Source organism: Nicotiana tabacum, chromosome 17 (assembly GCF_000715075.1).
Source record: "Nicotiana tabacum cultivar K326 chromosome 17, ASM71507v2, whole genome shotgun sequence".
Taxonomy (NCBI): domain Eukaryota; kingdom Viridiplantae; phylum Streptophyta; class Magnoliopsida; order Solanales; family Solanaceae; genus Nicotiana; species Nicotiana tabacum.
In genome coordinates this window covers 117,082,301-117,154,389 of record NC_134096.1, presented here as the reverse complement: position 1 = coordinate 117,154,389, position 72,089 = coordinate 117,082,301, and the positions used below count along the sequence as shown (strand labels likewise).

Genomic DNA, 72,089 nt, shown 5'->3' with positions numbered 1-72,089 from the left:
AATAGCATGATATGGAGATAACTAGTCCATACCTAGAATAATTTCAAAATCGGTCATCTCGAGCAATAAGAGATTTGCTCTAGTTTCATAACCACATAATGTAATAATACAAGACCGGTAGATCTGGTTCACAATAACAGATTTGCCTACATGAGTGGACACATAAACAGGAGTACTCACAGACTCACGAGAAACACCTAGGAATGGAGCAAATAGAGATGACACATATGAATACGTGGATCCTGGGTCAAATAATACTGAGGCATCCTTGCCGCAAACCGAAATAATACCTGTAATCACAGCATCTGAGGCCTTTACATCTGGTCTAGCCGGAAAAGCATAGAACCGAGCTGGAGCGCCAACTGGCTAGCCTCCGCCTGGCTGACCTCCACCTCTAGGACAGCCCCTACCCACCTGTCCTCCACCTCTTGGTGGTCGGACTACTGGTGGAGCAACTGGTCCAGTAATCATAGGCTGCTGACCTTACTGTACTGGTCTACCCCGAAGCCTGGGGCAAAACCTTCGCATGTGACTGGGATCCCCGAACTCGTAACAACTCTTCGGTGTGATGGGCTGCTGACTAAGAGTCTGGCCCTAGGGACCTGAATACCCACTGGGAGGACCTTGAATAGCTGGTGGGCGGTAAGAACTCTCTGGTATAGCACTGAGATAAGGTCGCACTGGAGTACCCCGAGGAGGTGGTGGTGCTGGAAATGGGGGTCTGCTGGACTGCCCCCTCACGAACTAATCTCTGCCCCCAGACGGAGCACCTCTGAACTCTCCAGAGTACCTGAACCGCTTATCTCTCATAATCTTCTCTCGGCTCCGCTGATGCACACCCTCAATCCTCTGGGCTATCTCCATAACTAGCTCATAAGAAGTACCCATCTCAACCTCTCGAGCCGTAGTGGCCTGAATGCCAGTATGTAAATTGGCTACAAACTTCTGCACTCTCTCCGCCTCAGTAGGGAGTATCATAAGTGCATAGAGAGATAATTCAGAAAACCTCGCCTCATAATCGGTCACTAACATCTGACCCTGCTGGAGCTGCTCAAACTGAAACCGCCACTCTTCCCTCTAGGAGGGTGGAATATATCTGTCCAGGAAGATATGGGTGAACTTGTCCCAAGTCATGGGAGGAGAATCTGCTGGTCTGCCAAGAACATAAGACTGCCACCATCTACGGGCCCTGCCCTCTAGTTGAAAAGTAGTGAAGTCAACCCCATGAGATTTCAATATCCTCATATTGTGCAGTCTATCCTTGCAATGATCAATGAAGTCCTGTGGATCCTCATGTCGCTCTCCTCAGAAGACAGGATAATGTAGTCTAGTCTATCGGTCCAATAGTTTCTGAGGATCGGCGGCTACAGCTGGCCCGGGTTCAGGTGTAGCTACTGCCACTGGCTGAGCTCCACCCACGGGTAGTGCACCCTAGGTCTGATATACAGCAGTTGCATGTCCATGAGCCTGCGCGGTAGGGGTCTGTGCTCCCCCGCCCGCCTGAGATGTGGCTTGATCTGCCGTAAATAAACCGACCTGAGTCATATTGTCTATGAACCGCAGCATACGACCCATGACATCCTGAAATCCCGGTGCAGACGTGAAATCCACCGGAGTTGGCTCTGCCACATGCACCTCATCATGTTCCTCAACAATGGGGTTCTTTGCTGGACCCGCTGGCGGCATAACTGGAATAGTCCTGGGATGTCCTCACCCTCTACCACGGGCTGGAGCCCTCCCTCAGCCTCTAGCAACTGGGGGAGTAGCTCTTCCCTGGCCTGGAACCTCATTAGAGTGTGTTCTCACCATCTGTGAGAGAATAAGAGAAGTATATTTAGTACTACATTAATTGCACGATGGAATATGAAGAAATGTAGTTTCCTAACACCCTATAGCCTCTCGAAGATAAGTACAGACGTCTCCGTACCGATCCGTAAGACTCTATTAGGTCTGCTCATAACTTGTGAGACCTACGTGAACCTAATGCTCTGATACCATGTTGTCACGACCCATGTTCCACATATAGGTCGTGATGGCGCCCAACACTACAGCTAGGCAAGCCAACTTAATAAATTAAACATATATTGACAAAATTTAAAACTAAGAGAATAATAAAACACCAAATTCTACCAATGTGTGTGCCAAGATCTGGTGTCACAAATGTATGAGCATCTAGTAGATTATACAAAACCTCAAACAATGTCTGAAATAAAAATAGACAGAATGAAAAATACAAGGAGAGACACTAGTAGCTGCAAAACGACTCAGAAAGGCAGCTCACCACGATGCCTCTAGATAACGTGGGTGTACGACGATAGGTCCCCCACTAGTACTTGCCTCAGGTCCTGCACAAAAAAGTGCAGCAAGTGTAGTATGAGTACGTAAACAACGTGTACCCAGTAAGTATCAAGCCTAATCTCGAAGTGGTAGAGACGAGATGGACGACTTTGACACTTACTATGGGTCAATAATAATAACTGAAATACGACTAGAATATCTAAATCAGCATGATTCACAGAATTTACAATAATTTATTTAACCGACGGAAATAATCATATTCCTTCAAATGAAATAATTCTCAATATATTAATTAAATTCCTTAAATTCATATAATTTTCAATTTATCAATTAATCTCATTTACAGGAATAACAATTAATTCCTTAACAAGCAAAAATTATAATTCATTAAATTCTAAAGATTTTCCAATTTATCAATTAGCTTCGCAAGCTTGAAATAACTATTAAAGTATCGTGTAATTATTATTATTAAGTACGATTTCTGCCGAGGACGTACGGCCCGATCCAGAGTGTCGTGTACCATGTCAGGGACGTGCGACGCAATCCATAGATGCATCTATCCTTGCCGAGGCGTTTGGCTCGCTCAACAAGAAAGGAGGAAATTTTTCTTATGTACCTCCGGAAGGAGAGTATATTTATTATAAGATAAATTCGGAAGGAAGAACAATTTCTTTTAACAATTAATAAATTTAAACCAAAATCAAGCATATGAGATTTCCATCCTTTAATATCTTTATCTAATCTTTATCTGACAATTCACAATATATTCATATATATCAATTAATATTAATTAAACAAAGAATACAATGTACACATGTAATTCATGCTTTGAGTCCTAAACTACCCGGACTTTAGCATTAATAGTAGCTACGCATAGACTCTCGACACCTCGTGCATACGTAGCCCCCGCAATTAGCAACAATTATTCAATTTAATCCCTATGGGATAATTTCCCCCTCACAAGATTAGACAAGAGACTTGCCTCGTCTCAAAGTCCACTTTTCGATTGTCGCATCGCGTAAAATTCTCGATTCGATGCCGAAAAATCCGAAACTATCCAAAAGTTATATAAAATAATTAATATATGCTCAATAATTCGAAATTCATCTATTAAATAAATTACCCTATCCAAAATGGTAAAATTCCTAAAATTCACCTCGGGCCCACGTGCCCGGATTCCAAAAATGTTTAGATGAAAATGTTACCCATAATCTCAAGAACTCAAATATATAATTTCTATCCAATTCCATAACTATGTTCGTGGTTAAAATCTCACTTTTATAAAATTCTAGATTTTACATCTAAACCCTTGATTTCTAAGATTTACTAGTTATAATCTACCCATAATCTATGTATTTAACTCAAAGGGTATAGAATTAACTTATCTCCAAGTTGTTAGTTGAAATCTCCTCTCAAAAAGCTCCAAAATCGCCCAACAATGGATGAAAAATAGAAAGAAATGGACTGAGTTTTCGTCCGTTTTAAGGTTCTGCCCAGACAGGCTTTTCGCACCTGCGGAAGGAGTACCGCGCATGTGGCTTTCGCACCTGTGGAAATTCCTCGCAGGTGCACATTTTCCTTCTTTTCCTGGTTCCGCACCTGCAGAAGAAGTACTCGCTTCTGCGCAAGCGCAGGTGCGCCCATCCCTTCGCACCTGCGCATTTTTCCGCTTCTGCGCACAAGGCCATCGCACCTGTGCGTTCGCAGGTATGCCAAATGCTTCATATCTGCGATGGTTGGGCAGGCTTCTCTCATTCGCACCTGTGATTGGTGGCTCGCATCTGGGGCAGTCCAAGCGTAGGTGCGATTATGACAGTAGCTGGGAGCTTCAGTCTTTGCTCAATTTCCCAAAATTGGTCCGAGCCTAGTCTGGTTAACACTCGGGACCCCCGGGGCCCCGTCCGAACATACCAACAGGTTTGAAATCATAAAACAGACTCGCTCGAACTCTCGGAACGCGTAAAACATCATCAAATCTAAGAATCATACCCTAAACCAAATTGATTCAAACTTAAGAAATTTCAAGTTCTTCAATTTACTTCCAATGCGCCGAAATATACTTAAACTACTCGGAATGACACGAAAATTTGCGTGCAAGTCTTAAATCACTATACGGAACTATTCCCAAACTCGGAATTTTAAACGGACTTCAATTACTCAAAATCCTACTCCAAACCAAATTTAAAGAATTTAAACCTTCAAATAGTTGATTTTTACTATTAAGCACCAAAACGCTCCCGAGTTTGTGCGAAAAACCTGTCTGGACAGAACCTTAAAACGGACGAAAACTCAGTCCATTTATTTCTATTTTTCATCCATTGTTGGGCGATTTCAGAGCTTTTGAGAAGAGGGTTTCAACTAGCAATTGAAAGGTAAGTTAATTCCATACCCCTTGAGTTAAATACATAGATTATATGTAGATTATAACTAGTAAATCTTAGAATCAAAGATTTAGATGAAAAGATTAGATTTTTATAAAAAATGAGATTTTAACCACGAAAATAGTTATGGAATTGGGTAGAAATTATATATTTAAGTTCTTGAGATTATGGGTAACGTTTTCATCTAAAAATTTCCAGAATCCGAGCATGTGGGCCCGAGGTGAATTTTAGGAATTTTGGATAAGGTAATTTATTTAATAGATAAATTTCGAATCATTTAGCATATATTAATTATTGTGTATAATATTTGGATAGTTTCGGATCTTTCAGCATCGAATCAAGAATTCAACGCTACGTGATAATCGGAAAGTGGACTTTGAGACGAGGTAAGTCTCTTATCTAATCTTGTGAGGGGGATATTACCCCATAGGGATTAAATTGAATAATTGTTGCTAATTGCGGGGGCTACGTATGCACGAGGTGACGAGAGTCCGTGCGTAGCTACTATTAATGCTAAAGTCCGGGTAGTTTAGGACTCAAAGCATGAATTACATGTGTACATTGTATTCTTTGTTTAATTAATATTAATTGATATATATGAATATATTGTGAATTGTCAGATAAAGATATTAAAGGATGGAAATCTCATATGCTTGATTTTCTGTTTAAATTAATTAATTATTAAAAGAAATTATTCTTCCTCCGGAATTTATCTTTAATAAATATACTCTCTTCCCGGAGGTACATAAGAAAATGTGCTCCTTTCTTGTGGAGCGGGCCGAACGCCTCGGCATGATAGATACATCTATGGATCGTGCCGCACGTCCCTCGGCAATGTACATGACACTCTGGATCGGGCCGTACGTTCTCGGCAGAAATCGTGCTTAATAATAATAATTACACGATACCTTAATAGTTTATTTCAGCTTGCGAAGCTAATTGATAAATTGGTGAATCCTTGGAATTTAATGAATTATTATTCCTGCTTGTTAAGGAATTAATTGTTATTCCTGTAAACGAGATTAATTGATAAATTGGAAATTATTTGAATTGAAGGAATTTAATTAATATATTGAGAATTGTTGCATTTGAAGGAATTTAATAATTTCTGCTGGTTAAATAAATTATTGTAAATTATGTAAATCATGCTGATTTAGATATTCTAGTTTTATTTTAATTATTATTATTATTGACCCATAGTAAGTGTCAAAGTCGGCTATCTCGTCTCTACCACTTCTATATTAGGCTTGATACTTACTGGGTACACGTTATTTTCGTACTCATACTGCACTTGCTGCATATTTTATTGTGCAGGTACATATATGTATAACGGCCTTGTGGGCACAGAGGTGTGGTTAATAATTGTGGGGACATAGATGAGCTGCATTCTATATTACGATCCCCAGCTAACAGAGTCTCCTTCAGAGTTATTATATTTTCCTGTCTAATTTTTATTCTAGACAGATGCTGTGTTTTATTTTAATTCCCTAGTAAATGCTCATGCACTTGTGACACCGGGTTTTGGGAATGGTTGTGAATTGTTTAGAAATTTAGTTGCTAAAAATATTTATCATTTACTATATGAGTTTTATCTTTACAATTTTATTAAAGAAACTTTTATTTCAAAAATACTAAAATGGGTAATTTAGTTAATTGATTATGGTTGGCTTGCCTGACAGTGGTGTCCGGCGCCATCACGACCTTTTTGGATTTTGGGTCGTGACAACATGGTATCAGAGCACTAGGTTCACTTAGGTCTCACGAGTCATGAGCAAGTCTAGTAGAGTCTTGCGGATCGGTACGGAGACGTTTGTACCTATCTTCGAGAAGCTACATGCTGATAGGAATACTTCCCTTTTGATTCCTCATCGTGCGATTCGATTCCTTTTAGGCTTATGCCTACATTTCCTTCCTATTCAATCTTATGCGACGTGAAGCGCTTGTTATAAATTGGGGATCGAGGAAATTTTTAATGGTACTACAGATGTAGTGCGGGATGCTTCTCCCTGTGTAATTAATTGGGCTATTGTCGTCGCCTTGCGGAAGGCCGCTCTATCATTTTAGTTCAGTATCAATACTACCTAAGGTTTTGAGATTTAGCATTGATTGTTATAACGATTCATGCGTTGTTATCGCATAGTATTTTTGTAATGGTAGAATACCTGTCTGTGTGTCAGGGTAGTAAACGATTTGAAAGAAGGTTTTCACAGTATATGATTCAGAGGTTCCATGTTTTAATTCCAGCGAAGAAAAGGAAATCAGACTATGAATGTTCAGGTTTGGGGTTGATGAAGTAACGAAGCTTGATATTTTTGAGTGTGGTATAGTTTTCAATTTTGATGTGGTGTCATCGCCTTATAAAATGCGTTAAGGTTCGCCAGTGTTATGGTTTTCTTCAACTCGCCTTCACGACGGGGTGTTAGGAATTGGTATAGGGGAAGCAGTCGTTAGAGATCGCGGTGTACATTGATTCAGGATCGAAGCAGCGTTTCTAGTATTGATATCTCGAGAAGGATGATTGTCAGAAAGGTTTAAAGCTGGTAACGAGCCATTGGTTCAAGTGCTACAGAGATGGATTTTGAGTTAAGGCAACAACTAGGCAGCGAAGGATGAGAAAGGACATGTGGAAGGTGTCTTGTGGTGGTTAAGTTCCTAGAAGGCCAAGTGTAAGAAAACACAAGTTGAGTAGTTGCTTAAAGGAGAAGGTTTGACCAAAGTGGGAGAGTGGCAAAGTAGCATATGGGTTACGTGGTAGGATAACTACACGGCTTGAGGAAAGTTTGAAGTGATTTGGGATTCATGGTGGACAGGGACTAGGTATACGGGCTTAATTTGGAATATTGGCTGCTATATTGAGGAAGATTTGGTATGACAGGAGATAGTTGCTTGATATGAAGAAGGATACAACATGACTTTGGATTGGAATGTATTGTCGCACCTTTAGTTGATGTCCACGAGGAGTGAACGGACTGATGCAGCTGGTGAATGAGCTTGGACTCAGGATGATCTACTGATTTCGTAGTATTTGCACCCAGTGCAGCGGCGTTGGAATATGTCGTCATGTAATTTCCACGGGTGGGTTATCTCCTGTGAGCAGGTTAGCAGTTGCGTGGTATTGATGAAGCTTCTGCGAAGAATTCTACTGGCTACCCGGTAAGAGATTTAATATGTAAATGTGGCTAGTGGTTCTGAGTATTTATTAAAGGTTAATAGAAGGATTTCGAGAAAATTTGGTGAGTTGCGTGTGCAGGATCATGTCAACAATGAAGAAAGAATCTCGGTGGATTCCAAAATTTTTGTAATTGTAGCTTCAAGCTAAGTGGGAGAGCCCCACCGTCTATGATTGGATTGCGTAGTGTCAACTTGTGCGGTTTCTGGTTATCGGTGTATTGGTGGGTCATTGCAACTAAGTAAAGAAAACATCAGTGGTAATTTGAGCAAAGTATTTGGAGAATATGTGCCATATTTGGCCTTATAAATTCATATTCAGGTTTTTGGAAGACTCAGAGTTTATGCTTCGTGTAGATGTAATGCACAGGAAAGTGAAACAGTCGGATGTTTCCTTGATAAAGTGTCCATGTGCTAGCAGGGCCTTGGAATTGATCATGTTTGGGAACAAGTCAGAGCAAGTGACTCTCAATAACGTTCCTAGTGGATTCAAAAATTTAAAGTGTGTTGTCTAAGGATCTCGAGTCTATAGTATGGTTGAGTATCGAGCTTTTGTAGTAGATTATGAAACGGGGCTTGGAGTACTCTACGTTATCTTCAGGTTGTGGTGTAGCATTAGAGAAACGGAAGAAAATAACTTCGGATTCATAAAAGAAGTATCATAATGGGTGTACCAGTTAAAGATGTAAAAAGTGCGCATAAGAAGGGATATGAGATAATTAGTGGGTTTTGAAATAGAGTGGTCTCATGAAATAAGGTCACTTGGGATGAATGCGGATTTGAGTTCATGATGTAATGAATGGAGCTCTTATTATTTCTAAGGCAAGTTGAGAATAAATTGAGAAAAGACGGGTCGGCTAACAATGGTTGAATCGACATGATGGTGGCAATGATCAGTTCCTTCAGCGCATTGAATTATGCGTGTGATTTGTGGCGTACGTGTGAGGCTTGACGGCCACCGTAATTGATTTTATTTGGAGGAATTCAAGTATTATGATATGTTATGTGTAGAGGGATCCCAAAAGAGTTATGGTAGTGTAGACCACTACTTGAGGTCGGTATTTTCTGCGGATATGGGAATTCAGTCAGGTATTGCAATGGTTCTCTTGAAATAAGTTAAGTAGAAGGTTTTTATATGATGAATTGTTTACCCTATTAGTGGTTCGGGAGTTATGATGGAATTCTTGTACTCCGGTGCATTTGCGTGATTAAGTGCACTAAGTAGCATGGAATTCGAAAGTTGAGGATTCAAGATTTCGGTTTGGTGTTGACAAGGATGTCATGAGCTCGGATGAGCAGGAAAAGGATTTAGATGTTTAAAGTAATATGGTATTATTTTTGGCATCATCTAAGGTCGATGTCAGGTGTAAGAGACCTTGTGTATTGATTTGTGGATTCTTGATATGCTTTACAGCATTAGTGTAACCAATAGCATGGATGTGGAGACTTGTTACCTGGTGCGGAAGGTCGTGGGAGTGTGTCTCACGGAAAGATTGTGTAAGAGTGACATGTAGTCACTTGATTGAGTGAAGATTGAAACCAAGTATAAAGATTGTGGTAATATCGCTGATTCGAGAATTTATGCCTGGAGGGCGCTTGGTTTATTTGGTTGTCGACTGTGGAAGTATTGTTCCAGTTATGATGGCTATTCTTGAATGTTATGGGAAAAAGGGTTATTATGGATACTTGAAAAGTTATTAGCCTAGTACGATGCGATCAGAATCAGCTTGAGGTATGTGGATGGATTTGAATATGAATATGGGCTCTATATCAGGCTGGTTGTGTTCATTTCAGCATAACCGCTCCTTATGGAGGAGTGTTCAGATGTTGGATATCGTTTCGTCGTCGGTTATTTCATGTAATACTATATTGTGCCGTGTGAGTTGCGAAATGGCTTGATAAATTTCTTATGTGTTGAGGTTCCGTATAGCGATGGTATTATATGAGCAGGATGGCTCTCGAGATTCAGATCATATATCGCACCTTAGTTGTGCTTGAGTTTTGTAGCGTATGGTGCTGTAAGTCCTTCCAAGGATGGTATTATGCACTTAGTGTGCTTGTGTTCGATGTTCGGATATTTTGTAAGTAATGAGCATTCTAGCTCGGTAAGTATTTTTTTTATAGATTCTTTTTTTGTGCGGATTGGGTTGCACGCCGCAACAGTGTGATGTTGAGTACGGTTCCCTATATTTTATTTTGTGTGTTTTGTGTCCCATTTTCTGAGGAAGGTTCATGACACCTTTTCAGTTGTTTAATTAGTCACGTGGGTTGAGTAATCCTTTCCATAGTCTATTTTCCTTATGTATCGCAATTGAGTCCGTAGTTTATTAGATCATTGTGGCGTCATATGAGACTTTTTGTCATGTCTGAGGTGGCTTATTGCCTGAGCAACTTATACTAAGTGAGACGAGGTTATTGGATCCGGGATCAGTACAATCGGATTATATGAATTATAATAAAGAGCAAATACCATTATTTGGTCCATAATGAGGCAATGGTTCTTGTCAGAAGGAGAAACTCAATAATTTGTTGGCTCAGTAGTTGGTTATGAATTTCTACTCATTTCTTCTATCATGGAAGCAGTTCAAGAGTTGGAACAGGAATTATATGTATCATGAGGTGTGTTGTGAACATCAGATTCGTGGAATTTCGGCTATTATTATCGGAGGATGATATTATGATCATGTGAATGGTGCGGTGCATGGTCTAAATTCAACCAAGGTATGAAACCCTGTATTGGTGCATCGTGTAGTGATTGATACGGTGCTCGTAGGTTGGAAACATGCATGGTAGAGAATTCTGGATGTTAGAATTGGGCTCTAAGGCTTAATCGCCTAAATAAAGGGGAGAATCTTCATATTGGCTTGAGCTAATGTGCTCAATTGGGTGTGGTAGCACGGGTAGGTGCTCGAAGTGTTAAACTGAGATTTTGGACAACTCCGGAACGGTCCTTAGCACGTTCGAGGACGAACGTATATTTAAGTGGGAGAGAATGTAATGACCCAACCGGTCATTTTGACTGTTAGAACCCTGTTCCCCTAAATAAAACTTCCCCTATGTGTTTTTAATGATTTATGACTTGCGGAGATGGTTGGTTCGGGATTTGGAAGTGTGTGAGTTGAAATCGGAACACTTGGTTCCTTAAGTTAGCTTAAAATGGACAAGTTTGACTTCGGTCAATATTTTGAGAAAATGACCCCGGAATCGGGATTTGACGGTTCCAATAGGTTCGTATGATGATTTTGGACTTGGGCGTATGTCCGAATCGGGTTTTGGATAACCCGGGAGCGTTTTGACGCTTGATAGTAAAAATCAACTATTTGAAGGTTTAAAATTCTTTAAATTTGGTTTGGAGTAGGATTTTGAGTAATTGAAATCCGTTTGAAATTCCGAGTTTGGGAATAGTTACGTATAGTGATTTAAGACTTGCATGCAAATTTTCGTGTCATTCTGAGTAGTTTAAGTATATATCGGCGCATTGGAAGTAAATTGAAGAACTTGAAATTCTTAAGTTTGAATCAATTTGGTTTAGGGTATGATTCTTAGATTTGATGTTGTTTTACGCGTTCCGAGAGTTTGAGCGAGTCCGTTTTATGATTTCAAACCTGTTGGTATATTCGGGCGGGGCCCCGGGGGTCATGAGTGTTAACCGGACAAGGCTCGGACCAATTTTGGAAAATTGAGCAAGGACCGAAGCTCCCAGCTACTGTCATAATCGCACCTGCGCTTGGACAGCCGCAGGTGCGAGCCACCAATCGCAGGTGCGAAAGAGAGGAGCCTGCCCAGCCATCGCAGATGCAGAGTAATTTGGCGCACCTGCGAACGCGCAGGTGCGAAGGTCTTGTGCGCAGAAGCGGAGGGATGCGCAGGTGCGAAGGAATGGACGCACCTGCGCTTGCGCAGAAGTGAGCTCTTCTTATGCAGGTGCGGAACCAGGAAAAAAGGGAAAATGCGCACCTGCGAGGAATTTTCGCAGGTGCGAAAGCCGCATGTGTGGAACTCCTTCCGCATGTGCGAAAAACCTGTCTGGGCAGAACCTTAAAACTGACGAAAACTCAGTCCATTTATTTCTATTTTTCATCCATTGTTGGGCGATTTCAGAGCTTTTGAGAAGGGGGTTTCAACTAGCAATTGAAAGGTAAGTTAATTCCATACCCCTTGAGTTAAATACATAGATTATAACTAGTAAATCTTAGAAATCAAAGATTTAGATGAAAAAACTAGATTTTTATAAAAAATGAGACTTTAACCACAAAAATAGTTATGGAATTGGGTAGAAATTATATATTTAAGCTCTTGAGATTATGGGTAACGTTTTCATCCAAATATTTCTAGAATCCGAGCATGTGGGCCCGAGGTGAATTTTAGGAATTTTGGATAAGGTAATTTATTTAATAGATAAATTTCGAATCATTTAGCATATATTAATTATTGTGTATAATATTTGGATAGTTTCGGATCTTTCAGCATCGAATCAAGAATTCAACGCTACGTGATAATCGAAAAGTGGACTTTGAGACGAGGTAAGTGTCTTGTCTAATCTTGTGAGGGGGATATTACCCCATAGGGATTAAATTGAATAATTGTTGCTAATTGCGGGGGCTACGTACGTACGAGGTGACGAGAGTCCGTGCGTAGCTACTATTAATTCTAAAGTCCGGGTAGTTTAGGACTCAAAGCATGAATTACATGTGTACATTGTATTCTTTGTTTAATTAATATTAATTGATATATATGAATATATTGTGAATTGTCAGATAAAGATATTAAAGGACGGAAATCTCATATGCTTGATTTTCTGTTTAAATTAATTAATTATTAAAATAAATTGTTCTTCCTCCGGAATTTATCTTTAATAAATATACTCTCTTCCCGGAGGTACATAAGAAAATGTCCTCCTTTCTTGTGAAGCGGGCCGAATGCCTCGGCATGATAGATGCATCTATGGATCGTGCTGCACGTCCCTCGGCAGTGTACACAACACTCTGGATCGGACCGTACGTCCTCGGCAGAAATCGTGCTTAATAATAATAATTACACGATACCTTAATAGTTTATTTCAGCTTGCGAAGCTAATTGATAAATTGGAGAATCCTTAGAATTTAATGAATTATTATTTCTGCTTGTTAAGGAATTAATTGTTATTCCTGTAAACGAGATTAATTGATAAATTAGAAATTATTTGAATTGAAGGAATTTAATTAATATATTGAGAATTGTTGCATTTGAAGGAATTTGATTATTTCTGCTGGTTAAATAAATTATTGTAAATTATGTGAATCATACTGATTTAGATATTCTAGTTTTATTTCAATTATTATTATTGACCCATAGTGAGTGTCAAAGTTGGTTATCTCGTCTCTACCACTTCGAGATTAGGCTTGATATTTACTGGGTACACGTTATTTTCGTACTCATACTGCACTTGCTGCATATTTTATTGTGCAGGTACATATATGTATAGCGGCCTTGTGGGCACAGAGGTGTGGTTAATAATTGTGGGGACATAGGTGAGCTGCATTCTATATTACGATCCGCAGCTAACAGAGTCTCTTTCAGAGTTATTATATTTTCCTGTCTAATTTTTATTCTGGACAGATGCTGTATTTTATTTTAATTCCCTAGTAAATGCTCATGCACTTGTGACACCGAGTTTTGGGAATGGCTCTGAATTGTTTAGAAATTTAGTTACTAAAAATATTTATCATTTACTCTATGAGTTTTATCTTTACAATTTCATTAAAGAAATTTTTATTTCAAAAATACTAAAATGGGTAATTAAGTTAATTGATTATGGTTCGCTTGCCTGACAGTGGTGTCCAGCACCATCACGGCCTTTTTGAATTTTGGGTCGTGACATACGCCCAAATCCAAAATCATCATACGAACCTATTGGAACCGTCAAATCCCAATTTTGGGGCCGTTTTCTTAAAATGTTGACCGAAGTCAAACTTGTCCATTTAAAGCTAACTTAAGGAACCAAGTGTTTCGATTTCAACCCACACACTTTCAATTCCCGAACCAACCATTCCCACGAGTCATAAATTAATAAAAGCATGTTCGGGGAGTTCTATTTTAGGGAACGGGTTTCTAAAAGTTAAAATGACCAGTTGGGTCATTACATAAGGGATACTCATTTAAAACTAATTTGTATATACTTGGTAAATTATATATGACCATGTAATTAAGTTAAAACTTGATTAGAGAGGGTAAATAAGTTTCATATGTAGCATAGATAGGTAAAAAAGCTTTTTAAAGTTTATGTAATTTAATATTAAATGGTAATTTTGAAATAAACTTTAGTGATTTATCCGACATTTTGCCTTTATTTATTTATATTTTTTCAGTGCATCTTAAGTCAATAATTCAATCGATCACATTTCTTTCCTCTCGAGCCTTGACTATTTGCTTCCTCTTATTATAATAGTTTGGTCTCTACATTGATATAGAAGAAAGTAGGGAAAGTACCAGCTATGTCCATTTATAAGTAACTCATTACAAAAATTGGCCAATTCATAAAATATTACTAATATTAGCTAAATATTACTAATATTAGCCAATTAGCTATTTGTAGCAAAAAAGATCAGATCTTTTCTTTCTTTTGAGTGGGTGTTATTAGAATAGATTGGGTACATCTTAAGGAGCTTGAATCCCAATTTTGGGATGATTTGGTGAAGTTTTGAGGTGGTTTGAATTGAAAATTCGAAATAAAAACTGAACATGAAAAAAAAATGATATATATATATCACACTGTGTATCATTTATATATCACATATGTACCATATTTGTATCAATTGTGTATCACACGTATATCCACGCTATTGTCAGGGCCATCATCAAGAATTGGAATATTGTAGCGCAACTCCAAAAATAAAATAAAAATATTTACGCTAATAGTTAATTTAGCATGTGTAATCAAATTAGTTACTTATAGATTGCCCTTATTAGTCACTATTGTTGATACAATATTCAAGTATTTCAGTTTAAAACAAACATGAATCAGTGCATATGAGTCAAATTTGGAATTCATTCTCTATTTTTCTTTCTTTAACAAATCGAGTAAGAAAAGAATAATGTATGGTACAACATCATACAAATTACAAATAAATTTCATACAAGTTTAATACTAATCTGATATACCTACAACAACATACATACTAAAAAATAATCATACAACTAATTATACAATATATAACTTATTTATAACTCATCTATAATTTTCATACATCATTCTTACCCAATTAGGTACAACTACAACATCATACAACTTAGATATAATTTTCATACAAATTTTATGCAATATGTCTTTTGTATGTATTTTGTATATATTATGTATGTGGTGTGTTCTTCTTCCTCTCCGAAATTTCAATCAAAACTTTCTCTCTAAATACATCTTTTATACTGTCACGACCCGAAATTCCCACCTTCGGACCGTGATGGCGCCTAATATTTTACTTGCTAGCCAAGCCAACGTTAGAATAATATTAACCAATTTTTTAAAACAATTTTAAAATTATTAATAATCAAAGAAATAAATGCGGAAGCAAAGTTTGAAATATAGTGAATAATCTATAAAAACAACGGTGTCTAAATACCATCCCAGAATTGGTGTCACAAGTGCACGAGCTTCTAGAATAATACAAATAAAGGTCTAAATAAAATAAAGCTATCTGGAAATAAACACACAGCTAAAGTAAAATAGACAGGGACTTCATAATTGCGGACGCCATGCAGTTATACCTCAAGTCTCCTCCGAGTAGCTGAAATCCGAGCAAGTCTATGGCACGCCGATGGGACCAACTCTGAAATTTGCACAAGAAGTGCAAAGTGTAGTATCAGTACAACCGACCCCATATACTGGTAAGTGCTGAGCGTAACCTCGACGAAGTAGTGACGAGGCTAAGGTGGTTCACTTACATTAACCTGTACACAATATTAATAACAACAACAATAATAGAAATAAATCAAGTAACTCATTTATAATGATTGGATCCAACTCAGCAGTTATAACCAATTATCATTTCCATCAATTCTCTTGCAGCGTGCAACCCACTCTCACAATATATTCACATTCGGTTCTGTTGCAGCGTGCAACCCGCTCTCACAATATATTCACATTCAGTTCTATTGCAGCGTGTAACCTGCTCTTACAATATATTTACATTCAGTTCGGTTGCAGCGTGCAACCCGCTCTCACAATATATTCATTTTAATCAAGTCTGTTACGGCGTGCAACCCGATCCCCCAATATATATATATGTATGTCGACTTTTAAATAAGTCTGTTGCGGCGTGCAACCCGATCCTCCAATATAGACTTTTAATAAGTCTATTGCGACGTGCAACCCGATCCTCCAATATGGACTTTTAATAAGTCTGTTGCGGCGTGCATCCCGATCCTCCAGTATGGACTTTTAATAAGTCTGTTGTGGCGTGCAACCCGATCCTCCAATATATTCATTATAATCAATCTTGTTGCGGCGTGCAACCCGCTCCTCCAACATATTCATTTATCAATTCTTATAGAAGAATTTCCCCAATAAATGCAATAATTAATATAAAATTATAAGACAACAAACATACAATAATTATGATTTAATTACGAAACAAACAAAGGCAAATAGCAAATTATTATAGAAATCAGAGAGAAAATATGCAGTTTAATATTTAATATTCTAAATGTCAAATAACAATTAAGGTACATAATTCAAATAGCATGTAACAATTAATGCAGGAATTCAAGAATTAATATTTAACAAAGAATAGGAGAGAAACAATTATTATAATAATTAATTCTTGATTTAAAACAATTTATGATTTTTCAAGTAAGCAGGCAAACAATTAATTTGACGACGTATAGACACTCGTCACCTCGCCTATACGTCGTACACATGCAATTCACATAACAATTAATTTAAGGGTTCTATTCCCTCAAATCAAGGTTAACCACGACACTTACCTCGCTTTGCAAATTCCAATCAATAACTCAACCACAACTTTTCCTTTTAAATTTGTCTCCAAAAGCTTCAAATCTATTCACAAATAATTCAATATACTCAATACGAATCATAGGAATTAATTCCATATGAATTTACAAATTTTCCGAATAAAAATACGAAATTTATTTAAATATTCGACAGTGGGACCCACGTCTCAAATCTTGGAAAAACTTATGAAATCCGAACACCCATTTCGAGACGAATCCAACCATACAAAAATTATCCAATTCCGATGTCAAATGGATCTTCAAATCTAAATTTTTCGTTTTTTGAAAGTTTTACAAAAATTCCAATTTCTTTCGTCTAAATCCGAAATAAATGATGAATATAGACTTAGATTTATGAAATACAATCACTATATGATAAAGAACACTTACCCAGTTCAAAATTGTGAAAAACTCCTTAGAAATCGCCCCTAAGCCGAGTTATAATTGAGGGTTTGTGAAAAATGGGAAAAAATCCTGTTTTGGTTCTGTTTTAAGTCACAGGCGTCAGGCCTTCTTCGCGTTCGCGAAGGGCCTGTCACGTTCGTGATAAATAGCCGCCCGTGGCTTTCACGTTCACGAGTCCTCCTTCACGTTCACGAGTCCTCCTTCACGTTCACGAAGACTTTTCCCCCCTGGCCTTCGCGTGCCAGTGCTCGCGTTCGCGTAGAAGGACAACTGACCCCTCCCCCAGGCCTCTAAAGCTGCGCGTTGAGCTGGTTGCGTTCGCGAAGGGTAAAGTCCCCATAGCTTCGCGTTCGCGACCCAATATTCGCATTCGCGAAGAAGGAAAATTCATCCAACCCATTTTTCTCTTCGCGTTCGCGAGAGTACATTCGCGAACGCGATGAAGGAAATAGCAGAAGCCTGAAGTTGCAGAAAAAACAGATTTTCTAAGTTTCAAATCATCCTGTATCCTATCCAAAACTCACCCGAGCCCTCGGGGCTCCAAACCAAGCATGCACACAAGTCTTAAAATATCATACGAACTTGCTCGCGCGATCAAATCGCCAAAATAACACCTAGAACTACGAATCGGACACCAATTCAAAGGAAATTTTCAAGAAAACTTTAAATCTTATATTTTTACAACCCGACGTCCGAATCACGTCAAATCAACTCCGATTCTCACCAAATTCGGCAGACAAGTCATAAATATTATAGTGGACCTATACCGGGCTCCAAAACCAAAATACGGACCCAAGGTCAATAAATCCAACTCCAGTAATTTCTTAAAAATCATTAAGCTTTCAAGCTTTTAATTTTTCATCAAAATTCCATATCTCGGGCTAGGGACCTCGAAATTCGATTCCGGGAATATGCCCAAGTCCCAAATCACGATACGGACCTACCGAAATTGTCAAAACACTGATCCGGGTTCATTTGCTCAAATTGTTGACCAAACTCAACTCAGTTAAGTTTTAAATCTCTACTTCACATTTTAATCCATTTTTTACATAAAAATTTTCCGAAAAATTGTACGGACTGCGCACGCAAGTCGAGGAATTATACATGGTGCTTTTTTTCGAAGTCTTAGAACACATAATTACTTATTAAATTTAAAGATGACATTTTGGGTCATCACATTCTCCACCTCTAAAACAAACATTCGTCCTCGAACGGAGTTAGAAAAAGTACCTGAGCTGGAGAAAAGGTGTGGATATTTACTCCTCATGTCCAACTCGGACTCCCAGGTAGATGCCTCTACCGGCTGACCTCTCCATTGCACCCGAACTGAAGGATAACCCTTAGACCTCAACTGCCAGACCTGCCGGGCTAGAATAGCCACCGGCTCCTCCTCGTAAGTCAAATCTTTGTCCATTTGGACTGAGCTGAAATCTAACACATGGAACGAATCACCATGATATTTCCGGAGCATAGACACTTGGAACACCGGATGAACCGCTGATAAACTAGGTGGTAGTGAAAGTCTGTAGGCTACTTCACCCACCCTTTCAAGAATTTCAAAGGGTCCGATATACCTGGGGCTCAACTTGCCCTTCTTTCCGAACCTCATTACATCTTTCATAGGTGAAACCCGGAGCAATATTCTTTCTCCAACCATGAATGCAATATCATGAACTTTACGGTCGGCATAACTCTTTTTCCTAGACCGAGTTGTGCGAAGTCGATCCTGAATAATTTTGACCTTATCCAAGGCATCCTGTACCAAATCGGTACCCAACAACCGAGCCTCTCCCGGTTCAAACCAGCCAACTAGCGAACGACATTGCTTTCCGTATAATGCCTCATATGGAGCCATCTGAATGCTCGATTGGTAGTTATTATTATAAGCAAACTCCGCAAGTGGCAAGAACTGATCCCAAGAACCTCCAAAGTCTATAACACAAGCGCGAAGCATATCTTCCAATATTTGAATGGTGCACTCTGACTGTCCGTCTGTCTGTGGATGAAATGTTGTACTCAACTAAACCCACGTGCCTAACTCACGTTGTACAACCCTCCAGAAGTGTGAGGTAAATTGCATACCTCGATCTAAAATAATAGACACGGCCACACCGTGTAGGCGGAAAATCTCACGAATGTAAATTTTAGCTAACCTCTATGAAGAATAGGTAACTGCCACTGGAATGAAATGTGCTGACTTGGTCAACCTGTCCACAATGACCCAAACTGCATCAAATTTTCTCTGAGTCCGTGGGAGCCCAACAACAAAATCCATAGTGATTTCCACTCAGGAATTTCTAACTTCTGATGCAAATCACCAGGTCTCTGATGCTCGTACTTAACTTGCTGACAATTCAGACATCGAGCTACATATGCAACTATATCCTTTTTCATTCTCCTCTACCAATAATGTTGCCGCATATCTTGATACATTTTGGCGGTACCTGGATGAATATAATACCTGAAATTGTGTGCCTCTTTAAGAATTAATTCACGAAGCCCATCCACATTAAGCACACAAATACGACCCTGCATTCGCAGAACCCCATCTTCCCCCACAGCAACCTGTTTGGCATCACCGTCTCGCATCGTGTCCTTAAGGACAAGTAAATGAGGATCATCATACTGCCTCTCTCTGATGCACTCATATGAAAAAGACCGAGTGACTGTGCAAGCTAGAACCCGACTAGGTTCTGAAATATCTAACCTCACGAACTGATTAGCCAAAATCTGAACATCTGCAGCTAACGGCCTCTCACCAACCGGAATATACGCAAGACTGCCCATACTCATAGCCTTTCTACTCAAAGCATCGGCCACCACATTGGCCTTTCCGGGGTGATACAAAATGGAGATATCATAGTCTTTCAACAACTCCAACCATATTCTCTGCCTCAAATTAAGATCTTTTTGTTTGAACAGGTACTAAAGGCTACGATGATCAGTAAATACCTCACACGAGACACCGTGGAGGTAATGCTTCCAAATCTTTAGCGCATGAACAATGGCTGCCAGTTCTAAGTCACGAACAAAATAGTTCTTCTCGTGATCTTTCAACTGCCGCGACTATGCAATCACCCTGTCATCTTGCATTAATACATCACTAAGCCCAATGTGAGAGGCGTCACAATATACCGTATACGATCCTGAACCTGTGGGTAACACCAACACTAGCGTTGTAGTCAAAACGGTCTTGAGCTTCTGAAAGCTCAACTCACACTCATCTGACCATCTAAATGGGGCACCCTTCTGGGTCAATCTGGTCTTAATAGTTGTTCATAATCAATTACAGAATCATTAATTAACTTCATGTTAACAAAAATCTCATTTCAAACCTTCACAATACTAATAACGAGATGCGAGGCATGAAGACCTCATAATTATTTACCCGAATTAACAAGTCACATTTAACGCCACCTAGGCGGGCACCTACCTCGTAGGTTACAACTCAATATTACAACATGAATTTGGCAAGTATGCATAGAGAATGTCATACAAATATTTTTAAATAAGCCTAGCAGGCATGACTCCCTATTAGTACTATAGTAAAAATTTAATTTCACAAGGGAGAATTTAAACACAAGAATTTTTATCACAAGGATCTCGTCCTTATATAACTTCTACCGCAACTCATAGCCCGGTTTAAACATATCAATTTATTTTAAAATACGAGGACCTCAGCCTCAGTTCTGAATCACAAGTAATATGCACATCTTGCCAATCGAAACGTTCCATTTTCTCCTTTTAAATAACTTTAAATTAAAAAAAATCACAACACATAATGAACCCCACACCGATAGGGCATATAATTCACAATTTATAATTAATTATCCGGAAATACATCAAAACATACCGAAATGAGTACCAGAAAGGCACCTTTAGCCTCACGGATCTTATTAGAGTCCATCATGGAATGATAGACGTAGTTATCTCTATGAAACCTCCCAACAGAAGTAAACACATAAGTAGATTATAGAATTAGGAAGCTCACTCATAAGCGGAGCACATAAGGAGGACTCGTCTTGATACTCAGAACCAAATCAAGTTAAGGAAATTATTCCTTTATTTTAAATCGTGGTCGTACCTATAACGACACCATCTGATGTAACGACCTCCACTATACCATAAAATAAATATAACAATGGCTGGGTCTCCACCTCTAGGACGCCTTTTACCCGCCTTTCCTCCACCCTTAACTGGTCGTGTGGGTGGTGTAGTAACTGCAATGGGGCACGTAGCCTGAGTGCTTTGATGAAATATGCCTCTCCCAAGTTTGGGACAATTTTCTCATGATGTGCCTAGTATCACCGCATTCATAACAACCCATTTGCAGGTTTGGCTACTCATACTGAGTCTGTGCTAGATAACTGGGATAACCATTGTAGGAAACTCATGTCAGTGGTGCATTAAAATAACTTACTGGAGCACCTCGATTAATACGATGTGCGAACTGGGCTGGCCGATTACCCGAGCCCCCGCCATAATGATTTATACTCGCAGAGTAGAATCCACTGAATCCCCCAGAACCTCGAGACGTCTTGGTCTCCTTAGTTTCCTTTTTCCTCACCCCGAACACGTTCTAATATCTTGGCAATTTCTACCACTAATGGAAATGAAGTATCAGCCTGAGCTCCTGAGTCATACAAAATTTTACGATCATAATTGAGTCCTTTAATGAGTCTGTGGACTCGCTCCCTGGCTGTACGAAGCAAAGTAGGAATATGACGGGCTAACTTATTGAACCTGATGGCATATTATGACACCGTCATGGTGACCTAAAACAATCGTTCAAACCCTATGCGCCATGCATTACGGAGAATCCGGTAAAAAAACTCTTTCAAAAGCATTTCTGAGAACCGAGCCAAGTGGGCGGTGTTGTATTGGCTGGTCTGCCCTCTTCATAGGATTGCCACAGACACCTGTGGAGAATTATCTATCCCAAGGCCAATTTCTTCTTTTGTTATGCTGACTCAACACTGTTGAGTTGACCCATTTCTTACAGACAATTCTTAGTCCATAATCTCGTCAACCACTGTACTTCCTCCGAAGCACCCCAAAATCCGCAATCGTGACGTCCACGCTGAGTAGACCTTCTATAAATTTAATGTTGTTTCTCCAACTCCTTTGGTACTGAAGTATAGGATTATTATGGAGGCGTACATACCGCAAGTCCCAACCTTATCCTCTACAAAATCTCAGGCCTTAAACACATGTAAAATTTGGGGGAACCTTTCAGTACCACATATATACATTTCAGGCCAAAACTGATATAACACATGACTCGCAATCCATTCATTGATAGTGGACTCCCCCACTCGGCGCGAAGTCATAGTTCACTGCGTCCAATGGACCACAATATTAACCTTCACAACTCGTATAAATCAACCAAATTCCAAGGTACGTTGCACCCCCCCCCCCCACACACACACACATTATTCACTGGGTGATCTCTTTATACGTCTGCATCTTCAGTCGGAATCACACGTTGAGGCAATATTTGAGCATCTCTGGCTCCCTTGTAGCTCATTTGCGGCATCACAAACCGTCAATGCACAACTGATACCGAGTGCGCAATGTCATACACGAGTAGATACAAAGGAATGTGAGATATAGGTTTCAAGCAAAATCAATTCCGCACGATAAGGAATGAAAGAGGTGATATTGTTCCTAAACTTCATAGCCTCTGAGAGATAAGTACAGACGTCTACGTACTGATCCTTCAGACTCTACGAAGCTTGCTCGTGACTCGTGAGACCTATGTAAACTAGTGCTCTGATACCAACTATCACAACCCAAAAATCCCACCTTTGGACCGTGATGGCGCCTAACATTTCACTTGCTAGACAAGCCAACGTTAGAATAATATTAACCAATTTTTTTAAAAAATTTTTAAATTATTAATAATCAAAGAAACAAATGCGGAAGCAAAGTTTGAAATATAGTGAATAATTCATAAAAACAACGGTGTCTAAATACCATCCCAGAATTGGTGTCACACGTGCATGAGCTTCTAGAATAATACAAATAAAGGTCTGAATAAAATGAAGCTGTTGGGAAATAAACACACAGCTAAAGTAAAATAGATAGGGACTTCAGAACTGCGGACGCCATGCAGTTATACCTCACGTCTCTTCCGAGTAGCTGAAATCCGAGAAAGTCTATGGCACGCCGCTGGGACCAACTCTGAAATCTGCACAAGAAGTGCAGAGTATAGTATCAGTACAACCGACCCCATGTACTGGTAAGTGCTGAGCCTAACCTCAACGAAGTAGTGACGAGGCTAAGGCGGGTCACGTACATTACCTGTACGCAATATTAGATACAACAACAATAATAGAAATAAATCAAGTAACTCATTTCTAATAATTGAAGCCAACTCAACAGTTATAACCAATTATCATTTCCATCAATTCAGTTGCAGCGTGCAACCCGCTCTCACAATATATTCATTTTAATCAAGTCTGTTGCGGCGTACAACCCGATCCTCCAAAATATATATGTATGTCGACTTTTAAATAAGTCTGTTGCGGAGTGCAACCCGATCCTCCAATATGGACTTTTAATAAGTCTGTTACGACGTGCAACCTGATCCTCCAATATGGACTTTTAATACGTGCAACCCGATCCTCCAATATGGACTTTTAATAAATTTGTTGCGGCGTGCAACCCGATCCTCAAATATATTCATTATAATCAATCTTGTTGCGGCGTGCAACCCGCTCCTCCAACATATTCATTTACCAATTTTTATAGAAGAATTTCTCCAATAAATGCAATAATTAATATAAAATTATAAGACAACAAACATACAATAATTATGATTTAATTACGAAACAAACAAAGGCAAATAGCAAATTATTATAGAAATCAGAGAGAAAATATGCAGTTTAATATTTAATATGCTAAATGTCAAATAACAATTAAGGCACATAATTCAAATAACATGTAACAATTAATGCAGGAATTCAAGAATTAATATTTGACAAAGAATAGGAGAGAAATAATTATTATAATAATTAATTCATGATTTAAAATAATTTATGAATTTTCAAGTAAGCAGGAAAATAATTAATTTGACGATGTATAGACACTCGTCACCTCGCCTATATGTCGTTCACATGCAATTCACATAACAATTAATTTAAGGGTTCTATTCCCTCAAGTCAAGGTTAACCACGATACTTACCTCGCTTTGCAAATTCCAATCAATTACTCAACCACAGCTTTTCCTTTTAAATTTGTCTCCATAAACTTCAAATCTATTCACAAACAATTCAATATGCTTAATATGAATCATAGGAATAAATTCCATATGAATTTACAAGTTTTCCGGATAAAAATCTAAAATTTATTTAAATATTCGACAGTGGGACCCGCATCTCAAATCTCAGAAAAACTTACGAAATACGAACACCCATTTCGAGACGCGTCCAACCATACAAAAATTATCTAATTCTGATGTCAAATGGACCTTCAAATCTAAATTTTTCGTTTTTTGAAAGTTTTACAAAAATTCCAATTTCTTTCGTCTAAATCCGAAATAAATAATGAATATAGACTTAGATTTATGAAATATAATTACTATATAATAAAGAACACTTACCCAGTTCAAAATCATAAAAAACTCCTTAGAAATCGCCCCTAAGCCGAGTTATAATTGAGGGTTTGTGAAAAATAGGAAAAATTCCGTTTTGGTTCTGTTTTAAGTCACAGGCGTCAGGCCTTCTTCGCGTTCGCAAAGGGCCTGTCGTGTTCGCGATGAATAGCAGCCCATGGCTTTCACCTTCGCGAGTCCTCCTTTGCATTCGCGAAGGCTTTTTCCCCCTGGCCTTCGCGTTCGCGTGCCAGTGCTCGTGTTCGCGTAGAAGGACAACTGACCCCTCCCCCAGGCCTCTAAAGCTTCGCGTTCGCATTGAGCTGGTCGCGTTCGCGAAGGGTAAAGTCCTCATAGCTTCGCGTTCGCGACCCAATCTTCGCGTTCACGAAGAAAGAAAATTCAGCCAGCCCATTTTGCTCTTCGCGTTCGCGAGAGTACATTCGCGAACGCGATGAAGGAAATACCAGAAGCCTGAAGTTGCAGAAAAACCATATTTTCTAAGTTTCAAATCATCTTGAATCCTATCCAAAACTCACCCGAGCCCTCGGGGCTCCAAACCAAACATGCACACAAGTCTTAAAACATCATACGAACTTGCTCGTGCGATCAAATCGCCAAAATAACACCTAGAACTACGAATCAGACACCAATTCAAAGGAAATTTTCAAGAAAACTTTAAATCTTCTATTTTACAACCTGACGTCTGAATCACGTCAAATCAACTCCGATTCTCACCAAATTTGGCAGACAAGTCATAAATATTATAGGGGACCTATATCAGGTTCCGGAACAAAAATACGGACTCGAGGTCAATAAATCCAACTCCAGTAATTTCTTAAAAATCATTAAGCTTTCAAGCTTTTAATTTTTCATCAAAATTCCATATCTCGGGCTAGGGACCTCGGAATTCAATTCCGGGCATACGCCCAAGTCCCAAATCACGATACGGACCAACAGGAATTGTCAAAATACTGATTCGGGTCCGTTTGCTCAAAATATTGACCAAAGTCAACTCAATTGAGTTTTAAAGCTCTATTTCACATTTTAATCTATTTTTCACATAAAAGCTTTCCGAAAAATTGTACAGACAGCGCACGCAAGTCGAGAAATTATACATGGTACTTTTTTTTCGAGGTCTTAGAACACGAAATTACTTATTAAATTTAAATATGATATTTTGAGTCATCACAGATACATATCAATAAGTTTATGTAAAAGGATACTAGTATTTATAACTTAAATACAAATTTCATACAATGACTCATACAGTATACAACTAATTTTCAACTTTCATATATCATTAAAAAAAAATACAACTACAAATAAAATACAACCAAATATAGTTTTCATACAATTTTCGCACACCTATTTTACAACTTTAATATAATTTTATATATTTGTTGTATGTCATGTCTTGTTCTTCTTATTCTTCTTCTTCTTCTTTGAAAATTCATCCAAAATCAAATCTAAATTTCACCAAATACCTTAAAAATCGAGATATAAACTCTATAGAATATCCCAATCATTTGCAATAATACCAAATCCAAACAAATAATATTTTTTAAAAATTTGAATTCATATACAAAGCTTCAAAACTATTTAATGGATGTCAATGGTGGAGAGTCAAACACCTTCAAAATTTATTGATTGACAATTTCAATTCGTACAATCGAGTCAAAAATAATTAATATTTATCTGAAGCTAGCCCGCCATCGGAACGCCAACAAGAAAAGGGAAGCCTAGAAAAGCTCCAAATTCCAGCCATGGCAAAATTAATCCCTTTCTTCGCCATTGTTAGAGAAAATTATGAGCTATGGAAGAGAAAAAACTTGTAGAATCAATGTAGAAAAAGGGTTGATTTACAAGAGAGAAAAAGAAAAATCCTTTAGAAAGAACTGTAATTGGGGTTTGTCTCGGTAAGAAAAGTATTGTGAGGGTTTAGAGGGATTTACTAAATTAAAAGGCTACAATCAGGGGATATTCATTTAAAACTAATTTGTATATAATTGGTAAATTGTATATGACCATGTAATTAAATTAAAACTTGATTATAGGGGGTAAATAAGTTTTATATGTAGTATAGATAGGTAAAAAAACCTTTTTAAATTTTATGTAATTTAATATTAAATGGTAATTTTGAAATAAACTTTAGTGGTTTATACATCATTTTGCCATTATTTATTTATATTTTTTCTGTGCATCTTAAGTCAATAAATCAATTGATCACATTTCTTTCCTCTCGAGCCTTGACTATTTGCTTCCTCTTATTACAATAGTTTGGTCTCTACATTGATATAGAAGAAAGTAGGGAAAGTACTAGCTATGTCCATTTATAAGTAACTCATTACAAAAATTGGCCAATTCATAAAATATTACTAATAATAGCCAAATATTACTAATATCAGCCAATTATCTATTTGTAGCAAAAAATGTCAAATCTTTTCTTTCTTTTGAGTGGGTGTTATTAGAATAGATTGGGTACATTTTAAGAAGCTTGAATCTCAATTTTGGGATGATTTGGTGATGTTTTGAGGTGGTTTGAATTGAAAATTCGAAATAAAAACTGAACATGAAAAAAATAATATGTATATCACACTGTGTATCATTTGTATATCACATATGTATCATATTTGTATTAATTATGTATCACATGTATATCCACGCTATTGTCAGGGCCATCATCAAGAATCAGAATATTGTAGCGCAACTCCAAAAATAAAATAAAAATATTTACGCTAATACTTAATTTAGCATGTGTAATCAAATTAGTTACTTATAGATTGCCATTATTAGTCAGTGTTGTTGCTACAATATTCAAGTATTTCAGTTTAAAACAAACATGAATCAGTACACATGAGTCAAATTTGAAATTTATTCTCTATTTTTCTTTCTTTAACAAATCGTGTAAGAAAAAAATAATGTATGGTACAACATCATACAAATTAAAAATAAATTTAATACAAATCTGATATACCTACAACAACATACTTACTAAAAAAAATCATACAACTAATTATACAATATACAACTTATTTATAATTCATCTACAACTTTCATACATCATTCTTACCCAATTAAGTACAACTACGATATCATACAACTTAGATACAATTTTCATACAAATTTTATGCAATATGTCTTTTGTATGTATTTTGTATATGATTTGTATATATTTTTATGTGGTGTGTTCTTCTTCCTCTCCGAAATTCCAATCAAAACTTTCTCTCTTAATACATCTTTGATACATATCAACAAGTTTATGTAAAAAGATATTAGTATCTTAATACATCTTTGATACATCTTAAGTCAATAATTCAATCTATCACATTTCTTTCCTCTCGAGCCTTGACTATTGTAATGACCTGTCACGACCCAAACTAACCCTGTCGTGATGGCGCCTATCGTAGAACTAGCCAAGCCGACTCATTTCCAAAACAAACCGATATTTTTATTTCAAAGATAATTTTATTGCTATTTAACATAAAAACCTTCGTAAAGGAGTTCAAATCAAAACAAAAGTGCGGAAAAGAAAAGTCCGACATCGGGGTGTCACTAGTCATGAGCATCTACTACAATTTGTCTGACAATATCGAGAATAACACAGTTTGGAAAATAGCTAAATACAAACTAAAGGAAGATAAGAGGGAGAAGAGCAGGACTGCGATCGCCAGGCAGCTACCTTGCTATCCCCGAGAAAATCTGCAACCGGAATATACAATAGCCGCTACCGTGTCCAGATACGCCTGGATCTGCACACAAGGTACAGGGAGTAACGTGAGTACGCCCACTCAGTAAGTAATAACAGTAAATAAAGACTGAGAAGTAGTGACGAGCAGTAATGCAAGTAAAGTTCATATCACAAAAATTCAGTAAAATACAGTATGCTTTTAAAACCAGAGTTTGAATCAAATCAGCTCTTTTAAATCCAGTCCCAGAAAAATCATTTAAAGACATCTTTCAACAGTTTTCAAACAAAGGCTCAATGCAAAGGTGAGCAAAATAATGAAATCACAATCAGCCCCTCGGGCAACATCACTCATATACAACCCCTTGGGCAAACCTCACAATCACTCGTATACTGCCCCTCGGGCAGACCTCACCATCACTCATGCCTCCTAGTCACTCAGCACTCGGCACTAGGCACTCACACTCAGTAGGTACATGCGCTCACTGGGGGTGTGTATAGACTCCGGAGGGGCTCCTTCAGCCCAAGCGCTATATCAAGCCAATCATGGCATAAATCAATGAGGCCCTCGGCCTATATCAAACATGTTGCGGTGTTTAACCCGATCCCATAAATATCCTAAAAAATCAGGCCCTCGGCCTTACTCAGTAATAAACCTCTCCAGCCTCTAGGGCTCTCAGAAAACAAAGTATTCAGCCCAAACAACATTTATATGATGCATCAAAATAGAGTAATAGAGACAAAGTTATGCTGTAAATAAGTATAAACATGACTAAGTATAGATTTTCAATCAAAAACAATGAGAGGATAGCAAGAAAAGACCTCTAAGGGTCCAAACAACACTGGCATAAGGCCTAAACATGGCATCCAACCTGATTTATAGAAATTCTTTATAAAATACATAAGAATCATATAGTTTCAACAAAATATTCAACTTTACAGTTGATACGGGACGGACCAAGTCACTATCCCCAACGGTGCACGCCCATACGCCTGTCACCTAGCATGTGCGCCACCTCCAAATAGTAAAATGATACAAAATTTTGGGGTTTCATACCCTCAGGACAAGATTTACAATCGTTACTTACCTCAATCCGAGCAAATCACTACTCCGCAATGCTCTTGCCCCTCGATTCAGCCTCCAAACTTCCCAAATTTAGCCACAAGCAAAACAATACGATTAATATAGGCTAAAGGAATCAATTCCACAAGAAAAATACCAAATTATAGCCAAAATCCAAAATCGGCTCAAACCCGAACCCCTGGCCCACGTCTCGAAATCCGACAAAAGTCACAAAACTAGAAAGCTCATTCACTCACGAGTCCATACATACAAAATTTATCAAAATTCGACATCATTTGGTCCCGCAATTCCTTAAATTAAACTCTCCAAAATCTCAAGCCCTAACCCCTTATTTCACTTCAAAATATCCTACTAATTAGGTGAGAAATCAACGGAAAAACACCATAGCTAATGATAATAGAGCTCAAGAAACTTGCCTCAGTGAATCAGCTTGAATCCCCTTCAAAAATCCCCTCAAAAGCTCCAAAGTCCGAGTTAAAAATAGTGGAAATGAGCAAAAATCACGAAGTCCACAATTTATACATTCTACATAGTGAAGCCGCACCTGCGGTTTCTTTTTCCGCTTCTGCGACACCGCACCTGCGGAATTTCCATCACCGGTGCAGAACCCACTTAAGATCCCATGTTTCGCATTTGCGGCCAACCTTTCGCGCCTGCACTTGCGCACGTGCGCATAACTCTCTGCATCTGCGAAGCCAGTCATTTTCCTCCCTTCCGCATTTGCGCCCCAGGTCTTGCACATGCGGGCTCGCAGATGCGATAGCCTTCTCGCACCTGCGGTTACAGTCCACCTTAACTTTGCCCGCACCTGCGGCTCCCTCTCCGCAAGTGCAGAAATACTAGTAGCAGCAGCTTCAACTGCATTTTTCCAACTCCAAACAATCTGTTAACCACCCGGAATCACCCCGAGGCCCTAGGGACCTCTACCAACCATACCAACAAGTCATATATCAACATACCAACTTAGTCAAACCTTCGAAATACTCAAGTGATTCAAGCCTAAGGACTTTTAAACTTTCGAATTCCACTAACGATGCCGAAACCCGCTAAATCACGTCCGAATGACCTCAAATTTTACACACAAGTCAAAAATAACACCACGAACCTATTACAACTTCCGGAATTCTATTCCGACCCAGATATCAAATTTTCCACTGCCGACCAAAATTGCCAAATTTCCAACTTTCGCCAATTCAAGCCTAATTCTACCACGGACCTCCAAATCACATTTCGGACGCGCTCCTAAGTCCAAAATCACCTAACGGAGCTAGCAGAACCATCAAAATTCAAATTTGAGGTCGTTTATGTCACGACCCAAAATTTTCACCTTTGGGATCGTGATGGCGCCTAACATTTCACTTGCTAGGCAAGCCAACGTTAGAATAATATTATCCATTTTAAAATAATTTTTAAATTTATTAATAACAAAGGAACAAATACGGAAGTAAGGTCTGAAATATAGTGAAAAATTTATAAAAATAACGGTGTCTAAATACCATCCCAGAATTGGTGTCACAAGTGCACGAACTTCTAGAATATTACAAATAAAGGTCTAAATAAAATAAAGTTTTCTGGAAACAAACACACAGCTAAAGTAGAGTAGACGGGGACTTCAGAACTGCGGACGTCGTGCAGTTATACCTCAAGTCTTCTCTGGTAGCAGAAATCCGAGCAAGTCTATGGTGCGCCGCTGGGACCAACTCTGAAATCTGCACAAGAAGTGCAGAGTGTAGTATCAGTACAACCGACCCCATGTACTGGTAAGTTCTGAGCCTAACCTCGACGAAGTAGTGATGAGGCTAAGGCGGGTCACTTACATTAACCTGTACGAAATATTATTAACAACAACAAATAATAGAAATAAATCAGGTAACTCATTTATAATAGTTGAAGCCAACTCAGCAGTCATAACCAATTATTATTTCAACCAATTTTCGTTGCAACGTGCAAAACGCTCCCACAATATATTCATTTTCAATCCTCCAATATATTTATTTTTAATCAAGTATATATATATAGACTTTTAAATAAGTCTGTTGCAGCGTACAATCCGATCCCCCAATATAGACTTTTTAATAAGTCTGTTGCGGCGTGCAACCCGATCCCTAATATAGACTTTTTAATAAGTCTATTGCGGTGTGCAACCCGATCCCCTAATATGTTCATTTAAATCAATTATGTTGCGACGTGCAACCCGTTCCTCCAATATATCCATTATCAATTTTTATAGAAGAAATTGCCCCAATAAATACAACAATTAATATAAAATCTTTAAGACAACAAGCATACAATAATTATGATTTATTTATGAACAAACAATGGTAATTAGCAATTAATTGTGAAAATCATGGAGAAAATAGGTAGTTTAATATTTAGTATGCTAAATGTCAAATAACAATTAAGACACATAAATCAAATAGCATGTAACAATTATTGCAGGAATTCAAGAATTAATATTTGACAAAGAATAGGAGAGAAACAATTATTATAACAATTAATTAGTGTCTTAGAAAAATTTATGATTTTCAAATAATTATGCAAACAATTAATTTGACAATGTATAGACACTCGTCACCTCGCCTATATATCGTTCACATGCATTTCACATAACAAATAATTTAAGGGTTCTATTTTCTCAAATCAAGGTTAACCACGACACTTACCTCGCTTTGTAAATTTTCAATCAATTACTCGACCACAACTTTTTCCTTTGAATTTGTCTCCAAAAGCATCAAATCTATTCACAAATAATTATATATACTCAATACGAATCATAGGAATTAATTCCATATGAATTTACTAATTTTCCGGATAAAAATCCGAAATTTATTTTAAAATTTGACAGTGGAACCCACATCTCAAATCTCAGAAAAACTTACGAAGTCCGAACACCCATTCCGAGACGAGGCCAACCATATAAAAATTATCAAATTCCGATGTCAAATGGACCCTCAAATCTTAAATTTTTGTTTTTGGAAGATTTTATAAAAGTCTGATTTTTCTCCCAAAATTTCACGGATTCATAATATAAATGAGTATGAAATCATGAAATATAATCAATATAGGATAAGGTACACTTACCCCAATGTTTTCCCGTAAAAATCGCTCAAGAATCGCCTTACCCGAGCTCAAAAATAGAAAATGGTTGAAAATGGGACGAATCCCATTTTCTAGAACTTAAGTTCTGTTTGACCAAATTTTACCTTATGCGATCGCGTACAATGCTTCGCAATCGCGAAACACATTTTTGGTTCCCCAGTTTTTCTTAATCGCGATCGCGTGAATAGCCTCGCGATCGCGAAGCTCTACTTTGTTGCGCCAGAAATTTACTCTTCGCGAACGCGTAAAACACCATGCGAACGCGATAGACTTACGCGATCGTGAACGACCTCACGCGATCGCGATGAGTAAAGCGCGTGGCTCAGCTTTAGCCTCTTTAACTCAACGTGAACATGACCTTGGCCACACGTTTGCGAAGCACCACTTCACACCCTACGCGATCACATCCTCAAATTCGCGAACGCGAAGAACAACTTTGGATGGCCTCTCAGTTTGCCTTAAGCAATCACGAACGACCTCACGCGATCGCGATGAGTAAAAATTCTGCAACAAAACACCAAAAATATGCCATCTCCCTTAAGTCCAAAATGGCCCGTTGAGCATCTGAAACTCACCCGAGCCCTCGGGGCTCCAAACCAAACATGCACACAAGTCCTAAAATATCATAAAAACTTGCTCGCGTGATCAGATCGCCTAAATAACATCTAGAACTACGAATTGAACCCCAAATCAATGAAAATTTTCAAAAAAACTTTAAAACATATATTCTTACAACCGGACGTCCGGATCACGTCAAATCAACTCTGTTTCTCACTAAATTTGGCAGACAAGTCATAAATATTATAGTGGACCTATACCAAGCTCCGGAACCAAAATACGGACCCAGGGTCACTAAATCCAACATAAGTAACTTCTTAAAAATCATTAAGATTTCAAACTCTTAATATTTCATCAAAATTTCATATCTCGGGCTAGTGACCTCGGAATTCAATTCCGGGCATACGCCCAAGTCCCAAATCGTGATACGGACCTACCGGAACTGTCAGAATACTAATCTGAGTCCGTATGCTCAAAATATTAACCAAAGTCAACTCAGTTGAGTTTTAAAGCTCTATTTCACATTTTAATCCATTTTTAACACAAAAACTTTCCAGAAAATTATACGGACTATGCACGCAAGTCGAGGAGTGATAAATAGTATTTTTCAAGATCTTAGAATACAAAATTAATTATCAAATTTAAAGATAACATTTTGGGTCATCACAGTTTACACATAAGTCAACGTCTGATTGACATTTCCAACTTAAGCTTCAACTTTAGAGACTAAGTGTATCAATCCACTCCGAAACCACCCCGGACCCGAACCAACTAACCCAATATATCACAATATAGCTCAAAAGCATAAAAGGAAGCAAAAATGGGGGAAAATGGGGCTATAACTCTCGAAACGACCGGCCGGGTCGTTACATCCTCCCCCTCTTAAACAACTGTTCATCCTCGAACGGGTCTAGAAACATATCTGGAGTCTCAAATAGGTGTAGATATCTGCTCTACATCTCCAGCTCGGTCTCCCTGTGGCCTCCTCCACAGGCTGACCTCTCCACTGCACTTTTACTGACGCTATATCATTTGACCTCAACTTCCGAATTTGCCGATCCAAAATGGCCACCGTCTCCACAACATAAGTCATATCACCTTCCAACTGAACTGTGCTGAAGTCCAAAACATGGGACGGGTTGCCAACATACTTCCAGAGTATGGAAACATGAAACACTAGATGCTCACTCGACAAGCTGGGTGGCAAGGCAAGCTTATAAGCCACCTCTCCTATCCGCTGAAGCACCTCAAAAGGCCCAATAAAATGGGGGCTCAACTTGCCCCTCTTCCCAAATCTCATAACACCCTTCATGGGTGAAACCTTCAGCAAGACCTTCTCCCCAACCATGTAAGACACGTCACGGACCTTCCTGTTCGCGTAGCTCTTTTGCCTAGACTGCGCCGTGCGAAGCCTCCCCTGAATCAATTTCACCTTATATAATGCATCCTGGACCAAGTCTATACCCAAGAGCCTAGCCTCACCTAACTCAAACCATCCTACTGGAGATCTACACCTCCTCCCATATAAAGCCTCGTACGGAGTCATCTGAATGCTCGACTGATAACTGTTGTTATATACAAACTCCGCGAGCGGCAGAAACAGATCCTATGAACCCCCAAAGTCAATGGCACAAGCACGCAACATGTCCTCCAATATCTAAATAGTGCACTCGGACTGCCCGTCCGTATGAGGGTGAAAAGTTATGCTCAACTCAACCTGAGTACCCAACTCTCGCTGCACGGCCCTCCAAAACTACGATGTAAACTGAGTGCCCCTATCTGAAATGATGGAAACCGGGACACCATGCAAGTGAACAATATCTCGGATGTAAATCTCTGCAAGCCGCTTTGAAGAGTAAGTAGTACCAACTGGAATAAAGTGCGCGGACTTGGTCAGCCGATCCACAATCACCCAAATAGCATCGAACTTCCTTAAAGTCCGTGGGAGCACTCACACTTAGTAGGTACCTGCGCTCACTGGGGTTGTACATACTCCAGAGGGGCTCCTTCAGCCCAAGCGCTATATCAAGCCAATCATGGCATAAATCAATAGGGCCCTCGGCCTATATCAAACATGATGTGGCGTGCATCCCGATCCCATAAATATGCTCACAAATCAGGCCCTCGGCCTCACTCAGTCATAAATTTCTCCAGCCTCTCGGGCTCTCAGAAAACAAAGTATTCAACCCAAACAACATTTATATGATGCATCAAAATAGAGTAATAGAGACTGAGTTATGCTGTAAATATGTATAAACATGAATGAGTATAGATTTTCAATCAAAAATAATGAGAGGATAACAAGAAAAGACCTCTAAGGGGCCAAACAACACTGGCATAAGGCCTAAACATGGCATCCAACCTGATTTATAGAAATTCTTTCTAAAACACATAAGAATCATATAGTTTCAACAAAATATTCAACTTTACAATTGATACGGGACGGACCAAGTCACTATCCCTAAGAGTGCACGCCCACACGCCCGTCACCTAGCATGTGCGCCACCTCCAAATAGTAAAATGATACAAAAAACTGGGGTTTCATACCCTCAGGACCAGATTTACAATCGTTACTTACCTCAATCCGAGCAAATCTCTACTCCGCAATGCTCTTGCCCCTCGATTCAGAATCCAAACATCCCGAATCTAGCCACAAGCAATACAATACGATCAATATAAGGTAAAGGAATCAATTTCACAAGAAAAATACCAAATTATAGCCAAAATCTGAAATCAGCTCAAACCCAGCCCCCGGGCCCACATCTCGAAATCTGATAAAAGTCACAAAACTAGAAAGCCCATTCACTCACGAGTCCATACATATGACATTTATCAAAATCCGACATCATTTGGTCCCTCAATTCCTTAAATTAAACTCTCCAAAATCCCAAGCCCTAACCCCTTATTTCACTTCAAAATATCCTACTAATTAGGTGAGAAATCAACGAGAAAATACCATAGCTAATGATAATAGATCTCAAGCAACTTACCTCAGTGAATAACCTTGAATCCCCTTAAAAATCCCCTCAAAAGCTCCAAAGTCTGAGTTAAAAATGGTGGAAATTAGCAAAAATCACGAAGTCCTCAATTTATACATTCTGCCCAGCGAAGCTGCACTTGCGGTCTCGTTTTCTGCTTCTGCGATACCGCACCTGCGGAATTTCCATCGCAGGTACAGAACTCACTTAAGTTCCCAGGTTCCGCATCTGCGGCCAACCTTTCCCGCCTGCGCTTGCGCACCTGCGCATAACTCTCCGCATCTGCGAAGCCAGTCATTTTCCTCCCTTCCACATCTGCGCCCCAAGTCTCGCACCTGCGGTTCCAGTCCAACATAGCCTTGACCGCGCCTGCAACTTCTCCAAGCACTTCTACGCCCTCGCATCTGCGGCTCCCCCTCCGCAGGTGCGGAAATACCAGTAGCAGCAGCTTCAGCTGCATTTATCCAACTCCAAACAATCTGTTAACCACCCGAAATCACCCCGAGGCCCTCGGGATCTCAACCAACCATACCAACAAGTCATATATCAACATACGAACTTAGTCGAACCTTCGAAATACTCAAAACGATATCAAAACACCAAATTACACTCGGATTCAAGCCTAAGGACTTCTAAACTTCCGAATTCCACCAACGATGCCGAAACCCGCTAAACCACGTCCGAATGACCTCAAATTTTACACACAAGTCAAAATAACACCACAAACTTGTTCCAACTTTCGGAATTCCATTCTGACCCCGATATCAAATTTTCCACTACCGACCAAAATCGCCAAATTTCCAACTTTCGCCAATTCAAGCCTAATTCTACCACGGACCTCCAAATCATATTCTGGATGCACTCCTAAGTCCCAAATCACCTAACGGGGCTAACAGGACCATCAAAATTCAATTTCGAGGTCGTTTACACATAAATCAGCGTCCGGATGACTTTTCCAACTTAAGCTTCTACTTTAGAGACTAAGTATCTCAATCCACTCCAAAACTACCCCGGACCTGAACCAACTAACCCGATATATCATAATATAGCTGAAAAGCACAAAAGGAAGCAGAAATGGGGGAAAATGGGGCTATAACTCTCGAAACGACCGGTCGGGTCATTACATGACCCAATCGGTCATTTTGCCTTTTAGAACCCCGTTCCCCTAAATAAAACTCCTTTTATGTGCTTTTATTAATTTATGACTTGAGGGGATGGTTGGTTTAGGATTTGGGAGTGTTCGGGTGGAAATAGGAATACTTAGTTCCTTAAGTTGGCCTTAGAATGTTAAATTTGACTTCGGCCAACATTTTGAGAAAACGACCCCGGAATCAGGATTTGACGGTCCCAATAGATTTGTATGGTGATTTTAGACTTAGGAGCGTATTCAGAATTTTATTTGGAAGTCCGTAGTTAAATTAGGCATGAAATGGCTAAAACAAGAATTTAAGTTTGGAAGGATGACCGGGTAGTTAACTTTTTGATATCAGGGTCGGAATCCAGTTCCAAAAATTTTCATAGCTCCGTTATGTCATTTATGACTTGTGTGCAAAATTTGAGGTCAATCAGACTTGATTTGATAGGTTTCGTTACCGAATGTAGAAGTTGGAAATCTTAAGTTTCATTAAGCTTGAATAGGAGGATGATTCATAGTTTTAGCATTGTTTGGTGTGATTTGAGGGTTCGACTAAGTTCGTATGATATTTTGGGTCTTGTAGGTATATTTGGTTGAGGTCCCGAGGGGCTCGAGTGATTTTCGGACGGCTAACAGATCACTTTTGGCCTTTGGGAGAGTGTTGATAGTTGCTGGTATTTTTTTTCTTCTGATTTCCTTATATGCGATCGTGTAAGTTTGTCTACGATCGCGTAGAGTAAATTGGGCAGAGGCGACTTTGTTCTACGTGATCGTGTGAATGGGGTTGCGATCGCGTAGGCTTAATTGGGCAACAGAAAAATTTATTCTATGCGATCGCGTGGGCAAGTCTGTGATCGCGTAGGTTGGGCCAGTCCGTGTATCGCGATCACGTGGCATTGTTTACGATCGCGTAGGGAAAACTGGAGAGGAAGCTGGGCCACACGTTTGCTCTATGCGATCGCATGAAGAGGGATGCGATCACGTAGAGTTGGAACCTTGTGCATCGCGATCGCGTGGCATTGTTTGCGATCGCGTAGGGTTATTTTTTGGGCAGTAAAAATTTGTGCTACGCGATCGCGTAGAAGAAATCACTGGGCAGAGAGTTTAAGTTCTGAAAATGGGACTTCCATTTTTATCGATTTGGAGCTCGGATTGAGGCGATATTTGGGAGATTTTCAGAGGAAACAATGGGGTAAGTGTTCTTAACTCAATATTGGTTAAATTACCCGAATCCATCACTGTTTTTATCATTTAATTGGTGAATTAAGTTGGAAAAGTTTGAAAACCCCCTTGGATAGATTTGAGGATTTGAGGGCTGAATGGCTATCGGAATTTAGTAATTTTGGTATGGGTAGACTCGTGGTTGAGTGGGCGTTCAAATTTTATAACTTTCGCCGGATTCCGAGACATGGGCCCCACAGATAATTTTTGAATTAATTTCAGATTTTTATTGAAAAATATAGTATTTTCTTATGAAATTGATTCCTATAATTTGTAGTAGTTGTATCGAATTATTTTGGCTAGATTCGAGCCAGACAGAGTTGGATAATCGTGGAAAAGGCCTTCTAGTGGATTAAATTGGAGCAAGTTGAGGTAAGTCTCTTGTCTAATCTTGTGAGGGGGAAATTACCTCATAGGTAATTAAATTAATAATTGTTGCTAATTGTGTGGGGGCTACATACGCACGAGGTGACGAGAGTCCGTGCGTAGCAACTATTAATGCTAAAGTCCGGGTAGTTTAGGACTCAAAGCATGAATTACTTGTGTAAATTGTATCCGTTATTTAATTAAATTATTTGATATATATCGTAAATTGTTAGTGAGAGATAGTAAAAGATGGAAATCTCATATGCTTATTTCTATTTAAATTAATTAATTATTAAAAGAAATTGTTCAGGGGAAAATATTAAAAGGTGAAAATCTCATATACTTAATTTTTTGTTTAAATTAATTAATTGTTAAAGAAATTATTCATCCTCTCGAATTGATTTTATAATAAATATACTCTCCTTCCGGAGATATATAAGAAAATATCCTCCTTTCTTGTGGAGCGGGCCGAACGCCTCGGCAGGATAGATGCATCTATGGATTGTGTCGCACGTTCCTCGGCAGTGTACACGACACTCTGGATCGGGTCGTACGACCTCAGCAGAAATCATGCCTAATAAAATTTATAATTATACGATACCTTGGCATTTCAATTACAGTTTGTGAATTTAATTAATAGTTTGGAAATTGTTGCATTTGAAGAAATTTACTTATTTTTGTTGGTTAAATAAATTATTGTTAACTTTGTGAATCATGTTGATTTAGATATTCTGTTTTTATTTCAATTATTATTATTGACCCATAGTGAGTATCAAAGTCGACCATCTCGTCTCTACCTCTTTGAAATTAGGCTTGATACTTACTGGGTATACGTTGTTTACGTACTCATACTACACTTGCTGCACTTTTTGTGCAGGACCTGAGACAAGTGCTATAGTTGGACCTATTGGCGCGCACCCACGTTATCCAGAAGCTTAGTGATGAGCTGCTTTCTGAGCCGTTCTGCATCAACTAGTGCCTCTTCCTAAATTTTTATTCTGTCTATTTCATTCCAGACAGTATTTATAATTTTTGTATAATCTACTTGTAATGACCCGGCCGGTCGTTTTAATAGTTAGAGCCCCGATCCCCTAATAATTGTTTTCCCCATGTTTGTTTCCGCTATCGGGACTTGCCAGAGTGATTGGTTATGAAATTCGGAGAGTTTTGGGACACTTAGTCCCTAGTTGTGAGTTTAAGCCTTAGAGTTTGGATCGTAGTCGGAATTATGTGAAGACGGACCCGGAATGAAATTCCATTGACTCTGTTAGCTCCGTTGAGTGATTTTGGGGTTAGGAGCGCGTTCGGAATGTGTTTTAGAGGTCTGTAGTAGATTTAGGCTTGAATTGGCTAAAGTTAGTTTTTCGGCGATTTTGGTTGATAGTGGAAATTATGATATTGAGCTCGGAATGGAATTCCGAAAGTGGATGTAGGTTCGTAAAGTCATTTGTGGCCTGTGTATAAAATTTGAGGTCATTCGGACTAGATTTGATGTGGTTCGGCGTCGTTTGTAAAATTTGGAAAATTCTAAATTCTTAGGCTTGAATCTGTGCTTAATTCATGATTTTGGTGTTGTTCGATGTGGTTTGAAGGCTCGACTAAGTTCGTATGGTATTTTAGGATTTGGTTGGTATGTTTGGTTGAGGTCCCGGGGGCCTCGGGTGAGTTTCGAGTGCTTAACGGATCGAAAAGTTGGATTTGTGTTGTTGCTGAAGTCTTCAGGCATCTGGTATTTTCGCACCTACGGTGGAGAGACCGCAGGTGCAGGATCGCACGTGCGGAGAGGCAAGCGCAGAAGCGGAAAAGTGGAGGAGTGCCAGGGGTCGCAGGAGTGAGGTGAATTCCGCATCTGCGATGCCCGCAGATGCGTTAAGGTCATCGCATGTGTGCAAGGTCCGCAGAAGCGGAAAGGATTTCCACAGGCGCGCACGCGCAGGTGCGGCCCTTTCATCATAGGTGTGGAGGCAGAAGAGGTAAATGAAATGCGCAGATGACCGTTTGGACCGCAGGTGCGGTATCCGCAGTTGCGAGGATCGCTGGGCAGAAAAGGGGATTTCGAGGGTTGGAAATTTCATAACACAAAATTCGATTTAGAGCTCGGTGGGAGACGATTTCTCGAGGGATTTTGAAGGAGAACTATTGGGTAACTAATTCTAACTCTATTTTGATCATAATACATTAATCTATTGTTGTTTTCCCCGTCTAATTAAGGAATTTGAGGGTAGAAGTTTGGAAATGGGGGAAAAGGTTCCCCAATTGAAAATCTAAGATTTGAATGGGAATTTGACGTCGGATTTAGATGATTTTTGTTCGAGTGAACTCGTGAGTGAATGGGTGTTCATAATTTGAAAGTTTTACCCAATTCCGAGATGTTGGCCCGGGGAGACTTTTTGGGTGTTTTTCCTAATTTCACGCTTTAACTTCGAATTAATTAGTTAAATTAGTTACTTGTAGTTATATTTACATTATGCAATTAATTTGAATAGATTCGGGCCATTTGGAGTCGGATACTCGTGGCAAGAATGTGATATCGAGTTGATTTGAGCGGTTCGAGGTAAGTGGCTTGCCTAACCTTGTGTTGGGGACTTTCCCCTTAGGATGTTTGATATTAATTGATGTGTGGGCGCCGTGTACGTGAGGTGATGAGTACGTACACGAGCTATTATTGCAAAAAATCCCGTTTTTCCTTTCCAAATCATAAAATGTTTTCCCTTATTAAATTGCACTAATACGTTTAATTGTTTAGCTTAGATTGGAGAAGCATGCTTACATGTTTTAACTACCTATTTGACATTATGTGCGCCATGCTTAGTTGAGTCCCTACCTTCCTTATCTTTGTTCAGTGTAAACTGTATAACTCGATGCCATACCTGTCATTTCATCTTGCGTTGAATATTTAAATTAGGACTACAGACGTATTTCGGGAAATTCCTTTGTCTTGCATATTTAAATTGGGACTACAGACGTATTCCGGGAGATCCCCTTGTCTTGCATATTTATTTTGGGACTACGGACGTATTTCGGGAGATTCCCCAGCACTGCATATTTACTTTGGGACTACGGACGTATTCCAGGAGATCCCCCTGTACTGCATATTCATTCGGAACTACGGGACGGTATCTCGCGAGATTCCCCATTGTGTTTACCTTGTTCTTAGCCGAGGGCTCCCTTAACGGTTAAATTTTCGAGAATTTCTTTAACTGTGTTACCGTAAACTTTACTTATATCATTTACTGTTTAATTTATTATATTTACTCCGGTAGGGTCGTGACCTGACCTCATCACTACTCGACTGAGGTTAGGCTTGGCACTTACTGGGTACCATCGTGGTGTACTCATGCCCTTTCCTGCACATGTTTTTGTGTGCAGATCCATGTGAGAGCTATTTGCCTCGGGGTTAGTGTGTGCTGCTGATTCTAGGAAACTTCAAGGTACTTCTTCTTGCGTCCGCAGATCCTCGGAGTCCCTTTCTACTCCCTCGCTTAAATAGTTTCTTTATTATCTTCAGACTTTTGTATAGAGCTACATAGATTATAGCCGCTTGTGACTTAGTGATATTCCGAGTTTTGGAAAATTATTTTGTGTATGTCGAGTGGTACTACTTTTAGTTATTCACAATATGCTGTTTATCTTTAAAATGTTGTGTTTTCTTTACATTTTTCGTAATATTTGGCTTACCTAGTCGTAAAGACTAGGTGCCATCACGACACCTTACGGAAGGTTAATTTGGGTTTTGACAAGTTGGTATCAAAGCACTAGGTTCATAGGAATCACGAGTCACAAGCCGGTTTATTAGAGTCTCGCGGATAGGTGCGGAGACGTCCGTACTTATCTTAGGGAGGCTATGTAATTGTTAAGAACAATCATATTTCTTTGATTTCCTTGTCGTGCGAGTTATTGACATCAAAATTCTGAAACTCTATTCTATTCTACAAATGGTGAGGACCGAAATCGAGAGGACCGACGATCATGTACCCAAGCCCCCTGCCAGAGCCACCAGAGGCCGGGGTCTGGGTAGAGGATGACCACGCGGTGCAGCCCGAGCACCTGCTAGAGCTGCGTCAGAGGAGCCCCCAGCAGCTCCAGCTGGAGCACCGGAGATCCCTATTGCTATTCCAGCCCTCCAGGAGACTTTAGCTCAGTTCATGTGCATGTTCAGCACTCTGGCTTAGGCTGGACTATTTCCGATAGCTCTCGCTACATCTCAGGCCGGGGGAGGGGCACCGACTCCTGAAGCCCGCACTCCTGAGCAGAGGGTCCAGGTTGATCAGGCCCCAGAGTATATTCATATGCCCCCAGTGGCTCCGGTTCAGCATGAGACCATGGTAGCTGCTTCTGAGGTAGAGCAGCTCAGACTTTAGAGGTACAAGAAGTACCACCCACCTATTTTCAGCGGACTAGCTTCAGATAATGCTCTGGGTTTTCTTGAGGAGTGTCATCGTATTCTCCGCACTATGGGCATTGTGGAGATGAGTGGGGTTTCTTTCACCGCTTTCCAGCTAAGGGGAGAGGCATATCATTGGTGGCGTGCCTATGAGCTGAGTAGTCCGGACGAGGCAGCCTTACTCACTTGGACTCAGTTTTCAGAGATGTTCTTGCGTGCGTATGTTCCTCAGAGCCTCAGGGATGCTTGGCGCGTAGAGTTTGAGCAGCTGCGTCAGGATGCTATGACTGTGTCGGAGTATGCAGTCCGTTTTAGTGAGTTAGCTCGCCATGCACCGGCTCTGGTTGCTACAGTCAAAGAGAGGGTTCGTCACTTCATTGAGTTACTCCACCCCAGTATTCAGACCAGTATGGCCAGGGATTTGGAGATGGACATCACTTATCAGCAGGCAATGAGCATTGCCAGGAGAGTGGAGGGCATGTTCGCCCAGGACAGAGAGGAGAGAAAGGCCAAGAGGTCTCGAGAGACTCGTCATTATTCAGGAGCTCGTGCACCAGCAACACGCTATGGTAGGGGTTTTGTGAGTCGCCCTGTTCATTCAGCTCTTCCAGTAGCCAGCGATGTTCCAGCTCCTCCTAGACCTCAGGAGCCCTATTATGCACCGCCAGTATCGAGTATGCCTCCTACTCAAGGTGATATTACCGGCCAGTCCAGCAGGCCAGGTCCGAGTCAGTCTCAGCCGCCGCATCCTCTGAGGGATTGTTTTGAGTATGGTGACACTCGTCACATGGTTAGAGATTGCCCCAGAGCCAGGAGGGGTGCACCTTCACAGAATTATCAGCCTCCACGTGCTCCACCGGGTCCTCCGGCCATTCTTCCAGCCCCAGCTGCTACCCCACCTCCTCAGCCAGCTCGAGGTGGAGGTCGGGGAGGTCGAGGTTGCCCTAGAGGGGGAGGCCAGGCCAGGTACTATGCCCTTCTATCCCGTTCATAGGCCATCGCTTCAGATTCAGTCATCACAGGTATCGTCCTTTTCTGTCATAGGGATGCATCAGTATTATTTGACCCAGGCTCTATGTATTCATATGTGTCTTCTTATATTGCTCCACATTTGGAGATATCTCGGGATTCTTTGAGTTCCCCTATTTATGTATCTACTCCCGTGGGAGATTCTCTCGTTGTGGACCGCATATATCAGACGTGTTTGATTGTTCTTAGTGGTTTTGAGACCAGAGCCGATTTGTTATTACTCAGTATGGTAGTTTTTTATGTTATCTTGGGCATAGACTGGTTGTATCCCCATTATGCTATTCTTGATTGTCACGCTAAGACCGTGACGCTAGATATGCCAGGCTTACCGAGATTAGAGTGGAGAGGTACCTTAGAGTATACTCCCCACAGGGTCATTTTATTTCTTAAGGCTCAGCGAATGGTTGAGAAGGGGTGTGATGCGTATTTGGCCTATGTGAGAGATGTCAATATTGATACCCCTACAGTTGAGTCAGTTCCAGTAGTGAGGGATTTCCCTGATGTGTTTCCAGCTGATCTTCCAGGTATACCGCCCGATAGAGATATTGATTTCGGCATTGATTTGTTGCTGGGCACTCAGCCCATTTCTATTTCTCCCTACCATATGGCTCCTCCTGAGTTGAAGGAGTTGAAGGAGCAGTTGCAGGAGTTACTTTATAAGGGTTTCATCAGGCCCAGTGTATCACCTTGGGGTGCTCCGGTCTTATTTGTGAAGAAGAAGGATGGTTCTATGCGTTTGTGTATTGATTATTGGAAGTTGAACAAGGTTACAACGAAGAACAGGTATCCTTTGCCACGCATCGATGATTTATTTGATCAGTTACTTTGTGCTAGGGTGTTTTCCAAGATTGACATGCATTCTGGCTATCATCAGTTGAAAATTCAGGAGCCGGCTATCCCGAAGACTGCTTTCAGGACCAGATATGGTCACTATGAGTTTCTTGTCATGTCATTTGGGCTGACCAATGCCCCAGCAGCCTTTATGCATTTGATGCACAGTGTGTTCTGGCCTTATCTTGATTCCTTCGTTATTGTGTTTATTGATGACATCCTGGTATATTCCCGGTCTCGGGAAGATCATGAGCAGCACCTGAGGACTGTGCTTCAGACTTTGAGGGAGAAGAGGCTGTATGCAAAATTTTCTAAGTGTGAATTCTGGCTTGATTCAGTGGCATTCTTGGGACACATGGTGTCTTGTGATGGGATCAAGGTAGATCCGAAGAAGGTGGAGGCAATGTAGAGTTGGCCTAGACCGTCATCAGCTACAGAGATCCATAGTTTCCTTGGTTTGGCGGGGTATTACCGTCGCTTTGTGGAGGTATTTTCATCCATTGCAGCACCTATGACCAGGCTGACCCAGAAGGATGCTCCGTTCAGGTGGATCGAGGAATGTAAGGAGAGCTTTTCAGAAGCTCAAAACAACTTTGACTACAGCCCCAGTATTAGTTTTGCCTATAGGTTCGGGGTCCTACACTGTCTATTATGATGCCTCGAGGATTGGCCTTAGAGCGGTATTGATGCAGGACGGTAGGGTGATTGCCTACGCGTCTAGACAGTTAAAGGTGCATGAGAAGAATAATCCGGTCCATGATCTCGAGTTAGCAGCTATTGTTCATGCCCTGAAGATCTGGCGTCATTATTTGTATGGTGTTCCTTGTGAGATCTACACTGATCACAGGAGTTTGCAGCACTTGTTCAGGCAGAAGGACCTTAATTTGTGTCAGCGGAGATGGTTGGAGCTACTTAAAGACTATGATATCGCTATATTGTACCACCCGGGGAAGGCCAATATGTTGTTTATCTTTCGTAATATTAGGCTTACATAGTCGTAAAGACTAGGCGCCATCACGACACCTTACGGAGGGTTTATGAATCACACCCCATTCCAAGCTTAATGAACTTTAGAATTTCAAACTTCTATATTCGATGCCGAAACCTATCAAGTCACGTCCGATTGACTTCAAATTTTGCACACAAGTCACATTTGACATTACGGACCTACTCCAACTTTCGGAATCGGATTCCGACCCCGATATCAAAAAGTCCACTTCCGGTCAAACTTCTCAAAAACCGTCAAATTTCTAGCTTTAGCCAAATGACTCCAAAATGACCTAGGACCTCCGAATCCACTTCTGGACGTGCTCCCAACACCAGATTCACCATACGGAGCTATTCCCAGACTCGGAACCCCAAACAGACATGGATAACATTGAAATGCACTTCAACCCAAATTTATGAAATTCTTCCAAAATGCCAACTTCCACAAAAGGCGCTGAAACGCTCCCGGGTCATCCAAAACCCGATCTGGATATACGCCCAAGTCCAAATTCATCATACGAATCTGTTGGAACCTTCAAATCCCGATTTCGAGATCGTTTACTCAAAATCCAACCTTAGTTAATTCTTCCAACTTAAAGCTTTCGAAATGAGAATTTTCTTTTCAAATCAACTCTGAACTTTCGAAATTTCAATTCCGACCACGCGTACTAGTCATAATACCTGAAGTGAAGTTGCTCATGGCCTCAAACTACTGAACGACGCGCTAGAGCTTAAAACGACCGGTCTGGTCGTTACATTCTCTCCCACTTAAACATACATTTGTACTCGAACGTGCTAAGAACTGCTCTGGGGTTGTCTAAAATCATTGTTTAATACCTCATGCACTTACCCGTGCTGCCACAACTCAGTTGAGCACACTAGCTCGAGCCAGTCTGAAGATTCTCCCCTTTTACTTAGCCAAATAAGCCTTAGAGTCCAATTCCAACATCTGGAATTCTCTGCCAGGCTTGTTCCCATCATACGAATACCGTATCAATCACTACACAATGCACCGCTACATGATTGCATACCTTTGCTGAATTCACACTATGCACTGCATAACTCACATGACCATAATAACGTCCTCTGATAATAATAGCCGAAATTCCACGAATCTGATGCTCACAATGCACCTCATGACATATATAAGTCTTGTTCCAACTCTTGCAATACCGCCACGACGGAAGAGATGTGTAGAAATTCATAACCAACTGTAGAGTCAACAAATCATTGAATCTCTCCCTTTGACTAGAATCATCACCCCATTATGAACCAAATAATGGTATTTGCTCTTTAATATACTACATATAATCTGATCGCATTGATCCCAGATCCAATAATCTCGTCTCTACCAGTATAAGATGCTCAAGCAATACGTCACCCCAGACACGATCAAAGGTCTCATGTGATGCCACAATGTGCCAATAAGCTACCGACTCGAATGCGATACATAAAGAAAACGAACTCTGGAAAGGACTACTCAACCCACGTAGCTAACTAGACAACCAAAAAGGTATTATGAACCTTCCTCAGAAAATAGAAAACAAAACACACGAAAATAGATATAGGGGAGTGTACTCAACATCACACTGTTGCGGCGCGCAGCCCGATCCGAACATAAAATCTATATAAGGAGATACTTACTGAGCTAGAATGCTCATTATTACAAAATACCCGAATATCGGCCACAAGCACGCTAAGTGCATAATACCATCCCTGGGAGGACAAACAGCTCCATACGCTACAAAACTCAAGCACAACTAAGGTGCAATATATGATCTGAATTCTCGAGAGCCATCCCGCTCACATAACACCATCGGTACGCGGAACCTCAACACATAGGACATTTATCAAGTCATTTCGCAACTCACACGGCACAATATAGTATTACATCGGCTAGCCGACGACGAAACAACATTCAACGTCTGAATACTCCTCCATAAGGAGCACTATGCTGAAATAAACACATCCGGCCTGATATAGAGCCCATATCCATATTTAAATCCATCCACAAACCTCAAGCCAATTCTGATCGCACCGTACTAGGCTAATAACCTTTCAAGGATCCATAATAACCCTTTTCCCATAACACACAAGAACAACCATCATAACCGGAACAAACTTCCATCGTCCACAACCAAGTGAACCGAGCGCCCTCCATGCATAATTCTCGAATCAGCGATATTACCACAATCTTCATTCTTGGTTTCAATCTTCACTTAATCAAGTGACTACATGCCACTCTTACACAATCTTTCCGTGGGACACGCTCCCACGACCTTCCGCACCAGGTAACAAGTCTGCACATCCATACCACCGGTCACACTAATGTTGTAAAGCATATCAAGAATCTGCAATCAGTACGCAAAGCCTCTTACACAGGACATTGATCTCAGGTGATGCTGGAGACAATACCAGTTTATTCTAAACATCTAATTTCATCTTCCTGCTCATCCGAGCTCGTGACATCCTTGTCAATACTGAACTGCAACCTCAATCCTTAATCTTTCAAATTTTATGCCGCTCACCGCACCTGTCTTACCAATACGCGAGAACCCAAGAACTGCATCATAGCTCCTAAACCACTAATAGGATATATACTTCACTTTGTAGAAACCTTTCACTTTACTCATTTCAGGAGAATCATTGCAACACATGACTGAATTATCATAACCGTAGAACACACAAATCCTCAAGTAGTGGTCTAAACCACCATAATCCTTCCGGGATCCGCCTACTCATAACAAGCCATAATACTTGAATGCATCCAAATACAATCAATTACGGCAGCCGTCAAGCCTCACACGTCCTGCCACAAATCACATGCATAATATAATCACGTTGGAGGAACTGATCACTGCCACCATCATGCCAATTCAACCATGGCTAACCGATCTGACTTCTTCTAACTTATCCTTAACTTGCCTTAGAAATAATAATAACTCCAGTCAACATATAACGAACTCAATCTGCATTCATCCTGAGTGGCCTTGAATCACGAGATCATGCTGTCTCAAATCCCATGAACAATCCCCTCCTTGTGCGCATAATCGTGTCTTCAACTGATACACCCATTCTGAAAATTCTTCTATAAATCCAAAGTTACATGCTCCTATTCCTCTCATGATACCCCGTAAACCAAAGATAACACGGAACACTCCAAGCTCCTTTATCATAATCTGCTGCAGAAGCTTGATATTCAACCATACTATGGACTCGAAATCCTTAGGCACCACACCTTAACATTTGAATCCACTAGGACCGTTATTGAGATTCACCTACTCTGACTTGGTCCCAAATAAAATCAACTCCAAGGTTTTGCTAGCACATGAGCACTCTCTCAAAGAAGCACCTGGACGAATCATCTTCCTTGTAACTCGCCTCTACACAAAGCATAATTCCTGAATATTCCCAAAGCTTGAGCATGAATCGATAAGGCCAACTATAGCACACATTCTTCAAATCGCTTGCTCAAATTACCACTGATCTTCTCTTTCCTTAGTCATAATAACACATCAATATGCCGATAACCAGAATTCTTACAAATAGACGACCATGCAAACCAACCATAGGCGGTGGAACTCTCCCACTTAGCTTGAAGTTACCATTGCATAACTCTAGAACCCGCCAAGATTTTTTCTTCATCGTTGAACTAATCTTGCACAACCAACTCGCCAAATTCCTCTAAATCCTTCCATTTGACCTTTCATGAACACTCTGAATCACTAACCACATTCACATATTCGACCTCTTGCCGGATAACCAGTAGAATTATTCGTAGAATCTTCGTCAACACCACGCGACCACTAACTTGCTTACAGGAGATAACCCACCTGTGGAAATTTCATGCCGACATATTCCAACGTCGCTGCACTGGGTATAATTACTACAAAATCAGTAGACCATCCCGAGTCCGAGCTCATTCACCAGCTGCGCCAGTCCGTTCACTCCACATGGACGTCAACTAAAGGTGCGACAATATATTCCAATCCGAAGTCATATTGTATCCTTCTTCATATCAAGCAACTTCTTCCTGTTGTATCCAATCTCCCGTCATATAATAGCCAATATTCCAAAATAAGTCCGTAGACCCAATCACCGTCCACCATAATTCCCAAATCACTCTAAACTTTCCTAAAGGCGTGTAGCTATCCTATCACAGAACCCACATGCTACTCTGCCACTCTCCCACTTTGGTCAAACTCACTCCTTTAAGTAACTACCCGGCTCATGTTTCTCATACTTGACCTTCTAGAATCTTAACCACTGTAAGACACCTCCCACATGTCCTTCCTCATCCTTCGCTGCCCAATTGTTGCCTTAAATCAAAATCTACCTCTGTAGCACATGAACCGATAAATTGCTATCAACTTTAAACCCTTCCGAAAATCATCTTTCTCGAGCCATCAATATCGGAAATGTCGATTCGATCCTGAACCACTGCACACTGCGACCTCTGACAGCCGCTTTCTCAGCACCATTTATAATACCCTGCCCCAAGGCGAATTGAAGGAAACCATAACACCGGCGAACTTAACACATCAAAACCAATCGAGGACGATGACGCCACATCACAGGCAAAGATTCCACCATGCTCGAAAATATCGAGTCCCGCTACTCCATCAACCCAAGTTTGAATATTCTTAGTCCGATTGCCTTTCCTTGGCCGGAAATAAAATACTGGATCTTTGAATCATGCACTGAGTAAACCTCATTTCAAGTCATTCACTGCTTCGACGCATAGACAAGCATCCTTCCATTACACAAACACGGTGCGATGGCAACGCACGAATCGTCATATCAATTGGCGCATAGCCCCAAAACCATCAGAAATATAACTATTGAGCTGAGATGACAGAACATCCTTCCACAAGGCGACGACGTTAGCCCTAATTGAACACGCAGGGAGAAACATCCTGCTCTACATCATTAGTGCCATTAAAATTCCTCGATTCCAATTTATAATAAGCGCTTCGCGTCGCGTAAGATTGAATAGGAAGGAAATGAAGGCATAAGCCTCAAAGGAACCGAATCGCACGATGAGGAATCAAGAAGGGGAGTGATCCTAACAGCCATGTAGCCTCTCGAAGATAAGTATATACGTCTCTGTACCGATCCACAAGACTCTAATAGACTCGCTCATGACTCGTGAGACCTAAGTGAACCTAGTGATCCGATACCATGTTGTCACGACCCAAAATCCATAAAGGTCGTGATGGCGCCGGACACCACTGTCAGGCAAGCCAACAATAAATACTTAATTGAATTCTCATTTTAATATTATTTTTTTGAAATTGTAAATCTACTTCAATTTATCTATTAAAAGATGAATTTATAGAATAAATACAATGTTTTCCAATTTCAATACTGAACATCTCATACTTATCCCAGAACCCGGTGTCACAAGTGCATGAGCATTAACTAGGAATGTAAAATCAAATACAACCACAGTCCGGAATACAAATTGGACAGAAAAAGAAAATACAATACTCTGAGGGAGACTTCGTTGGCTGCGAATCATCGTAAAGAATGCAGTTCACCTAAGTCCCAGCCATAATTGCGCATCTGCGGCCACAAGGCCACTAAACATATGTGCACCTGCACAAAAATGTGCAGCAAGTGTAGCATGAGTACGTAAATCAACACGTACCCGGTAAGTATCCCGTCTGACCTCGAAGAAGTAGTAATGAGGGGGTGAAACTTTCCATGTACTAGAGTTCCAGCATAATATGCTGGAAGTTCATACACAAGTGCTTCAATCTCCAGTATATTATGCTGGAACTTTCCGTGTATAATGGTTATTTTTCAATGGGATTTTTTTCGTTCCAATACAATATTTGAAACTTATTTACCAAAATTATTCTAATTTTGTATATTACCCGCCCTAAACAAGGATTACTTACAAATTATAAACATTCCACTTTAAAAGGCTTCCAATCCATTATTACTGCCTTCAATCAAGGGATTTAGTTACACACTTTTTTTTTCTCTCCTCTCTCCCCTCTTCTCTCCAGAATATTGGGACCAAAGATACTCCCAACAGTCAACATTTTTCACAAAACAAATCAAGTAATTGCAGTAATTTCTTCCATCTTAGGACATTGTTCAGCTATTAAAGAAATACAGTCGACAATATAAGTCTTGAGATTCAGAAATGGTACACTATTTTGGTGACAACAAGATATGCAATTAAAATGGATAATAGTCCAATACTCATGGTTCTGTTTATAGGACTTCATGTTAATGATACTTGCAATATTCCTAGGCTACATATATGGAGATGGATGAAACTATGGAGCCAAAAATGGCTAAATGATGTAAGAGAATTTATAAGCCAACTTTACGAAGAATATCGTATTCAACTAAAACACCAGTTCCATTTCTTAAACTACGTACTACGAAGCTGATAATCATGCTCTACAATGCACTGCAGTTGAAAATCAATTGCTAAATAATCCTATTCCACACTTACTAGGAGTACTTTTTACAATATCATTTCTGTTGTTCATAACTTCTTTTTCTTTTATGCCATCATAAGAATTATTGTGAACAAGACTACACTTAGAATACACTAGCAAAAATTCCAAAAGAGGAGGTACAATGGCAGTCAATGGTAGTTCAATATGAGTGACATGTTGGATTACTTTAAGCTTGGCATTTTACAAAACACTTACACTACTAAATCACAACAATTATGTTTCCGAAGGAATCAATAATTATTCATCAGCACAATCTAAAAGAGAATTTTTACTGAATCTAAACTTCATTGCATATTTATATTCAAACTAAACACATAAAATCTCTATCTCTAAGAACAATATATGGTACATCAACATACAAATTTAAAACAAATTTTGTACAAATTTAATGCAAATTTGAATATCTACAACAACATACATAGTAAAACTAAATTTCATACAACTAATTATATATTATACAACTTATTTACAACTTTCATACATTATTTCTACCCAGTTAAATACAACTACAATATCATACAACTTAAATATAATTTTTATACAAATTTTATACAATATGTCTTTTGTATATATTTTGTATCTGATTTGTATATATTTTGTTTGTGGTGTGTGCTTCTTCCTCTCTAAAATTTCAATCAAAACTTACTCTCTTAAGACAATTTTGACACATATCAACAACTTTATGTAAAAAGATAGTATTGATAACTTAAATACAAATTTTATACAATGATTCATACATTATACAACTATTTTTCAACTTTCATACAACATTCAAATAATAATAAAAAAATATATACAAAAATATATAACTACAACATAATACAATTTACATACAATTATAATATAACTTTACTACAATTTCGTAAGTATATTGTATGTCATGTGTTCTTCTTCTTCTACTTCGAGTTTTAATATGAAATTCAGCCAAAATCAAATATAATCTTCACCAAAACACCCTCAAAATTGAGATATAAACTCCAAACAATATTCCTAATTGTTTGCAACAACACCCAATCCAAATAAATAATGGTTTTTGAAAACCCAAATTCGATTTCAAAGCTTCAAAGCTTTTTAATGGCTGTCAATGGTGGAGAGTCAAACACCTTCAAAATTTATAATCTTACAGAGAATTATGAGAGATTAAAGTCTTTGCATATGTTATAGCCCAACTAAAGCGAAGTGAATCTTCAAGCTTTGCAATTTTAACTTCCTTGTGCATTCGTCTTTTCAAATCATAAACTGATATTCCTTATGAGTCTTCAGGCTTTGCGAGAGAGAGAGACATATGACCAACTAAAGCAAAGTGAATCTTCAGGCTTTGCAAGAGAGAGAGAGAGAGAGAGAGAGAGAGAGAGAGAGAGAGAGAGAGAGAGAGAGAGAGAGAGAGAGAGAGAGACGGAGAGAGAGTGGGCAAGTACAAAAGGGATAAGAAAATAATTATATTCTTTATTCAATTCCTAATATAAAGGGATACTCATTTAAAACTTATTTGTATATAATTGGTAAATTGTATATGACCATGTAATTAAATTGAAACTTGAGTAGGGAGGGTAATCAGGGGCGAAGCTACAGTGTAGCAAGGGTGGTCAACTGACCACCCTTCGTCGGAAAATGTCGGAAAATTAACACAGTGTATATAGGTAAAATTTTGGATTTACATGCATATAATACATATTGAACACCCTTAAAACAATGAAGAATCATAGCTCAGTGGCAAAGGGTGGTCAAAAGGGCCTCATGGTCGCGGGTTCGAGCTTCAATCTCCACAATTTTTATTTTTCTTGTTCAAGTTTGAACACCATTGAAATATTTTCTAGCTTCGCCACTGAGGGTAATAAGGATTCAAATAGTGTATATGAAGGTAAAAATCCCTTTTTCAATTACCAGTATGAAAACTGGCTAACCCGCGCTATTTTAACCTTTCTTTTACATCTTTAATCTAAAGAGAATTATTTCATCTCTTTGTTACTTGATATACTTGCTTCATCTCTTTTAATATGGTTAATTGGGTTTTTCTCATTAACCATATATCTAAAACATATAGAGATACAAATTTAAACACATAACACGCCAAGACTCACACATAAAAAAGATGACTAATAAAAGGGGCCACCTAGAATTTAGCATTTTCTTCAACAAAAATGCAATACCACTTGCAAAGAATATAGAACAAGTATTCAAATACTCGTAGGAAAAAACAAGCCCACTACAATTTCCCATAATTTCCCGCTTCTCCAATTTTCCATGCATTAATTAAGTGGGTGGGTAGGTCTTTAATGATTATGACATGCACTTTCGGTACAAAGTATGGAGCACTTTTATGAATTTTAAATTTCATCCACTTACCTTTCTTAGTAAGTTTTACTGATCATAGACAAAAGATAGTAATAATTCCTTCCACTTGAAAAATATACCCTTTTTTAATATCGTCATTTTTCGTTATTCATATTAAAATAACAGATATTTGACTAATAGTTTTGAATGTATTTTTGCATCACTTTATGCAAAAAAATATTAGGATGGGAAGATGCTACAAACAGTAATATCTAAGTGAACTCATTCGTTGTGCAAACTCAAAGTTAAAAGATATAAGTATTATCTTTTGGTTTTTAATTGCTCATCAAAACCAGAATTCTTTGCATTTTGTATCCTTAATGTATACATCATTTTCTGATTTGCACCATATCTTTTTAATTCTTACAACTTTCTCCCTAATGTACTCGTCTTTTCGCAAAATCATAAAACAACTTATTGCTAAAGGGGTAAAAGAAGAATAGTAAAATTTTGATTACATCAATTTATCTTTTCCGGACATACTCAGTTGTGAATGTGAGAAGTATTATGGAGAAGTATGTTTTGTTAAAGAGGAATTACACCTATATTATATTGAGAAAATGACTTGACTAAACAATAAGAAGTATCAAACTATGAATTAATGGGATTTACGAGTATGGTAATGTAGGGGTCGGAGTCTCACCTAAATAAACAAAAGAAAAGTTGGAGTGCCGTATCAGTTGGGATTTAGGATTAACAGTTGGTTGTGGTGAAATTGTCGGTAGAGTCAATCTTCAAGCCAAATATCTTCGACGCTATTTCACTAATTGCTACAAATCAACGACATACCTTACTTATTGTAACCATCCTATTTTCTATTCCCACTTAAAGAACTGATAAAATAAGAGCATAACATATGGAGTCAAAGAATTACATGGTGTGGTGAGATTAACAAGGTAGAGTATTTTTTAGCGAACTTTTTTGTAGGACGTATTTTACCTTCTTTAATAAATTTATTTGACACGAATTTAAATTAATTATAACCAGTTAGCATACTCAAATTGAAAAAAAGAAGAAGTCAAGAGCTTGATTTCGACAAATTGAGGGGACGTGAATGAGGTATCGTTTTAGAATCGAATTTGTTTTAAAATATTTGACATTTAAAAAAAAAAAAAACATTGGTTCATTTTTAAATCTGCCTCACTAGTCCAATTAGGTATAATTAAATGACATATTTAAGAGGAAGAAGAAGAGATAAATGACAGTTTAGACAAATAATTTTATTTAAATGCTTTTTGCCGACAAAACTTTAAAAAAAAGAGAATATGACCTGAGTTATTATTAAGTACTTCCTCCTGTTCACTTTTACATGTACATTTTTTATTTTGCATATTAATTGGTGTATAATTTTATCGAACTTGGAGAATTATTTGAAAATGAATAGTTAATGTTAAGGGTAAAACAAGAAAAAAAAGTTTGTCTTTCCTTGATATGCTAAAATGGACAAATAAAAATAAAAATTTATTTTTATTATAGTGAACAAGTAAAATTATACGAAGAAAGTATGAATCAAGCTCACGGTGACGTGAAAGAAAAGGAAAACTCACTGTATACTTCGCAGAGGTTGTAATTAAGCTGAAAATGAACCAGTAACCTGCATTTATGCATAATAAAATATAGCTGTCATTCATTCAACAACCATAGTTTTCGAGTTGTCGCAGTATTAGTAAGTGACATATAATTTCATGAACTGCTAACCTATCAAATGCACACAGTTGAACTCGTCTCTCAAGGGGGCCATTCTTTATCTTGTTTAACAAATTTTAATTCTTATTAAGACCCGACATCTAATAATCATTTTCAACCTACTAGAAAGAAGGGCCTCCTTTCCATTTTGGCTTGAGAAAATAATGGCTTTTCAAGTAAACATACAATGTATTGTACGTCCAAAAACTAATTTTGTTATAAGAGACTCCTTTTTAACCTCAATTTCAAATATTATTTTTCAACATCAACCAAAAATTGTCCAAACGTCTACAAAGTATCAAAGAAATGGAATTAATAGTTGATCAAACCCTCTCAATCTTTTGTAGGCACTTGTTTAAACTAGGGGTAAAAAACTTACGAAGAAAAACAAAGGAGAAAACTAAACTAATAACTACCATTGTTCTGTTGAGGTGAAAGAATTGCTAATATCTATTATTATTATTATCGAGGTAGGTAAAAAAGTACTGGGAGAGGTGATTAGGCAGGATATGGTGCGGCTTCAGCTTACTGAGGATATGACCCTTGATAGAAAAGCGTTGAAATCGAGGATTATGGTAGAAATTTAGTAGGTAGTGAAAAGTTTCTCCTTTTCTTACCGGTAGTTTTGGTAGCACTCATGTTCCTGCACATTCTTAATTAATTCTTTATTGCGTCATATGGTCTAGTTTGCTTCTGTTACCGTACCTGTTGTTATTATTTAGTACTACTTCTCTCTTCCTATTCCCTCTTTTCTCCCCCATTCCTTTCTTTCTCTTATTCTCCCTCCTTTTCTTCTTCTTCTTCTTCTCATCTTTTCTAAGTCGAGAGTCTATTGAAAACAGTCTTTCTACCTTCACTACATAGGATTAAGGCATGCGTACACATTATCCTCCCCAGACCCCACTTGTGGAAATATAATGGTTTGTTATCGTTGTATTATTATTATTATTATTGTTGTTGGTGGTGTTGTTGTTGTTGTTATTTTATTTTATTTTATTTTTGCATTCGAGCCCAATTTGTGAACTAGTAGAAGTCTCGTACGTGAAGGGACCCCCAAGGGTGTAACTCGATATAAAAGCTGAACCCCTGAGTGGGGCCCTGGAAAGGCTATTCAACCACTTATTTGTTGTATGGAAAGAATGTGAAGATTGTAATAAAGACTCCCCCTTTATTTAACTTAGATTTCAGTGCTCACTCCTTCCAAATATACTCTTTTTGCTGTCCCTTTTGAATGATATACTCAGATCATCATCTTTATACTTCTCTTGAGTCTTGACTCCTCATCTTTTGCCAGAGAAACCCTTCTTAATTCTACAGCCATGGTTGTAACACAGGTATGATATTGCACCGGCAGTCTTCTGAATGAATTGTTTGTTTGCGTACGAATTAGGATTCAAAGTTATTACATTATTTCTTTGGTTTATTATCTTGGCAGCTTTCTATAATATGAACACTTGATTTGCACACTGAAACTCTTGGTTTAGTATTTTCAACCATACCTCTGCCTGGAAATAGGTTAACTGTTTGTTTTTCTTAAGGAAGTAGTGGGATGCGGTTTGGGGTAAGGGGGTATCCCATATATATTATAAAATGATTGCAGCAGATTAAGGAACAAATGAAAATTGCCCCCTTTGCAGTGACAAGTTTGATTGAGTAACTGCATCCAAGACTGATTCACTGCTCTGCTGTGATATAGCAGCAATCTTGAGTGATGACTTTGTTTTTCGAGTTAGGGGAGTGAAGATTGGGCTTCGAAACTTAGGCTTTTAGCCTCTTAGCGTTGTTCTTGATTTTTTCTTTTTTAAGATTGTGCTTTTAGTTCGGCATATCCAAGATTTAGAGCCAGAGTTCAGAATTAGTGTAATCTTATTATATCAATACATGTATACCTTGTAAATTTGTTTTACATATGTGTACATAATTTGGATCAAGAGCAATGGTTACAGTTGATAATTTGCACTAATTAATTATGTATTTCCAGGAGCATGAGGAACCTAGTGGATGGCCACTGGGACTTGAAAACATGAACATAAGGCTTAGAGTGGCTGAGAGATCTCAGGTTGTAACAGCTGCAGCTGCAACAGAAGAAGCAGCATACCGTTTGTACATATCTTCACCTAGTTTCTCATCCTTTACATCCTCCAACCTTGACACTGAGGTAATTAATTACTTGGTCACAGTTGTTCAAATTTAGTATAGTTGTAAAAAAACTTTAAATATGTATAAAGTTGGATTCGACATCAGTGAATGCAACATGCATCTGTCCCTGATAATGCATAAACAGATATTAATGCTACTTTCTGGGATATGTTTCAGTCCACAATGTCTTTCTTTCAAGATCAAAGTGTTTCTCTAGGCCGACTTATCGGAATCAGACCAGTAAACAGAGGAAAATCAGACTTTCGAAACAGAGTCCACCTTGAGAAAAATGAGAATGTTTCAACTAGACGATCAGAGTCGGAGGATTACAAGTTCCAAGAAGGGGATATGTCACAGAAACTTTGTGTTCCATTGCTACATAATGTGTTAGAGAAGATGAGTCGTAATAAGAGTAATTCACCTAAACATTGAGTTTTCTCACAATTTAGGACAGTCGGCAGTCACCAAAATGATTGTGACACTAGACTGATGTTTTTTGTTTTTCTCTTTGTATTTTGCTAATAAAATTGTACCTAGCGAGTAAAATAACACAGAATTGTTAACAGTTGTATATGGATTAAACCTTCATGCAATTGTAAACAACAGATTCTTATGGTTACTTCCTATTGTTTAGGATCAAGTAATACTTCTGCCTTCTGATGTTACCTATATTTTGATCATTAAGAATTGATGCGTAAAACTAAAAATTTCGACAGTTTTATGAAGAACCAAAAATGATTTTGATAAACTAACAAGTAGTGAATCTTTACTAATGGATTAACAAGTTGAAGCTGTAAACCAAAGACAAGAAAGAAACCAGGACCCAGGACTGTAATACAATCAGAAATCAAATGACAACAAAATAAACATATATAACGCGCCAGGTAGGGGTCGAACCTACGACTTTCTGCTTAGGAAACAGACGCTCTATCCACTGAGCTACAGGCGCTACTTGTTTAGAAACTCTTTCTTTTTCATATTTTAATATATGCATCAAAGTTTGATTATTGAACACTTTACCCGTTTTTAAGGGCCACTACAATCTTGGGCCAAGAACTGAATTTGTCTAGTGAAAAATGCAGTTAAATTAGACGATAATGCTCTTGTGGCTAAATTGATTCCGCGCAAAACATACATCGTGCAAGCTTAAGATGTTTCCCAATACTTTTGTGAAAAATCATTTCCCAAATGAAGGACACTTATCTATCGTTTTTAATGTATGATGAAAATACTCAATTTGATCTTCAATTTATAGCTCTCAAGATTTGTAAATAGAACGGAAATAAAGTACAATTCTCTGAATAAATGAAAGAAACGGGAATAAATAATCAATCTAATGATGTAAAACTTATATAATAAATGTGCGAGACACATTCCAATGATAAAAATAGGTTCAAGATTGATAACTTTATCTTTTCTTGTAATTAGTGAAAGTGCTAAGGTTAGTACCCATGACACAAGATAAATGTATTGAGAACCTTAATGATAGGTAGTCTCACTAACAATTTGATATAATTGATTTCCTTTTGTAATTCAGGATTGAGCAAAAATGTTTTAAAAGACCAAATTGTTATGTTCACAAAACAAAGATAAAAAGAACTAGATTCAAGTTAAATCTCACTTTTATCTTTCTCAAAACAAATTAGTGACCTCTAGTGCCATTTACTCATTCGTTTGTGGTTTTGTAATCAATTAGATTACAAAAAGACGGAAAAGGCCCCGAAATCTGAGAACCTAAAACCCCAACAAAGCCCTTTTAGCACTTCGCCGGTCGAATCTCATCTCATCTCTCTCAGAGCCCTCGCGATCCGAAGCATGGCCACTTTCGCCGCCAGGTCCGTCCTTCGCTCCGCCACCTCCTCCGCCAGAACCGCCGCCACGAGAGTTGCCGCCGCTGCCAAGCCTAAGGCCTCTCCTTCTCCCTTTCGCATCCCCACTCAAAAACCCCTCACTGCTCGCATTTTCAGGTCAGGCAGTAAACACAAATGATTATTTTTTTCATTTTCATCGATTAACTGAGTATCTATTGTTAAATTTTGTTATATGATATTCAATCTTTTTGAATTTTACAATTATTTTTGTTAGGTCGCCTGTTGAAATGAGCTGCGCAGTTGAAACAATGCTTCCTTATCACACTGCCACTGCTTCTGCATTGCTGACTTCAATGCTTTCCGCTACGCCTCGGAGTTATGGTTGGACTCTTGAAGGTATATTTCATACTACTTTATTCTGCACTTCTTATATTGATTTATGCTTGTATTATATCTGTATATTTTTGTTTGTGTCTTTGTGAATGTGTGAATTGTAGTTGTTTGGCCTTAAATTGTGTTTGCTTAGGTCTCAAAAAGATTGTGCTATGTACAGATTCGATTGTTTTGATTTGCCAGTAAGCTAAACATTCTGTATCTTTAGATGTTCTCTCTTTCTCCATTTTGGCCTTTGAGTCTAGTGGTAGACGTCTAGACGATATATGGGCAGTGTTGATTGCCTGAAGCCGCACTTAGCAGTAGTGAAATGTTTGCATTTATTTTAGCTCTGAACTTCAAAAGACGTTTTTTTGGCTCTCCAGGTCCCTCCCTTCACAAGGAGAGAATAAATGGTGATGAATTAAAGTATGTATATTTGGCAATAGAATTAATTGAATTATTCTGCTAAAAACATATTTTGTAGGAATATTTATACTTTTTTCTTCGAAATATCAAAGGACTTTATCCATTGATAAAATGGTTTTAACTTTTTAACTTCTTCAATTTTTATTTATCAGCCAAAGTTGTTACTATATGTTACTTCCTCTTTCCTCCGGTAAAGGTAAACGATGCATATTCTTTTGATCTTGTAGGGCAAAAGAGGACTAGATGAAGATCATGAAATGAAGTTCAAGTATATCTTCTTATGCTGGAGTTTTAAGTAACTTGTAGCTGCTATTTCTTTTTCCTTTTTTTGGTCCACTTAGGGTTGATGAGGAACCTCCCCTCTGTGAATTTACAAACTTAAGCTTGAATTTGCTGAAAAGTTTTGGATTTGCCAAGTAAAAGATGTTAGTATCTACGGAAAAAGGATCATATTGGTTTACGCTACCACTCTTTTTCTTTCTCCAGTGTTGAAGAACCACTTAATCATTACTCGCCTTTCAAATGCCTAACCAAAGTTGTAGGCTTGATGTTTGATATAAGTTGATGAGTAGATGCAGCTATTCATATCATAAATATTGCCTACACACTGCTCATTGTTTTACTGTTGACTTGAATGCTAGAGTTGCATTTCGGATACTGTAGTGTTTTTTGCCTTTTCTCCTTCTTTTTATCCCCTTTTTGGCCCTTCTAATCTCTGAAGAAATTTCGGCAGTAGCTAACTCGCAACTGAAGCTCCTTTAATCCTTATGACTTCAGCTTACATGATATAAATGTATTTTGACATGGTGTTGGGACTTGAAATGTTCATTTATATGATTTGTGCTGTCTGATTGTAGATTGATATCGAAATACCTATTTCTTGCAGATTTGTGAATCATGCAGCTGGTATTGATTGTTGATGAGTTAATTTCATATTAAGCTTCAAGAAAACTGAATCAGATAGTCTGTGGGACCAAAAGTTGCTTAGATATGAATTTTGCATTTCCAGTTGTAGTTGTCAGCATCATTCTAATACTTGGTATTTAATCAGATTGCAATGATGATGTATGATGATTGTCAGAGAGTTCAAGCGAAGTTTTATATCCATGCAGTCTAAGCAACTGATAAGTAGAGTACTGAATGAGAACTTGGGACACTTTCCTTTCTGTGAATTCTGGCTTCTGTTGGACTGTATTATCATTTGGTATTTACATGTTGAAGTCCTATGGAAGCACATTGTTATTAGATATTGTGGGACGGCTAAAGCTTTAATTTGTCTCAAAAACGTTTTACCCAAACCTTAATAATGTTTTCTTTTGTGGTGCTAGAGAAGGTACTTTATTGACCCTATTCTAGTTTCTTGGGAGTATTGTTTGAACTTTGAAGCATCTAATTTATCTATTTGCTGCAAGTTGCTATTCTTGTCTGATTATAGATTGCTGTGTAGATACTATCATTTGATTCTTGATGAGTTAATGCCTTAAATAACCCTCCAGATAACTGAATTGGGTAGGCTGAAGGCTTCTTGCTTACAATTTTTTTCCCTTTCTTATTTTACTGTTAGTTTAATCATGCTTAGGGTCATTCTAATACTTGGTATTTAATCAGATTGCAATGATGATCTATGATGAATGTCGGAGGGTTCAAGCGAAGTTTAATGTCCATGCACTCTGAGAGAATGTCTGAAAAATAGAGTACTGTATGAGCTCGAATGAAGAAATATATATTTTCTTCTGTGACTGTCATCTGATTTTCATTATAATCTTCCCATATGACCTTTTCCAGTAAATTCTGGCTTCTTTGCAGTTTTTATTGGGTTGTATTTACTCGTTTAGATCTTTGAAGCTCCTAGTGCTTATGACTATACAAGAAAATGAGTAAACTAGTATAATTCAAGGTATCAGATTTATAATATTTTTGCCAGTTCAAGTGAAATAAACCTAATCTTTATCTTTGATTGGTTATATATTGCCAATCTGTGGGAAATTCTAAGTTTTGTTCAAGGAGTTATACGCCATCCCTGGATACATCAAAATCTGAAGAATGTAATATGTAGGTTCTTGGACTGAGCTAAATGTCGAAGTGTATTCGTTAGTGTGGTATGTGCCTCTGATTTAAAATTTAATTTGTACATAATGTTCCAGATGACTTAAGGAACTGGTTGGTACTAAAATCTGGTTTGAAAGCAAATCATTATAGAAAGCTCGAGTGCAGGTTTAATTTATTGAATCAAGAAACTTATGTCTAGAGTGGTGATAGCACAGCAGTGTTGTAGGTTAAATTATTATAGTTGTTACATCAGTGTTTGATTTTAGTTTTTGCTTGGTTAGGGCTGTGATTGCTGCTTTGACTACCTTTCAGCTTGAAGATTTTGGATCTTCCCAATCAATGCTATGAACTTTCAATAAGACTTTCTGACTTAAGAATTCTTTGCATGCCTTCTCTCCCCACTGCCCCCGAGCCTTTTAAACTGACTTCTGATTGTTGCTTTATGGTAATTTACTTAGTTATTTCGGTTGCCTGCCGTAAGTGCTTCCTTTCCTCTTGTATTGTAGATGGATGATTGGTAAAATGTTTTGGGATGCAGTGCATGTCTTTGTAGACCAATGGATCTAGATGGACAATGTAACACTAGTACCCAAGTTGTTTTCTGATGTATTTTGGAGTGAAATGATGATCTTTGTTTTCTTTGGCACACAGTCGGTTTTATTACCAAAAAGAGGTACTAGAATTTATCCTTCCCCTGAAAATTTTAGTGCAAATACAGATAATTTTTTCCATATAAATTGGATGTCTGCTAGTTTAAGTTGTGAAGAGTCTAATAAGAGTCAGAGTTGTGGTATAATAAACTAATTCAAGCATCTGCAGTGATGCTAATGAAGTTTTTCCCCCTTTACCCCTTTAATTTTCCGTTTAAAGAGGCTATCATATTCAGATGTACTTTGCTGATGAGACTCGGCGCGGAGTTTTAAGAGAAAAAAAACTTTTGAAACTTGTAGTTTTAAAAGCTTAAGGATAAAAGTTTTGTGGAGCTATGATATTTGTGTGATTATAAAAGTTTTTCATTAAGAGTAAAATGAAGTTTAAAGTTGAATTATTTTTAATTGTAGAAATGTGTCATACTTTTTGAAACAACCTAATAAGGAAAATGTGTAATTTTATTGTAGTCATAACGCTTTAATAGGAGTTATTGTTTTCATCCTGTAGGCTGTAGCGGATTGAGTTGAAATAACCAAAACATGCCTAATCTTTTTAAAGCACTAAGTATGATATTTTGCGTCAAAAAATATTCCACTTATTTTATTTAGTACAATCACTCAACCAGTGCAAGCTATCTTCAAGCTATGACCCACATGCCGGGGAGACCTAAATGGCGTATGGTTTCATTTATTGGTTTGGGTCTTCGAGCCAATTAAACATTAAACAAGCAAGCAAACAGGAACAAAACCCCAAACGTCAGTATGTATCAGTGTGCATATTGCAAAATTAACCGCACTCAATGTTTACACCAATTGTAAGTCCGAAATATGTTTTGCATATACACTATTATCACATAACTATATTAAGTGAGATGCATCCTAAATAAATTGTTTGATTTAATGTAACACGGCTTATAGAGTTAGTATTTTTCATGCTTCAACACATGAGGGAAGTTTCTCTGGAACAGTTTCCTCAATGATTTTTCTCTGCAACAGCCACTTAACGTGAGATACGAGGCAGCCATTTAAGAACCATTATAACATAAAAACAATAATATAATAGGAACCCAGAGGGAGATAGACTGTTCCGCCCAGTTACTTTGGCACGATTTAGAAACATTATAGCAGTATCACCATAACGAAATTGATCAGTTGCTTGACAGCTTGTTTGGATGGTGGTTACATATTGTATTGTATCGTATTGTTAATTTAATTTAATTGTAGGTCAAATATATTGTCAGTCCCTTAAAATTGTCCTCATTTTTTACTTAAAAACTTTATTTTAAGTGTGTTTTATTTGAACACTCCAACCATATCTCAAATGTGCCATTTAAACACAAAATTAATAAGTAGCCAACCATATAAGACGCGTGTAATTCACTCGCCAAAGCGACGAATAAAAAGGGACATGTGGATTTAACTTGGACAAATTAAAAGAAAAAGAAGCTTTTTAACAAGAACCCTACGCCACCCTTAGTCATCTTCCCCCAAGCCCCGCCCCCTCCTTCCGTCTTCATCTGCCAAAACGAAAAAACACAGGTACCCGCATGTCCTCTTTCTTTCTCCTAATCTCCATACCCAATGAACACACCTACCACCATTTTCTTTCTCCTAATCTCCACACCCAATGAACATTATTGACTGAAATTGCTGTCATGCTCTTAATGCTGCTAACTTTCGCAGCAACAGCGACAGTAACGATGACCTTTAAATCAAGTGTTCTGAAGATGAAACGAAAAGCAACAGAGGAATAGTAAACTACCACCATTAGTATTCCTGCACCCAAAAGTACCGTTTTTGGATTTTCAGATTTGGGGAAGGGAGAAATTTATGTCAATTTTTTTCTTGCTTTTTACGTTGAAAATCTCTTCTTTTAGCTAACTGGAGAAGAAAAAATTTGAGTTGAGAAAAAAGGAAAGAAATAAAAAAGAATAACATGTTTGGGATTTTACCGGCGATCTCCATTAATTCCGGCAATAAAATTTAAGACAACAAGGTGATGGTGGTGAACCGGCGGAGGTAGAAAGAGAGAGGAAGGGGGTGATGTGGACAATGATGTGCCAAAGAATAGGAGGTAAAAGAAAGTAAAAAAATGAAAAATAGAAATATTGATATCTCACGCTCTGGAAAATAGTGTAATTCACGTACTATGTCACATCATTAAGTTGTGTTTAAATGACACATTTGAGATATGGTTGGAGTGTTCAAATGAAACAAACTTAAAATAGAATATTTAAGTGAAAGTGAAACAACTTTAAGGGGTTGTCGATGTATTTGGCCTTAATTGTATTGTATCGTTATCTGTCGTGGATTTGGTGTGGTGACATCGTTACCTTACTTTTTCCTCTCATCTTGCCCTTCTTTATTAAATAATCGTATTTTATCCTTAAAGTTTTTATATAATAATTCTAATTTATATCGTTTTTTTAGTAATGTTGCAAGTATTCTTCCTATTGTTGGTGCATGACATCATTAAACGTTGTATTCATCAAACAATGCAATACATTATGAAACGACATGTAACAATCATCCAAACAAGCGGTAAGAAGTTAAGAGTACCCATCTTTAAAATCTTAACAAAGTTTTGGATTTCTGAGATTGGTGCATTAAGATCCATGGAGGATGCAAATAAATGGTTTTGAGGTGAATCCCATCACCGCAGGCATCAGTACAATAAGCCCCTCAGGAACAAGGAAAACTACAAGAAGAAAATTGCTAGAGGAACATAACACAAGATATATTAGAAAATGTACTGAGGGCAAGATATATTAGAAAAAGACTCATACTAACACCCACCTTAACACTCTTTATAAGGTGAATCCTTTTTACAATGAACTGATATTAGATTAGTCCTACCACATGTTAAGCATCTTCAACGCAATAACTAATTTATTGAGTGAGATTCGTATACCAAAAACAGATAGCCACAAAAGCAAATTTACCCAATACCACCCCCTTAGTAATGTAAAATTCACTTCTATTCTTCGACATTCACCAACTCGTACTCAACCAAGGATAAATTGTTTTCTTCATTGACCACAAAATTTGCAGGCTCAGCAACCTCAACACGGCCCCATTTATCAACAGCTAGCCTCATAGACCCCTTAAACATGTCAATCTTAGCATTCCGAAGTATGATTGTGGTATCTGGCTTCATCATGTCAACTGCAAAGAAGTCAAGATGTTACCACATCAAAGAAGTAAAGTTCATTCTCTATCCCTTAAGAAAACGAGATTAAATTAAGGAAATCCACAATTCCAAAATCATTTGGGTGCATCAACATCACAAGAACTAGGTGGAGGAGAGCATGCTCACCACATTACTTGTAAATGCTATGGCTACCAAAAAAAAAAACTTTTCCTTTTTGGCAATTTAGGAGGAAAAATCTGATCATGTGTATTACTCAAATGTGAAGAAACAAAAACAAAAGATGCAAGGAAAAGGAAAAAAACTGAAGGAAACACACCCTTAATCCACAAAACCACACTAATAAAACTTGATTCTGTACTAAATATCAGGTTAATCTGCTTCAAAAAAATCATTAAAAATTATAAATAGCAAACACTCAAGACATATTTACATGGTGCATAATTCTAGTCAACCACCTTAATGAGCTTTAGGATCAAACAATATTTCATACTAATGCTGCCTGCAGCTTCATGCTTATATATCTCTTGGACTACTATATGGAATAGACACAGCCATGAATACCTTTCCAAGTAATGTAAACTTCACTCTACAAGCAAAAGGTTAACTAATACTTCAACTTGATCAAGGAATTGGAAATGCTTTTATGTATGGGAGAAGAAATATTAACATTTATTACTTCAGCTTGCCATAAATTTTGAACACTGCAAACATTAAGGTCTAATCTCAATAAGAGCTTTTTGTGAATTTCCATTTCCTTTCTACAAAAAACAAAGTAGAGGTCAAACAGGAAAAGTTGCTTAGTAGCCTAAGATATGAAAATTTTAGAGATGAGTATTGAGCCCATACAGAAAACACCCAAGTGGTGGGTTTTCTGCATTTTCACACTTGAAGGTAGTCGCTGTTTAACAAATTAACTTAATGATATCTCGCCTTTAAATCTGATCACCTACAATCATCTAATCCGTGCTACTCGTCTGACTTCTTCCCAAATTTTTGGCTACCCACATATCCCCTTGAATATCAGCTTCTCAGAATCCCTTATTACTTCATGCTCACAAAAATCACTTCCTCGCCTCCACCAGTCAATCCTCACTACTTCTTTCTAACCCAGCGCCACCAAAAGTACCAAAAAAGCAGCCAAATCAGACAAACCAGTAAGAGAACAACATGTTTCTTCCATATGCAATGGTGCAACCTTTCTCAATACAAAAATATGAAAGCTTTCTGCATGTGGAAAGAAACACTGAAATGACTGTGCTAAGGTTTCATTAACAAGTGAGGGTCGTAGGAGGTAGGGTTAAAGGAGTTTCTTTTTGGTAACTAGTGAGAAGTGAATAGTATATCCAAAACAGTTCTTTTTTTAGGAGGGGTTGGAGGGGGGGTTAAAATAAATGAAAAGATGGAAATGTGCTTTTTGAACTCAAACTTTGTCTATCAACTTCTGCCTTAAAGGTGGAAAAATGAAGTGCGCCAGCCACACAGACTCATCTAAGAAAGCCAATATGGATAATGGTATACTCCTTCAACATAATTCTAACATGACATGGTAACATACTAATATTCCACCACACAATCCCTGCACCCAGGAGTTCAACTGTGACCATTTCCCAATTTGCTCCCTTGGTGACTCGAACCTCCAACCTTATGGTTGGTTTGTGGAAGGTCATTACGAGTATTTATCCGTCCCTTGTCCAAATGCTAAGAGTCAAAAACTAACACAAATACATCTCTGCTCCAGAAGTAAAATGATGATAAACTGGCACATTAAAAATGCAGATCCACAAAAATAAACACTTAAAAATACACTTTTAGATCCCCCTAGAGCTACATTTATAAATGCATTGCAATAAAATAGTTTTATTTTAAATCACAAACCACCCGCACAATAACCATAATCTACAGACCACATAAAATTAAACAGATTAACAAAATGTAAAAAATAAAAGGTCCAAAATTGCAACAAAAAAAGGTGAAAACATCAGTAAAGAGAAGGGGAATAAACCTTGATCGTTACGAGCAGTGAAAAGGATGGACCCAGATTCATCCCCAACAAGACATTCGGAGATGCGAGTGTTCTGTTGGGGTCGTGCTGGCACACGCAACGATGATGATGGGTTCCTAGGTTTCTTGCTGAGTATTGTGTTGGCATTCACAACCTTAACAGTCAGATTGTGACCACTTGTTCCCGGTTTCAACTGATCCACTTTTATGAATACTGGCTTTCTCATCGCTGGTTTTGCTGCGTTTGCTGCTCCACCGGCGTTAGCCTGTTGTCGGTTGCCCGATCTGCTTGCCATTATTTGGGATGGAAATTGATGATGACGAGCAAAATTCTTTGATTTGTCTCTGTAACCCTAACCCTAATATTGAATTCAGAGAATTAGAGGAAATGGAGGAGTACGTTTTGAACGGGATTGCTGAATGGTTTCCCGTATGTGGCGTTGAAGCTACGACAACAGCGACGTCGTTTCGGTCTCCCATAAGGCAACTGCCCCTTTTTGGGTGTTTATTTTTTCTTTTTCTCCTTCTAAAGATATCCTTTTGGTATTTGATTGCAAATGGAGTAGTATTTAATATGTTGCACCACTTAACCATTCATTTATGATATTGATAATGAGGCACAGTGAATCATTTTTAAATATGCCAAAAGACGTGCATAAATTTTGTCAATTACTGATGGTAAAGCTTAAATGCAATTTTTTTTTATATCATGACAAACTTAAAATAAGTCGATCAAATTGTCTCGCATTCACAACTTACCCTTTAAATTGAGATGATTCACTCAGTTTAGTATGAAATTTTAGTTTGTGTTTCATTACCCTCTTTATTTAAAAAAAACATCACTTGATTAGGCCATGAAAACAAAATAATCCAACTTACACGTGGGTGTTAATTACACAATTTAGTAGTAGTGTGCCCCTCTTATATTTAGGTTCTTAACTTTTGTTAACAGAGCTCTCACAAAAGGTGCCTCAAATATTGAGCAAGCAGAAGCAATATCAAGACATAGTACATATAGTTGTCTAGTTGTATAAAATATAGTTGGTTATGTGTCTTTGTCCTTTTTTTTTTGTTTTTGTACAGAATTAGTTATGGCCTTATGGGTCTTTGTCTCTTTGTCTTTCCCCTTTATTTGTATAAGTAGAGGTACATATATCATGGACAAAGACACACGTTCTGAGAGAAAGGTGAAAAAATTCTTTTTGCTTTCATGGTATCAGGAGCAGGTGCTCTAATTTAGAGATCATATTTCTCTATCCTTTGTTCCCCCCCCCCTTCCCCCAAACCCTTTTTTTTCTCCTTTATCTTTCTATTCTATCATTTCTTTGTTATGGCTGTTGCTTCAGAATCTGGTATTTCATCTGGAGAAGTCACACCCGAGACTATCCTTGATGCTGTTGTTGGGAATACCACAGTAGTAGCTTCAAATTTGGTGGATGGAACTCATCCATATTTTCTCAACTCTTCTGATTCTCCTGGAATGAACCTTATTAATGTCAGTTTCGATGGAACCAATTATGGAAATTGGAGAAGGGGGAGGGGGTATTAATCTCTCTTTCTGCTAAAAACAAACTAGGATTCATCAATGGTTCATGTCAAAAACCAGTTGAGAACTCACCTCTGTTTGCACAATGGAGGAGATGCAATGACATGGTCATTGCTTGGCTGTTAAACTCCTTAAGCAAGGATATATCAGAAAGTGTCATTTACTCTCAAACATCTGAAGAACTTTGGGCTGAGCTAGAACAAAGATATGGCCAAGCTGATGGTGCAAAGTTATTCCAGCTGCAAAGAGAACTTAACAACATTTTGCAAGGAACAAATGATGTTGCAACATACTTTACCAGGCTCAAAAGAATCTGGGATCAAATGAAAGTTCTTAATACCTTCATGGCTTGTGGATGTGAGTGCAACTGTGGAGAAAAAACTCACAATCACAAAATGAATGAAGATCAAAAGCTAATCCAGTTCTTTATGGGGCTCAATGAGGGATATTCTGGAGTAAGGGGAAATATCCTCATGATGAAGCTCCTTCCTTCCACAGCACAAACTTATTCAATCATTTTACATGAAGAGTCTCAAAGGGAGGTACATTCTAGTCACCGTGTGTCGGTTGAGCCTAATGCTTTCAATGTTAATACACAAAAAACTAATAATGTGTACAAGGGTGGAAATTATAACAGTAACACTGAAGTAAGGAAAAATAACTCATGCTCTTACTGTAAGAAGCAGGGACACCAGAAAGATAAATGTTATAAACTAGTTGGGTACCTATCGTCTTTCAAGTTCACTAAGCCAAAGAGAAACTTTGGAAATGTTCAGGCTAATGCAGTAGTGATTGAGGAAGGTGAAACATCAGGAGAAGGAGCAGTTATCACTCGAGGTGTTGCACCTAGCCTAATGAATCCACAGGGGTTCACAAAAGAATAGTGTGAGCAGCTGATTCAGATGATACAATCTGTGCAGGATCGAAACATAGGTACTTCAGGTTCTGATGCTAATGCAAGTGCCAACTTTGTGGGTAAATGTACTGCTTTTCACACCTTTATTTCTTATTTTACAACTATCACATTCAAGTTTTGGATAATTGATTCAGGATCCTCACAACATATGACTCATGATAAAACACTTTTAAACAATTTCAAACAACTCCCTTTCCCTATTCAAGTTACACTACCAAATTCTTATAAAGTCAAAGTGTACAGTTTAGGAAGTGTATTAATTTCACCTGAAATTGAATTGCATAATGTTCTTTATATTCCTTTTTTCAACCATAATCTTTTGTTTGTTAACCAAT

At 38.4% G+C, this 72,089-nt stretch overlaps 3 protein-coding genes and 1 non-coding gene across 19 annotated transcripts; 2 read left to right on the top strand and 2 right to left on the bottom strand.

Moving 5' to 3' along the window:
- The first annotated feature begins 57,801 nt into the window (after positions 1-57,801).
- Positions 57,802-59,473, top strand: LOC107824696 (uncharacterized). Its single transcript, XM_016651492.2, has 3 exons — positions 57,802-58,024; positions 58,672-58,848; positions 59,007-59,473. The coding sequence occupies exons 1-3, from the start codon at positions 58,010-58,012 to the stop codon at positions 59,259-59,261; spliced, it is 447 nt and encodes a 148-aa protein (XP_016506978.1). The 5' UTR covers positions 57,802-58,009; the 3' UTR covers positions 59,262-59,473.
- Positions 59,474-59,705: 232 nt separating this feature from the next.
- TRNAR-CCU (transfer RNA arginine (anticodon CCU)) lies at positions 59,706-59,778 on the bottom strand. Its single transcript has one exon. It is a non-coding gene; the product is annotated as a tRNA-Arg (tRNA).
- Positions 59,779-60,475: 697 nt separating this feature from the next.
- LOC107824697 (protein NUCLEAR FUSION DEFECTIVE 6, mitochondrial) lies at positions 60,476-63,251 on the top strand. 16 transcript variants are annotated; one of them, XM_075234928.1, is made up of 6 exons: positions 60,493-60,796; positions 60,915-61,036; positions 61,399-61,441; positions 61,669-61,709; positions 62,328-62,347; positions 63,050-63,251. In XM_075234928.1, the coding sequence occupies exons 1-4, from the start codon at positions 60,645-60,647 to the stop codon at positions 61,682-61,684; spliced, it is 333 nt and encodes a 110-aa protein (XP_075091029.1). In that variant the 5' UTR covers positions 60,493-60,644; the 3' UTR covers positions 61,685-61,709; positions 62,328-62,347; positions 63,050-63,251. The 16 variants fall into 16 exon arrangements, with proteins under 16 accessions (XP_075091030.1, XP_075091029.1, XP_075091028.1 ...); XM_075234927.1 differs by lacking the exon at positions 63,050-63,251 and adding an exon at positions 62,493-62,688; XM_075234925.1 differs by lacking the exon at positions 62,328-62,347.
- A 3,627-nt stretch (positions 63,252-66,878) lies between these two features.
- Positions 66,879-69,721, bottom strand: LOC107824699 (uncharacterized protein At4g28440-like). Its single transcript, XM_016651501.2, has 2 exons — positions 69,294-69,721; positions 66,879-67,305 (listed from the first exon to the last, which is right to left on the bottom strand). Exons 1-2 carry the CDS (start codon positions 69,586-69,588, stop codon positions 67,118-67,120), a joined length of 483 nt encoding a protein of 160 aa, XP_016506987.1. The 5' UTR covers positions 69,589-69,721; the 3' UTR covers positions 66,879-67,117.
- Positions 69,722-72,089: the final 2,368 nt, after the last annotated feature.

Coding starts and splice junctions, on each gene's coding strand:
- LOC107824696 (XM_016651492.2), top strand. Junction 58,849..59,006: donor CCTCCAACCTTGACACTGAG/GTAATTAATTAC, acceptor GATATGTTTCAG/TCCACAATGTCTTTCTTTCA.
- LOC107824697 (XM_075234925.1), top strand. CDS start 60,645: ATGGCCACTTTCGCCGCCAGGTCCGTCCTTCGCTCCGCCACCTCCTCC. Junction 60,797..60,914: donor CTCACTGCTCGCATTTTCAG/GTCAGGCAGTAA, acceptor TATTTTTGTTAG/GTCGCCTGTTGAAATGAGCT. Junction 61,037..61,398: donor TTATGGTTGGACTCTTGAAG/GTATATTTCATA, acceptor TTGGCTCTCCAG/GTCCCTCCCTTCACAAGGAG.
- LOC107824699 (XM_016651501.2), bottom strand. CDS start 69,588: ATGGCAAGCAGATCGGGCAACCGACAACAGGCTAACGCCGGTGGAGCA. Junction 67,306..69,293: donor CACTGCTCGTAACGATCAAG/GTTTATTCCCCT, acceptor ACTTCTTTGCAG/TTGACATGATGAAGCCAGAT.